Here is a 72,089-nt window from a genome sequence, read left to right on the forward strand (position 1 = left end):
CTGTTATGGGGTTTGGATCTCAGAGGCACATTTTAATGAATGTATTATAAAGTTGGTTCTTTATAACTATTTAATTCAGTTAAATTTACATTTCACATTTAAATACAAACTATGTTGTTTTAAAGTACTGTACAGTTTAAATAGACAGATATATAAACAACAAAGCATCGATCAATGATAAAATTCTAAATCCCAGACAATATTAAATGCTAGAGAATAACAAGATTTTGAGAGAGGATTTAAAACTAGACAAAGAAAGGGGAGACTGAACATGAAATGAGAGACTGTTTCACAAACTGTTCCAAAACCAAGCTTGATGAAAGATCTCAGCTGTCTTGATGGGGAGTAGGAGGTCCAAAGATTGCTGAAATATTGAGGGGCAAGCCCAACCAAGATCTTTAATACAAACAACAGAATCTTAAAAACTTCACAGGCAACCAGTGATAAGAGGCAGATCACAGGCAGATCCTTGTTAGGAATAGAATTCTGCACCAGCTGTAACTGGCTGAGAGACTATTGTGGTAAACTGACATAAAGCATTTTACAGTAGACAAGTCTTTATCTACTAAGGGCATGGAATCATTATTTCCATGTCATTCCAAGACAAGAACAATTTCAATTTAGTGATAGCCCCTAAGATAAAAACTGCTCCCAACAGTGATAATTTGCTTTTCAAAAATTATAGATGTCGAACAACATTCTGAGGTCTGAACATTAGATTAACCCTTTGAGAGGTATAATCCCACATATGGGATTTTTATTTCCATGCCACTGGGAATACAGTCCCACATAGATTTAGATCGTTCGGTGACGTCGCATAACTGTCAAATTCAAATTGTGCTTTAGCCAGAGAGAGACATGCACTGCTCTTGTCATTTGATTACATTATTCAATTGCTATATATATATATATGTCAGAGGTCGCAAGCCTCTGGAGCAACTAGGGGTTAAGTGTCTTGCTCAGGGACACATTGGTGTCTCACAGTGGATTCGAACCCGGGTCACACCAAAGGCATGTGTTTTATCCACTGCGCCATTTAAATACATTTAAATACACATAAGTACTAGTAAAACAATACATTTAGAGTTTGAAAAAATACACACGTCTTTGGAAGCAACAATAACAATACATTAAAATTTAATTTGCAGATGTGTTTTATTCATATCAGATACACATAGTATTAAGTAACTATAACGTTCACTCTATTCTTCACCCAGATCAATGGCCACTTATTACTTGTATTTCTGGAGAAACTGATGAATTCACATGCTGTAAATCTGTCAGGACTCCCTGAACTGCAGCGCAAACAAACATGGCAGCACCCATCTCACATTACAGATCATGATCAAGATCATTTAGAAAGGTTTTAAAACACCAAATCACACCCATTTACACATATTTGTGAATCAGAATATCAGATTGTTCATGGCATGGTATGCAAGTTTGTGAATATTTTAAACAAAAAGGAAAAACGAAATAAAAGCTATCCATCTGTCTTACAGTGTTATTGTGGTGCAGTGTGTCATGTGACAAGCCTGAAATGTCACCATGGAATAAATGAACAGTAAGAAAGTTATTTTCCTTAACCAGGAAATTAACGTTCTAAGAATTGACAGACAGTTTATACTTAGTGGTCAAATACTTACAGCAGATCTAAATAGTTATAATTAATCATAACTAGTTTTGATTAATGATTCATATTTCCCCTTTGAGCTGATTCGCTACAAGTATTTGTAGATTTGAATCATGTGTAAACAAAAACCTCATTTGAACCATGTATAAACAAAAATATAACCTAATAAATTACAATTAAGGGGTATTGAATGTTAACCCCATCAGTCACTAAAAAGTTTTTAATTTATAAAGCTCTAAAAACCTTAATGACTGATGTTTTTGTGCACTTCATGCAAATATGAAAAAAAGGGGGTTTCAACTAAATATGTGCAGTTTCACATGATTAGCGCAAATTGTCATAGCAGTATACTGTATTTCCCCGTTTGCACCTTGAGAAGATGATGGCTGCATCAAAGCTCCAAAACAAAAGGCTAGTAGAGTATGTTAGCATAAAGATATCACAAAGATTTTTGGTACACATTATCTTTGAGGTGTCTAGTATTAATATATTAATTCACAAATATTTAGTTTTGTTGAGTGTGGTCATAGAATGAGTAAACATCTTTATGGTCACAATAGTGATGAGTCGGATAACCGTCAACTTAGGTATGCAATATAAATCCATTTGCAATGTTGCAATTACAAAATATTGCACTAAATGAAAAGTTCAAATGTTAATAAAATAAATAAGTAAAAAAATTAATGTTGTAATGCTGGTAGCCCTTATATAAAAATTTTAGGATATATGTTGAATGAAAAATTATTATTTATTATGTATTCAATTTGTGTTGCAATATCAACATTAAAAAATTAGCATAACATCATGGCGGTGCGGTGGTAACACTTAATGGCACAGATTTGACTACATATTTAAATTGAGCAGTGTGTTTCCCCCCCTATGTATGTCTGACTGTATTTTATTATGATAATGAACATGCTGCATTGTCAAAGTAGCAAAGATTAACTGTGTGTGCGCATGCAGCACCAGCGCAATCGCTTGAATTCTTTCCTTCTTACAATGGAAGCAACTAGACCTACTCCTTTTAGTCATAAAGATAATCAGAATTGCAAAAAGTTTGCCTTTATTTGTGTACATTCACGATAAAAACAAATCTTTATGCTTTTGTAATATACTGTAAGCCTAAAGAAAAATAAGACGCCGCTTTCTGCCATCTGGATCCCAATGCGCAGTACAAAAATTAACCAAAACTCTGCATACTAGGCTATACTTGTTTTGCAGTTTTTCTTTAATTTTCTTAATTTATTAAGTAAAAACATGTTTCTCATATAGGCCTATTTATTTATTGCCTAGCCTAATTATGTTTTTCTCTGCTTGCAGAAAGGCTGCATGTGCGTGATGTTATATGAAGACCATGTGAATCCTCATGTTCTGTTGTTTGCAGCTTTTTGTGCATGCAATTAATTTCCGGGAAGCAAATTTTTGTATTTTTAATGGGTCACAGACACTTATCCTTTCAAATTTAATTAAATTCTTATTTATAACTATCTTATAAAATAATCTTGTCAGTTAATGGTTATTAATTGGTTTATGAGCCTCGGTTGTAAAAATAAGCGTAATTAACATCCCTAATAGAACTTCCCAACCACAAACAATCATGCTTGTACATTCTACTCTATGAGACCTCCCCCCCGTGGTTCACTCTGGTTTAGAGGGACTGCTCAGTGCTCATTAAGAGTTTATCAAAATCATTACATTCATTAAAAAGCCATGATTTCCAAGCTTTAAAATATTATTTTGTGTGTGTGTGTTATTCCATTCAGGGGTTGCTTAGTAATTTGAGTATTTTTGTGTGCAAAAGGTGTCCTGCTGGGTTTAAAGGGTTAAACAGCAACAACAACTATTATTATTGTTCATCTTATATATAAGATTAAAATGCTTACTAACAAGTACAATTGTAACACTGAACTACCAGTATCAAGCATTTCTTTAAGCATGTCACTTAAAATTGAACACAAAGACTTCATAAGAAAACTTTACTGTTACTCAATTACTCACTTAATACATTGCACATTTTTTATATACTGTACATGAAATAAAGAAACCGTGAACTTGACAAACACACACACACACAAAAGTGATTTAACACACTCTCAGCACTCTTGCAAAACACAGACATGAACAGTCAAGGTCTTTCGGAAGCTCTGATGATCATCTGAAGTTTTGAACAAAGAATCACTGCATGAAAAGATTAATTTTCGGGATAAATCTGACACTGGAAATTTCAGTTCAATTTAAGCCATGTACGAAAACTATAGAGATACAAATACGATCCACTCACATGAATGGGGAAAAGTCCAATGCTCAATATGGCCACTACAGCGAAGAAGTCCCGCCTTCTAATAAAAAGAGCCAATCGTCAATCTTTACAGACTGGTAGTTCTTTGGGGGATGGGCTATGTACAGATTTGCTTGTTTACGACAGTGCCTGTCGTTTGATGACTGTTTACTGTCTGTGCCTGTGCTGTTTTTGAAAGGAGAAATACCACATTGCGTTCATCGGTGAACAAACTAAATCTTTGTAAAACATGACATTAATTAAAGGTATGCACAAAATATTGCATTGTTTTGGTGTGTTTAACTCAATTCTTAGTACTCGAATTCTTAAGAGTTTTGTTCCAACCCTGCTTCAACACACATACCATGTAGCTTTCAATTAAGCCTGAAAGACTTGATTAGTTGGATCAGGTGTGTTTGATCAGGGTTAAATCTAAACTCTGTAGGGGTCCGGAGCTTGACACCCCTGCTTGACACCCCTGGTTACTGCATGTAAGGTCCATGGTGAGGTAAAACAAAGTTGGTCTTTGCTTAGGATTTGTAAAAATGACTTGTAATAATAAATGTATTTACATTGTTATTGAGGAACAAAATAAACAGGAAAAAAAAGTTCAGCAGTTTTATTAAATATTGTGCATGACATGACAATCATAACGCAAAGAACATCCACATCACATCACATATCGAGTCCTTTCAGTGTCGTCCTCTGGTCTTTGATCCAGTTCTGTCTCTGTTCTTCCAGTTGTAACCACATCCTCATTGAAACAGCCGTAATGGAGACTGATGTCATGAAATAATTGACTTTTCTATTGCACAACTGCTGAAATAAACTGGGAAAAAACAAGTTTTTAGAGCTTAAGCAACAAAGTAATGAGACAGGTCACTTCAGATTTTGTTGCGGATTTAAAATATATAATTTGATTGGGAGTTCAGCGAGCAGTTTTGCAATTTCAGGATTGCCCCATTCATTTAGATAGGACTTTGTCTTGGATGAGCTGCCCGGAGGCACTGCAAATATGAAAAGAGACTATGGTCTTGTACACGTCCATACAATTGAGATGCACAGAGATGTTTAGATACAGGGTCTTTCTGATTGCACTAACAAGATGTGTTTAGAAGTCTCCAGTATACAAGCCTTTAGGAAAATTAACCATGGTATATTTTAGTAAAAGTGTAGTTACCATGTTTTTTTGCCAGATTGATTGCCAAATGTATAACGACAGTTTTACTACAAATACCATGGTTGGTGTATGGTTATCATAGTTTAACTACAATAACCATGTATTTTTTGTTATGTATCATTATATATATATATATATATAAAATTAAATTTTAATTTAATTTAAATGTAATATTATATATCATATTTAATTTAATTTACTTATTTAATGTATGTACCATGATTACAGGGATAGTTCACCCAATGAAAATGCTGTCATTATTTACTCACCCTCAAGTCGTTCCAAACCTGTATGAGTTCCTTTCTTATGTTGAACTTAAAAGAATATATTTTGAAGATTGCTGGCAATCAAACAATTGGTTGTTGCCATTGACTTCCATAGTATTGTTTTTTCCTTCTATCATGGTCAATGGCAACCACCAACTGTTTGATTACCAGCAATCTTCAAAATGTTTAACATAAGAAACCAACTCGTACAGTTTTGGAACAGCATGAGGGTGAGTAAATGATGACAGAATTTTCATTTTTGGGTGAACTAGCCCTTTAAGTGTCATAAGGGTGCATGTGCCATCATGTTTTTGGGGGTGTTTATCGGTTAAAAATTAATCAACCAGTCCTTTTACATTTGTAGGCTAGCTCCAAATTTAATGAATTTAAATGAGTCTTTTGATTAACAGAATCAAACAATTTGAGTGCGATTAATAAAAAAGCTAGCTGTAAGTAAAATATACGTTTATTAATTAATGTTACTGATCAGCTGACCTCTGATTCAGGAGGAAAAATATTGTGTCTAAGTGACAATTTATTAATATATAATAATTTTCAGTGCGGTTTATAGTTCGCTCCTTTTGTTCATGCTATGTTCTAATTTAAGGGTAGAAATCTATGTGTATTATGATGTGATTTATTGTATATATAATAGTCTAATATATATACACAATGTTTTAGGTCACATAGCAAATGCTGCCATTCTTCTGAAAACTGCTGATCTTCAAAGACCAGCCATCAATCAGGTAACCTGTACACAGAAAGAGTTTCGGAATACAATTCAGTTACCCAAGTTATCAAATACTTTAATCAGTTACAAAATTAGCAAGACAGCCCTTTGACAAGCTTAGATTTTTCCTATTCTTCTTGAAATTTACTGTATTTTAACAAAGTTTGGGAGAAACATTTTCAGATAATCCAAACAATTAGCATCAGTGGAAGTCTCCATTTCGCCGCTTTTCTCACCTCCATTCTCAGAGGACAGCAGGCCAAACATGATTATTCTCACTCTTATGTATACAGTGGGTATAGAAAACAATCATCCCCTTAAAAATAATCACATTTTCTTGTTTCGCTGCCTGAAATTTAGACCGTTTTTGTTTTATCCAGCTGTATTAACTCTGTGCAACATATAACATCCAAGTGAAAGATATAACACCAACATGTCACAAAAAAAGAAAGAAAGAAAAAAGATTTGGTGCACTTGGTAGTGCTTCAGTTGGTCTACCAAGGACTGAAATTCTCAAGAAAAGTTATTTTCATGCTGAGCTAATCAAGATGACCACAGCGGTTCACAGTTGAAAGTCAGATGACATTGAGAAGGTGATTAGCTACACCTGATTGAGTCATATTCATTTTTTCTGACATGTTGGTGTTCTATCTTTCACTTTGATGTTATAAGTTACACTGAGTAAATGCAGCAGCATAGAACAAAAACTGTATCCATCTTTATTTTAGGCTGCAAAGCAATAAAATGTGATTATTTTAAAGTGCGGGAATTCTTTTCTATATACTGTACATATGTGAACTTGTGAATTGCTGTACAATTCAGCTAAAAAAAAGAGCTACTTGTTATCATTACAATTGTTTAATAATGTAACATCATTATTCTAACTTTTGCTTAGACAATGAAAACTGCAATTTTTTTTTTTTTTTTTTTTTACAGTTTCCTCAGTGACCTCATTGACCGTTTCCACAAGATAAATAGAAAGGACATGTCAGAGGATGATAGAGGTATTGATATTTCACTGAAGTTAGCATGCGGTATTCACGGTTTCACACATGCATACGGTTGTGTTACAGAATGTGTTTTATGGTTACTGAAGAACATTTCTTTTTACCTTTAGGCTGCACGTCAAAATTATAGCTGATTAAAATAATAAGGATGCAGTAGTGGTTCATGTTTGTTTTGTGATAGTGTTTCATGAGTCCTTTGTTACGTCCAGTTTAACTGCACACTGTTATCCATATTTTTTGTGTAGAAGGCCCATAGCATGATGATTGGCCATTTACGGAGATTTAACTGCTTGCACCCTGGATTTTGTAGAGACTTTTCATTAGCCGGTAATTGAGTAAAATTTTTCATCTGTGTCTGGGGGTTTATTGCGTTATTGAGTGGGTTGAAAAACTGTTGTGCTCAATGTTAAAACGACCGTTTAAATGCACATGAAAGTGAGTTATTGATCAACATGAGTTATTCTGGAGGTACAAGAATGAGCTACTGTACATGATATTCATACTGCCATCTGCAAAAAAGAATATTATAACAACATTTAACAATGAAAAAAGCTGTATATTTTGTAATAGAACCTCAGTTTAAGGGAAATTGAAATAATTTACAGAACATATTTCAAACATGACTTGCTAACAACGTCAAGTTGAATCAGCATTCCATGGGTGTGAAACAGCCCACAGACGTGCTGATTTCTAAAGGTCAGTGGTGAGACTGCAACACATTTCAACACTCAAATCCACAGAACTGTGCCAATGACAGGACAGTTTATGCAATTACAGTCCTACTCTTGGTGTATGAGTGCTGTGCTGGAAAAGGCACAAAACACCTGGCGATTTAAAAGGGGAAATCATTTTAAAGTGCACTGTACACTGCTTAGGATGAAAAGTTTCTTGCTATATTCAAAATAAAACTCTGCACACAACTGCTATATGTAATTTATGATGCTGTACTTTATATTTAACAATAACCGCTTTATGCTACATTGTTTTCAGATGACATTACTATTTTGCAAGTTTACACAACAATCTTCTCACTATATATTGTAACCTCTTGAAAGATTAATTAAAGGTATGCACAAAATATTGCATTGTTTTGGTGTGTTTAACTCAATTCTTAGTACTCGAATTCTTAAGAGTTTTGTTCCAACCCTGCTTCAACACACATACCATGTAGCTTTCAATTAAGCCTGAAAGACTTGATTAGTTGGATCAGGTGTGTTTGATCAGGGTTAAATCTAAACTCTGTAGGGGTCCGGAGCTTGACACCCCTGCTTGACACCCCTGGTTACTGCATGTAAGGTCCATGGTGAGGTAAAACAAAGTTGGTCTTTGCTTAGGATTTGTAAAAATGACTTGTAATAATAAATGTATTTACATTGTTATTGAGGAACAAAATAAACAGGAAAAAAAAGTTCAGCAGTTTTATTAAATATTGTGCATGACATGACAATCATAACGCAAAGAACATCCACATCACATCACATATCGAGTCCTTTCAGTGTCGTCCTCTGGTCTTTGATCCAGTTCTGTCTCTGTTCTTCCAGTTGTAACCACATCCTCATTGAAACAGCCGTAATGGAGACTGATGTCATGAAATAATTGACTTTTCTATTGCACAACTGCTGAAATAAACTGGGAAAAAACAAGTTTTTAGAGCTTAAGCAACAAAGTAATGAGACAGGTCACTTCAGATTTTGTTGCGGATTTAAAATATATAATTTGATTGGGAGTTCAGCGAGCAGTTTTGCAATTTCAGGATTGCCCCATTCATTTAGATAGGACTTTGTCTTGGATGAGCTGCCCGGAGGCACTGCAAATATGAAAAGAGACTATGGTCTTGTACACGTCCATACAATTGAGATGCACAGAGATGTTTAGATACAGGGTCTTTCTGATTGCACTAACAAGATGTGTTTAGAAGTCTCCAGTATACAAGCCTTTAGGAAAATTAACCATGGTATATTTTAGTAAAAGTGTAGTTACCATGTTTTTTTGCCAGATTGATTGCCAAATGTATAACGACAGTTTTACTACAAATACCATGGTTGGTGTATGGTTATCATAGTTTAACTACAATAACCATGTATTTTTTGTTATGTATCATTATATATATATATATATATTAAATTAAATTTTAATTTAATTTAAATGTAATATTATATATCATATTTAATTTAATTTACTTATTTAATGTATGTACCATGATTACAGGGATAGTTCACCCAATGAAAATGCTGTCATTATTTACTCACCCTCAAGTCGTTCCAAACCTGTATGAGTTCCTTTCTTATGTTGAACTTAAAAGAATATATTTTGAAGATTGCTGGCAATCAAACAATTGGTTGTTGCCATTGACTTCCATAGTATTGTTTTTTCCTTCTATCATGGTCAATGGCAACCACCAACTGTTTGATTACCAGCAATCTTCAAAATGTTTAACATAAGAAACCAACTCGTACAGTTTTGGAACAGCATGAGGGTGAGTAAATGATGACAGAATTTTCATTTTTGGGTGAACTAGCCCTTTAAGTGTCATAAGGGTGCATGTGCCATCATGTTTTTGGGGGTGTTTATCGGTTAAAAATTAATCAACCAGTCCTTTTACATTTGTAGGCTAGCTCCAAATTTAATGAATTTAAATGAGTCTTTTGATTAACAGAATCAAACAATTTGAGTGCGATTAATAAAAAAGCTAGCTGTAAGTAAAATATACGTTTATTAATTAATGTTACTGATCAGCTGACCTCTGATTCAGGAGGAAAAATATTGTGTCTAAGTGACAATTTATTAATATATAATAATTTTCAGTGCGGTTTATAGTTCGCTCCTTTTGTTCATGCTATGTTCTAATTTAAGGGTAGAAATCTATGTGTATTATGATGTGATTTATTGTATATATAATAGTCTAACTCTACACAATGTTTTAGGTCACATAGCAAATGCTGCCATTCTTCTGAAAACTGCTGATCTTCAAAGACCAGCCATCAATCAGGTAACCTGTACACAGAAAGAGTTTCGGAATACAATTCAGTTACCCAAGTTATCAAATACTTTAATCAGTTACAAAATTAGCAAGACAGCCCTTTGACAAGCTTAGATTTTTCCTATTCTTCTTGAAATTTACTGTATTTTAACAAAGTTTGGGAGAAACATTTTCAGATAATCCAAACAATTAGCATCAGTGGAAGTCTCCATTTCGCCGCTTTTCTCACCTCCATTCTCAGAGGACAGCAGGCCAAACATGATTATTCTCACTCTTATGTATACAGTGGGTATAGAAAACAATCATCCCCTTAAAAATAATCACATTTTCTTGTTTCGCTGCCTGAAATTTAGACCGTTTTTGTTTTATCCAGCTGTATTAACTCTGTGCAACATATAACATCCAAGTGAAAGATATAACACCAACATGTCACAAAAAAAGAAAGAAAGAAAAAAGATTTGGTGCACTTGGTAGTGCTTCAGTTGGTCTACCAAGGACTGAAATTCTCAAGAAAAGTTATTTTCATGCTGAGCTAATCAAGATGACCACAGCGGTTCACAGTTGAAAGTCAGATGACATTGAGAAGGTGATTAGCTACACCTGATTGAGTCATATTCATTTTTTCTGACATGTTGGTGTTCTATCTTTCACTTTGATGTTATAAGTTACACTGAGTAAATGCAGCAGCATAGAACAAAAACTGTATCCATCTTTATTTTAGGCTGCAAAGCAATAAAATGTGATTATTTTAAAGTGCGGGAATTCTTTTCTATATACTGTACATATGTGAACTTGTGAATTGCTGTACAATTCAGCTAAAAAAAAGAGCTACTTGTTATCATTACAATTGTTTAATAATGTAACATCATTATTCTAACTTTTGCTTAGACAATGAAAACTGCAATTTTTTTTTTTTTTTTTTTACAGTTTCCTCAGTGACCTCATTGACCGTTTCCACAAGATAAATAGAAAGGACATGTCAGAGGATGATAGAGGTATTGATATTTCACTGAAGTTAGCATGCGGTATTCACGGTTTCACACATGCATACGGTTGTGTTACAGAATGTGTTTTATGGTTACTGAAGAACATTTCTTTTTACCTTTAGGCTGCACGTCAAAATTATAGCTGATTAAAATAATAAGGATGCAGTAGTGGTTCATGTTTGTTTTGTGATAGTGTTTCATGAGTCCTTTGTTACGTCCAGTTTAACTGCACACTGTTATCCATATTTTTTGTGTAGAAGGCCCATAGCATGATGATTGGCCATTTACGGAGATTTAACTGCTTGCACCCTGGATTTTGTAGAGACTTTTCATTAGCCGGTAATTGAGTAAAATTTTTCATCTGTGTCTGGGGGTTTATTGCGTTATTGAGTGGGTTGAAAAACTGTTGTGCTCAATGTTAAAACGACCGTTTAAATGCACATGAAAGTGAGTTATTGATCAACATGAGTTATTCTGGAGGTACAAGAATGAGCTACTGTACATGATATTCATACTGCCATCTGCAAAAAAGAATATTATAACAACATTTAACAATGAAAAAAGCTGTATATTTTGTAATAGAACCTCAGTTTAAGGGAAATTGAAATAATTTACAGAACATATTTCAAACATGACTTGCTAACAACGTCAAGTTGAATCAGCATTCCATGGGTGTGAAACAGCCCACAGACGTGCTGATTTCTAAAGGTCAGTGGTGAGACTGCAACACATTTCAACACTCAAATCCACAGAACTGTGCCAATGACAGGACAGTTTATGCAATTACAGTCCTACTCTTGGTGTATGAGTGCTGTGCTGGAAAAGGCACAAAACACCTGGCGATTTAAAAGGGGAAATCATTTTAAAGTGCACTGTACACTGCTTAGGATGAAAAGTTTCTTGCTATATTCAAAATAAAACTCTGCACACAACTGCTATATGTAATTTATGATGCTGTACTTTATATTTAACAATAACCGCTTTATGCTACATTGTTTTCAGATGACATTACTATTTTGCAAGTTTACACAACAATCTTCTCACTATATATTGTAACCTCTTGAAAGATTAACTCAGTACTTGGAGTGCTAGATTTGGATTTTGTTCTAAACTTGGTTACCATTTGATTTGAATCTTTACAGACTCAGCAGACTGTCCTTGTTTTTCCCCGTTCATGACACTATAAATTAATATAAATTAAATAACTATATTTTAACTTCATCAATGGGGGGAAAAACAAGGGCAATCATATGATCAATAAAAATTCAACTGACAATAAAATTTAGAACACTATCCTAATCTAGTGCATAATCTGTGTTTAATTCTGTAAACCCAGTAAAATAATCCCTGAGGTATAAAAGCCTTCAAGACACTAAAATATCCATCAAGTACATAATCCAATCCCTCAGCGTAAAAACATTTAAAACATTCACAAATTCCGTACATGCATTCCGCTGGGTTCTAATATCACATTCAACTTCACATTCCCACACTCTGTTTTATTTAAGTATAATATTCTGGTTAACCACCACTGGTTTGCGATCAACTCACCAGGGTATAGACACAGGTATAGTGTTCTGGTCTCACTGATACATCTCTGTGTTATTTCACTAAAGTGGTTCCAGCTGCACTGATTGCAACAGTGCAGTCTAATGACTTGCCATTATTCTCTTTTATTACCTGTTCATTTATCCTCAGTGCTAAAACATAACTTCTCTCGTCATTCCAAGTCCAGTATGCCCTCTGAGAGAGCATCTATAGCTTTGGAGGCAGCTGACGAGGAGCTTCTTGGTCCTGAATCAATGAACATGCGAGGGATCTCACTTCCAAAGTAAATCTTACTATTAGCTGCAATTGCCTTAAATTTCATCAGCTGAAGATATTCAGGAGTCAGCTTCAGCTAAGAGGAGAGGAGAACAGAAAAGTCAAAAACTTTCATAAAACAATGAGCACAAAATGACGGGGGGGGGGGGGGGGGCAGTTTTAGGAGTTTACCTTATTGGCCTCAGCTGCTCTCTGTGCAGTGTAAAAGTCTGCATCTGCTTTTGCTTTCTGCCGAGCAATGAGAGCGCCGTCTATAAAATCAGCGAGACATATGAGAAATCAAAATCAACACAACAGAAACCACAGAAATATTCAGAGCCGTGTGATGAGGGATTGTCAACAGCATTGAAATTCATCCTAAGCATCCCATTTCACACTGATGATTATGAATATATTCCGGCGGCTCACCAAAACCTCTCCCCTCAACAACTACATTTTTCTGCTGCCATTTTGAGTGTTTCAATGCTATGTTGCACCAAACAGTTACAAGAGTAATCAGAAAATTCAGAGCTGACAAGCTTTAATTGTTCTATAAAGACGTGAAAGCACACACCATTGGTTTGAATTTTGAGTCTCAAAACTATGACCGTGTGAACACCTTAGTATCCCAACATGTCGGCCCTCATGAGGCAACCAGCTTCCATGTAAAATAAAATAGCTTTTCTTAGGTTACTGAAATGACAGTGATCATGTAAATGTACATGACCTGTCAGATTTGTCATTACTTTTACAAGCAGCAAAAACTGAGAAAGAATTACAAAAAAATAAATAAAAATCTGGCCAGCTTCAGCATCCATTGTACAGACAAGAACAGCAGATACAGTATGAGACAGTACAATAAACTTTTACACAAAACTTCCAAAGCGTGATCAGAAGGAAAAAGTCCTTGCATCTGCCTCTTCAAAATCATCTTGCACACATAGACTGAGAAAAGATGCTATTTGTCATTCTACTCAGTGTTAATTATAATCACAGTAGTTCAGAAATACTCATAGATGGTTCATAATTTCTAAACTAATGTTCGCATTAAACTATTACACTGTGGCATTTAGTACACACAATTCAGTTTTTGTAGCATAGAGTAGGGACATACTGATTATAATGATTTATACTGTCTTTTTACACACTGTATTGCATCGTGCCGCGTAAACGTAAAACCATGTCTGCATTTGTGATTGGAGAAAAGACAAACAACAAGCTCTACTCTACACTGCTCAAAACTTGCATTTGAATCATCAGTGGCAAATCCTTTAAATATGTAAACGTGCTTAAAGACTGCGAGTCAGCATTATTTGTCAGAACACTGGCATTTGTAGGCTACTGGTTCAGGAAACAGTCCTCATCCTAAGTAAATTTCGCTGCACACATCTAAATATTTGGGTTCCGGTGTTGTAAATACAGCTTAACCTCATTTTTCTAGTTGTTTCCTCTTTTGTAAGACCAAACAAAGTAGTTTTGCTATCACGAAATAGCGTCTCCACCACACGGCAGTGGTAACAGCAAGAATAAAAGTTACGCCTTATTTCTTTGTGAAAACATTTGGGCAGCATTATGCAAATCTTCCCACACCTTGACTTAGGCCCAATCCCAATTCTACTCCTAAGCCCTTCCCCTACCCTTCCGTTTTTGGCGCGTTCACGTGAAGAGGTAGGGGTGTCTCGATTCTCTTTTGGTTGGAGGGGTAGGGGAAAGGGAAGGGCCAGCTACCCTTCAAATGAACATTTTTCAGGACCACACTTCAAATTAAGTGGTATGAACTATCTTTGCAACATGGCTGCCTGAGCGAACAAAGAAAGCTTTTTTTTTTGCATTAATAAAGATTTTAACGAAAAGTAATGATCTGTTACATTCAATCACGAGTTCATATTAACGGTCATATCACTGACATGTTTGCAAAAAAATTGCTAATATTTGCTAATGTCATATAATTATAGACTGCACAATGGTACCACAGAATATTGTCATATCTGATCAGGGCGATAACCACCTTAGACATTGAGGGTGTATGCGCGTCTGTGCATTTCTCTTTTTAGAGTGAGTTTACTTAAAAACAGCGATGTTGACAAGTTTCTTGTCCTTTTCAGAACAATAATTAAAGGCTCTAATGCACACCAGCACACCAGTATGTGTGTGTATTGTAGGAGCTTTACGACGTATGATGATGTGTGACGGCATAGTAGTGGTGTCCCAATCCTTAGGGGAATATTTTCACCCCTACCCCTTCAAACGAAGATTTTTCGGGACCACACTTCAAATGAAGGGGTATGAATTATCTTGGCAACATGGCTGCTACAGTGAACAAAAAGACACATAAATGTAAGCTTTTTTGCCATAAAAGATTTTAACGAAAAGTAATCATTTGTTTTATGTTACATTCAATTATGAGTTCATATTAACGGTCATGTTACTCAAAGAAATGTTTGCAAAAAATCGCTAATATTTGCTAACGTCATATCATTACAGACTGCATGATAGTGCCACAGACTGCATGATAGTGCCACAGACAGCATATGTCTGATCAGGGCGATAACTGCCGTAGACATTGATGGGGGCTAATCCCCCCAATAATTAGTAATCGCTGAACCATTTTCTCAAATATTGCCTATTCGAGAGAGCGAGAGAGAGAGAGAAATGGAAGTTGCGTGTATTTGAGGCTGTGCGTTTATCTTTTTAGAGTGAGTTTACTTAAAAACAGCAATTGTATCCTCTCGTCGCTGGAAAATATAATAGCGATTCAGTATTTAAACTCTATTTAATAAAAGTCGTGGGGCAGCGTTGACAAGTTTATTTTCTCCTGGATGTGTGAGCTGCACGATTTCCGATATGTGTGTGTGTGTGTGTGTGTCAGTAAGCAGCTCATTAATACAGAACGATAAAGGCTCTAATGCACACCAGTACAGTTGTGGCCAAAAGTTTTGAGAATTACATAAATATTGGAAATTGGAAAAGTTGCTGCTTAAGTTTTTATAATAGCAATTTGCATATACTCCAGAATGTTATGAAGAGTGATCAGATGAATTGCATAGTCCTTCTTTGCCATGAAAATTAACTTAATCCCAAAAAAACCTTTCCACTGCATTTCATTGCTGTCATTAAAGGACCTGCTGAGATCATTTCAGTAATCGTCTTGTTAACTCAGGTGAGAATGTTGACGAGCACAAGGCTGGAGATCATTATGTCAGGCTGATTGGGTTAGAATGGCAGACTTGACATGTTAAAAGGAGGGTGATGCTTGAAATCATTGTTCTTCCATTGTTAACCATGGTGACCTGCAAAGAAACGCGTGCAGCCATCATTGCGTTGCACAAAAATGGCTTCACAGGCAAGGATATTGTGGCTACTAAGATTGCTCCTAAATCAACAATTTATAGGATCATCAAGAACTTCAAGGAAAGAGGTTCAATTCTTGTAAAGAAGGCTTCAGGGCGTCCAAGAAAGTCCAGCAAGCGCCAGGATCGTCTCCTAAAGAGGATTCAGCTGCGGGATCGGAGTGCCACCAGTGCAGAGCTTGCTCAGGAATGGCAGCAAGCAGGTGTGAGCGCATCTGCACGCACAGTGAGGCGAAGACTTTTGGAAGATGGCCTGGTGTCAAGAAGGGCAGCAAAGAAGCCACTTCTCTCCAAAAAAAACATCAGGGACAGATTGATCTTCTGCAGAAAGCATAGTGAATGGACTGCTGAGGACTGGGGCAAAGTCATATTCTCCGATTAAACCCCTTTCCGATTGTTTGGGGCATCTGGAAAAAGGCTTGTCCGGAGAAGAAAAGGTGAGCGCTACCATCAGTCCTGTGTCATGCCAACAGTAAAGCATCCTGACACCATTCATGTGTGGGGTTGCTTCTCATCCAAGGGAGTGGGCTCACTCACAATTCTGCCCAAAAACACAGCCATGAATAAAGAATGGTACCAAAACACCCTCCAACAGCAACTTCTTCCAACAATCCAACAACAGTTTGGTGAAGAACAATGCATTTTCCAGCACGATGGAGCACCATGCCATAAGGCAAAAGTGATAACTCAGTGGCTCGGGGACCAGAATGTTGAAATTTTGGGTCCATGGCCTGGAAACTCCCCAGATCTTAATCCCATTGAGAACTTGTGGTCAATCCTCAAGAGGCGGGTGGACAAACAAAAGCCCACTAATTCTGACAAACTCCAAGAAGTGATTATGAAAGAATGGGTTGCTATCAGTCAGGATTTGGCCCAGAAGTTGATTGAGAGCATGACCAGTCGAATTGCAGAGGTCCTGAAAAAGAAGGGCCAACACTGCAAATACTGACTCTTTGCATAAATGTCATGTAATTGTCGATAAAAGCCTTTGAAACGTATAAAGTGCTTGTAATTATATTTCAGTACATCACAGAAACAACTGAAACAAAGATCTAAAAGCAGTTTAGCAGCAAACCTTTTGAAAACTAATATTTATGTAATTCTCAAAACTTTTGGCCATGACTGTATATGGTGTGACGTGTGACGGCATAGTAGTGGTGTCCCAATCCTTAGGGGAACATTTTCTCCCCTACCCCTTGACACTCTGTTTCAAGGGACAAGGGGAAGGGGTAGGCGGAGGGGTAGGGGAAGGGGTATAAAATAGAATTGGGATTGGGCCTAAGACCTCGGAGGGAACATGACAACACATTCACCTACCTTCAATTTCTGAGATCCTTTTCTCTATTTCTTTTTCCATAACTTTCTGTCCAAATTTTATTTCAGACACCTGAGCCACCTTCTCTGCCTCTGTACACATAAAAAAACAGAGCGACATTTTCACTTTATATGAAATACAACTTCATCTAAATCCAACCCATATGACCAAACCTGCTCATCAGGCTGAAAACTAGGAAAAACATCTTTGTTCACCGATGACAGCCTTTTTCCTCTCCGTCTCTGCCTCCTTCTCTACCACCTTCTGAGTCTGAGTCGCAATCAGTAACTTCGTCCTCTCACCCTCCCTAAGAGACACACACACACACACACACACACACACACACACACACACAGACACACACACACACACACAGACACACACACACACACAGACACACAGGGAACAGATTCAGTTTCAATTAAGTTCAGCCGATAAGGATTGACAGAGATTTCTTATATATGATCAAAATACATTTTTGCTGTTCAGATATAGGACAAGAAGTTAATTTTGGACCCTGGTCACAGCTTAAGACTCACCATGCACCATATGTGAGAACAATGCTACTTGCCAGTTGGCTGGTTACTTTATTAGGAACTGTCTGCAACATAACATATTTAGTCTCACTAATGAAAATTATAAACGAAAATGATTCTTTTATGTTAACTGATCTTACCCTCATTGTTAACCAATTATTTGGACGTGTGTAATATTCCTCAAACTTAATCACCAAAACTAAATTAAGGAACCAAAATCACGTTCAACAGTATATTTATGTATGATATTGTAAGTAATTTATTTTTTCTGTAGATACTGTAGTAACTTATTCTGTAGTATACTAATATGCAAGTCCAGTAATTATATTTGAAAAAATGTGATTCAGAGACAAAATGTATAAATAAAGGCCAGTAAGAAACATTTATTACCTGTACATTTACTGTTTGGAGATGTTAATGTTGGGCCCTTGTAACACAATCAGATCATTAACAGCTATTACACTCAATATGTAAGAAGTTCTCATAAACTCACATCAGTTCATAGTTCCTGCGAATGCTTTCTGGAATGTTTGGTTTGGTGACACGGACCGCCTGCTTAGGAGGAAGAGGAACAGAAGAAAGAGAAAGCAAAGAGAGGAGAGAGTAAGAGAAAAAAGACAGGCAGACATACTTTTTGTTTATAAAACTAAACTAGATATTTGACAGAACACTGTTCTCACAAAGAGACCTTGTTATGCAACAATTTATAATTTTTTTTTTTTACTGGAAGGGCCTTGGGTAACAATAGAAAGCATAAATATACAAAACAAAATTTGATCTCAGGAAAATGAATGGATATGGTCAAATACTTCTCAAGTGAATCACAGCTCAGTGTGCATCATGTAAATGACACATTACTTACAAAAGCTCCATTAGAGAATTCTGGAAGTATTACAAGGAATTGTGAATCAGTTTACTGTTGATCTCAGTATCAGCTTAACAAGCTGATGACTAGCGTATTTTGAGAGCTACCAGATGAGAAACAAGAAAAATGGAAATCACAATGGATAGTTCAGCACCAAAGGGATTTGATAAAGGAAATCAGATTCTTGCCAAACCAAAGCTAAATAAATAAAGATAAGCCCATGTGCAAATACACAAAGCTAATATGTAGCATCTTGTCTTTCAGTAGGTCTAACAAAACGTCAAAAAAATAAGTCTCGAATGTTACTAAAGCCCATGTTTATCTTCCCTGATTTCAGAAGAATTGTTATTTTATAACCGGTGCAGAAAATGGAATGCCGCCAAGAACGTGACCCCAGAAAAAAGATTGAACTGCCAAACCAATCGAAGTCGAATCCCACCTGAATGATGAGTCCAGGTGCCATGCTGGTGAGATCCTGCTGCAGCGTGAGCTTTAGATTCTCGTCTATTTGATCTAAGAAACAACAGGCTACTTAAAGAATGACAGGTGTACACAGAATATATACCCCTAACTTTTTGTTTTATCATCACACACAAGTGCAAATAAAAATCACTTGAGAAGCTTATGGCACTATCAGCATGTCAAACATCTCCACATTACCACTAGAAGGTCATACACGGATGAAATCTAATGCTATTATATTATAAATATATATTTTACAAATTTAAATGAATTACTGTAAGGAGTTACTGTAATTGAAAGAGTCATTTTTTGATTCCTAAACCTTCCTAGAAATTATACATTGCACATTGAGTGTCTTCACATTTTAGAAGGGAAACATAAGCAAACAATTATTTAAATAAAACAAAACAAATGTGAGTCTATGCAAAGCAGTTGCATTGAAGTATAGATTTTAAAGCGGCAAAATCATGCCGAGCTTGGCAACAATCCCTGATTAGGACATTAAAGCACATCACTTACCGAATAGGCCTATGTAGACCTCCTGAAGTGCGTGCACACTACAGAACTGATTCAGCTCATGGTGAACCTTGTTGAAAATCAGAGCTTTGTCGTAGTCGGCAGTGAAGTTTCTCACAATGTCGTAAACTGCAGCAGAGCAGACAATGATGTTAAGAGAGAGATGAATAGGGCACATAAAATGAATGACAGTAAAAGTTTGGGTTATCACTTAAATTCATAGAGAGTTGGATAAATCATTTATTGGCGAGTAGGCTATGCCAAAGAGGCTCTTAGGCCTTCCCACATTACAGGGCCCAAGGGAAATGTTCCCAGATGTCCACCCCTAACAACAGAATTTTTAGTGGTTCTACATTATCAGTGTTGGGAACGTTACTTTAAAAAAGTAATTAGTTATAGTTACTCACTACTTGTTCCAAAAAGTAACTGAGTTAGTAACTGAATTACTCTATAATAAAAGTAACTCGTTACCAGGGAAAGTAACTATTTGCGTTACTGTAAAAAAAAAAAAAAAAAAAAAAAAAAAAAAGTTGCTATATGTCAAAGAATTTTTTTTTTTTTTTAGCAGTTTTCACAAATCAGTTGAAATAAGTAGAACAGACAGGTGTTCGTACATAACTTTCGAGATTTATTGCACGTCAACAGACAGCAAGAGTTTTATCCTGCACTCTTTGTAAGAAAAGTGTTTTTGGCCACTAGCTTTGTAGATGCGTGTGTCACACATTACATGCACGTTCTTGCCTTTGACTACAATGAATTTGAAGTAGTGCTTATATCTCCATCTTGAAAATGCCAACTTTTCATCGGATTGCTCCTGACTCGCCATTTCTGCTGCTGCTGCGAATCTCTGTGTAGCTGTTGCGTGTGTGTGACTGTGTGTGTTTGGCGCCGCTGGCGCGTGTGTGTAAAAACACTGGCTCTGATTGGCTACCATGAAACACATGACTCTGCCTTAGCCAATCATAATCGCTTATCTCGTTATTAACCCACCTGCTCACTCGCTGTGTGAGCCAGGGGTGCGTTCGGATTGCATATTAAATCAATGCTTAGTAACACGCCGCATTTAACGTTCAGTAACGTTAACGGCGTTGTAACGACGGGAAAAGTAATTAGTTAGATTACCCTGTTACTGAAAAAATAACGTCGTTACCTAACGCCGTTCTTTTAAACGCCGTTATTCCAAACACTGTACATTATAAATAGCAAACAAGTCATTTTACCTGCTGAGGGAGCAAGATAGTTCACCACCTCAATGCGATCAAAGTAGATCATTACACCTCCACTGCAAAGCAAAAAAACATGTTGAGATATTATTTATATATATATATATATATATATATATATATATATATTTGGGATGGCACGGTTCAACTTTTTCACTGTTCGGTTTGTTTCACGGTTTTAGAGTCACGATTTTCGGTACAGTTCGGTATGTGCTATGTTTATGGAAAAACCATACTTTCTAATAAAAAAAAGGAGAAGAATATTCTATCCAACTACAAGCAGCAGCACACATAAATACAATAGAGTAAAGATACAAACAATAACGCGCTGAATGAAAGCACATTCACTCTCTGACAGCAGATGGCGCTAAATGCAGCCCTTACCCTGTAAACATTAAAATAATCTTAAATAACCATTCAGATGTGTGTTTTTTCCCTATGGTGTTTATTACAGAGCCAACTACTGAAATATTAGGCTATACTATATAGGCTATTTATCTTCAAACAATCATTTTTTTATTTTTTTATATGGACTACAAATGCCCTAGATATTGTTTGAAAGTGTTTTGATCTTTTATTGTTAATTCACACTTTACATTATGGCTTCATTAGTTAATAAAAAATATTCTGAACATTCATTAATCTTAGGTATTGCAATATTTAATAACACATTGTTAAAATTGAAAGTTGCAACTGTGTTATTTAATGAACTAACATGAACTAAGACTTGTATTTTTTTTAACAAAGATTAATAACTTCTATAGTAAATGTAGCTATTGCTCATTGTTTAGCTGTGCACTTATTGAATGAGCACTATGCGATGTCCGAACTGATTACACTATACTTCATGTATTGCACTGTATTTTATGTAAAATCATTTTCTATTTTTAAATTCTTAAATTCATTTTAAGTCAATTTTTAAATCATTTTCAAGTTCTTAAATTGCTTGTTTTATTTTTGTGATTATTTTTCTTCATGACTTTTTTTTACTTTCTTTTTGAATTACCATTTTGTACGAAATGTGCTATAAATAAACTTGCCTTGCCTTGAATGTCAATGCATTAACTAAGGTTAACTTATGAGGTCTTGATAGTGATAGGAAGTGATACCTATTGGTTTTTATAGTTCTTTTGCACTTTAATGTGTAAAACATTTAACTTTTATATATTTTTCTGTATTTATTGTTTTAAATGTTTAGTTATTTTTGTTGTAATAAAAAAAGTTATTTAACCTGTTATACTGTATTATGACCACTTTTTTTAAAACAAAATTTCAATACCATATACCGTGATAAAAGCATTATCAATTAACCGCAACAGGAAAATTGAATACCGGCATATCCCTAGTCTAGCATAAGTTTTTAGGTATTAATTCTTTATTAACATTATAAAAGCTTTTTAAGCAAGAGCAGTGAGGGATTTTTGTTGTTGCTGTTTCTATTAATATAAAAACTGTCACTTTAAGAGAATACACCGATACTATGTCTGCTGTAGGATACTTACCAAGACGGGCATTTTGACATAATTTTTGTCTGAATTTGTCCATTTAAACACAATACTTCAGAGAGATCTTATATTTGCGCGCGTTCTGAGGCGCAGGTTTGTGCGCTTCGGATGAGCGCATGCCCAAATTTTCTCACTGCGCGTGCGAGCTCACGTCCTCTGGCTCTTAAATGTGTTAAGTGTTCCTGTAGCTCAATTGGTAGAGCACTGCGCTATGAAGCGCAAGGAATGGGGGTTCGATTCCCCGGGAACACATGATATGTAAAAATTGATAGTCTGAATGCACTGTAAGTCGCTTTGGATAAAAGCATCTGCTAAATGCATAAATTTAAATGTAATTTTAAGGATAAAAGCGTCTACTAAATTTAATTTAAATGTTTAAACTGACAAAGCTTAAATGAGTTTAGTTTAAATACATATTAACGTGTGCTGTTCAGGTCTCATCTGTGCGCGCGCGCTTTCAGCACCCGGATGATGACAGAATAAATGACTGCTCATATTCCAGCATAAGTCGTTTACATTGATCAAGAGTGAATGGTTTGTCCAGGTTTTTTTTTTTTTTTTTTTTTTTTTTCTCTCATCGCTGTTGTTATGTCTGGGAATCCAGAATGCGCATCCATCAACAGAAACATATATTAACTGCTATTTATAGCAAACCATATTACAGATGCTTTGGATTTAAGTTGAACCGCGGTCCCAGCGCGTACCAAACCGTGTGTGGTGAACCGAACGGTACGGGTTTTTTTCAGCGAACCGTGCCACCCCTAATATATATATACACACATGAATGAGTGTGAAAATGTATTCCATAAAGCACAAGCAATAAAGGAAATCTCATACAGGGTCTCCCTAAAAGCAGCATGTGTCTGCGATAATCTGTAATACAACACTGACCAACTGTTTTATGACCAGAATGTATAAATGTTTTGTAGTTTCCACACTATTTTCAGCTGTGATAAGAAACAACAATGCCTGAGCAACAAAAAGTTATTTAAATCGTAATATTTCACAATATTACTATTTGTACAATAAAATACTATTTGATCGAATAAACACAGATTTGGTGAGGGACTTCTTTCAAAAACATCCCAAAATCTTACTGAACCCAAACTTTTGAACAGCAGTGTACAGTTAGTATATACACTTATAATAATACATTTACCCACATACAGTACACATAATCGTCAAATGATGATTACATTATTATCAACGGTTTACAGCAACAATCAAAATAATCTCTGGGATTAATTTAAACCAGTTTTTCTGTACTTTTTCCAGTGTTATTTCACAAGTTAAGCTCACAAATGATGTTCTACCACAAAGTTAAACTTTCACCCGTCAGTCTAGGATTCTCCTGAACTAATGATCTGCTGTGTGTACATGCTTTAAAACCTGCAAAATGACTCCATTATGATATTGGCTATACAGAATTGCAGGTAAGAGTTTACCAAATTTGAATTTGGTATCAAGCAATAGGGGAAACCAAATGCCTACTGTAATGCTGCTCTCACTCTCATTTTGCATGCATATGAAAGAAACACAAATTCTATGGTGACTGCAACTCACAGAAGATCTGATGAATGTTAAAAAAGTATCTCACCTTGTGCCACATGGAACATTCTTTACTTCATCTGTTTGTAGAGTTGTCTTTATGAAAAGAGAGAGGATGCAATAAGAAAAAAAACCTATTAAGTTAAACCATACATACTGTATAATGTCAGTCTTTTACCTGTACAGACTTAAATGTAGTAATGAACGGCAGCATCAGATGAAATCCAGGGCCACTGGTGGTGGTCAGCAGAGCTCCACCTCTGAGAAAATAGAAGCACACAGTTATACAATCTACAGTACAAAGTAAAAAGTGGCATGTTCTGCAAGAAGATTAATGCAAAATCTTGAGCAACGGAGTTGCTGACCTGTAGTAGACACCCACATGTCCTTCTTCAATCTTATGAAGAGCAGAAAACATTCCAGCGCCTCCTATGGCGAGGATAATGGAGGCAACAGCAGCCAATGTCATTCTTAACACAAAAGATATATGTTAACCAAAATATGTTCACCTATTAAATTACTGATTTATTGTTGTTAGGTTATTTCCTATATTATCTTCATGTGTGAAACACAATGAAGATGTTCTAATCATAGCACTTAGACAACAGACGTAATCCAACAAAAAGACAACTTAATAGCAATGATTAAAAATTCTTAATACATATAGGCCTGATTTCACAGACAGGGCTTAAACTAAACCAGGTTTAGGCCATAGTTCAATTATGACATTTAATGATTTGTATAAATGTGCCTTAAAAAAACATTACTGGTGTGCATTCTGAGACAAAAATAAAGGCACTGATATATTTGTAAATCAGTCAAAGCAAGTTTCTTTCAGTTGAAGCAGCTCAGATTTAGATTTTAGTCTGGGATTAGGTTTAAACCTTGTCTGTGAAACTGGGGGATAATGTTTTATTGTAGCCTGATAAAAAACAACCTAAAGTGGTTTGCTAGTCTTAGCTGATTTTTCCAGCCTGGTCAATAATCTCTTGTGCAACAATGATAAGAACGACTAGTTTTAGTGTGGTGTGTGTGTATATATGTTATCGCTAACAGCTAAACATGACTGGTGTGAAACCCACGCACAAGCAGTCGTCAGAGTTGTTGACAGATTGAGAGAGCATGTGGAACACTGACACTGATGTCACTCTGTGGCTAAGAGGATTGAGAAAACCTAGCACAAAGACCTGCATGCAGCTGTCCGTGTTATAACATCACAAACAAAACATCAGTTTAGTAAACCAGCGCTGAAGGGTGCAAAGCCCGGGTTTTAGACAGGATAAGAAGCAGGAACTCTGGATTCAGCCACCATTGCTCGTTAAACGCATGAGAGTCCAGAAGTTGCCGCCGGATGTGGCTTTTCTCTTTGCGTCACACAAACTAATAGATAGTCCTATAAATTAAACATACTCCTGGTGACAAGATGCAATTTAAGGAACAAAAAACATGACTAGCTGTATTTAATAGATATCTACACAGACGAAATACCAGTGAATGCGAGATTACAACACGGAAAATTACGTTATGGATGAATGCGAACTAAAAGAGATGTTACCTAAGTAGGTTACTGTAACTCCTTCGTAATGGCCGGAAGAGACACCTGCGATCGATGAGGAACATACAGCGACGCTCCTTTGCGTCTGACGTCACCACAGTTTAACCCACATTTCCGCTGTTGTTCGAGCAGCACACCGTTAGATGGGGACAAATATCCTCCTATAAAAGCAGGACTGTGGCTGAGGGGAATGAGAGACTCTTTAAAGTGATAGGTCACCCGAAAATGAAAATTCTGTCATCATTTACTCACCCCCCAAACCTTTATGTGTTGCTTTCTTATGTGGAACTTAAAAGAAGATATTTTGAAGATTGCTGAAAATCAAACAGTTGGTGGTTCCCATTGACTTCCATAGTAGGAAAATAATACAATGGAAGTCAATGCGACACACCTACTGTTTGATTAAGGAGTTGAGGGGGAGTAAATGATGACAGAATTTTTATAATTGGGTGAACTATCCCTTTAATACACCGATTTATTTGCCTCATTGTTTTTCTAATGAATTATATACATTTGTAGTATTATTATAGCTATTTTGCATAAGATTTTCCTAATAAAAGCTTCTGTTTTCATTTTAATTTTGGGTTAAGTTCAGTAATTTTTATTTCAACTTTAGTTTTATTATTTCAGCTTAAATGTTTATATTATTTAAATGTTTACATTTATTGTTTCATATGATATTTACATTTTATATTTATTTATGCCTATTAATTTTTTTATATTTTATTTATTCTAAAAAATATATATTTAATAGTTTTAGTTAAAATTAAATAAATAAATGCTGATTTGCTTGAATTGTTAAAGCTTTTACATGAATTTTGGAAACTAACATGTACAGTACATTAGGCCTATACTTGAAATTACAATACTATGAAGCCACCAAAAAGGGGTACAACAGGCCTTGGGCAACAACAACAAATTATAATAATAATAATACATACATACATACATACATACATATATAATTTTTATTTATTTCCTTTTTAAGTGCTGCTGGTCCAAGAATCATCTTGGTGGGAAGCAGAATTGGATCTGTAGTTGGTTAACATGCCATACCCATGTTTTCCAACAATTTCTAATCAGCAAATACTTTGTTGAATGTTTTGGAATTATCTTTGGTTGTTTGTCCTGAAATTGCTTGATTGATTGGTCAATTGAGTTTGTGATCAGTAAAAACCTGTTATGTGACTTTTTTAACCGGGTGATCTTTGGACTTCATTTCTTTAAGGACTCTTGTAGGGAATGTCAATGAAGAAGGCTTACTGCCAAAAGTTTGATTGTTCTATGCTGCAAAAAAAAAAAAAAAACTAGATTATGATGTGCTGATTGATGTACGCACCCTAGACTAAAGTTGAGCGCAGTGTACTTTATTTTTTCTTGATCATCATATAATAAAATAGAAACAAAAAAATGGTTTGGGATGGTTTGTTTATTTATATAGCACTACTAAAAGAACCCAAAGGGTTACTCACAGTGCTTTGCATTAAAGCAAAACAACCAAAAGACCATTCTTACATGCAATGTTTTTATTTTCAATGTGAACAGACGTGTTTATGGGGCTTAATATTAGAAACTGTAAGGTTTATGACAGTGGATTATATATTTATAATATTTTTATATTATGAATTGCGTAACAAGAGTACAAAAAACATTTGTAAAAATGAAACTTAACGTGGAAACTTCTTTTATCCTATAAAGATAATGGATGCTTCTTGTCTTCTCCTTGCCCTTTTCGCTAATTTCTTTTGTTTGTTTTTTTTTTTTTTTTTTGAAGTTCAGTGGGATGGTGGTGGTTATAATAGATGGTCATCTGGTTGCATCTCATTTAGAGTGTTTCTTAAAGATGGAGATATACTCCTGTACATCATCAGGGGAGCCCAGCACTACAGGAACCCTCTGGTGGATTGAGTCAGGTTTGATGTCTAGGACATTCATGGCTCCTGTTGTTGCCATACCGCCAGCCTGCTCCATTATGAAGGCCATGGGGTTGCACTCATACAACAGCCTCAGCTGGAGCCCAGAAAAAAAAACATAAAACCATGTGAGATTGTTGCCTTGAATACACTTTAAAATGCATCCTTTTAAAACTCAAACAGCTCATGGTGTTGTTATCAATGCAATGCATTCACTTTCTCATCACCTTGCCCTTGGGGCTCTTGATATTAGCAGGATACAGGAAAATTCCACCATAGACCAGAGTCCTGTGCACATCAGACACCATGGAGCCCACATAGCGCCCTCCATAGGGTGAACTTCCATCCTGCAGGTCAGAGTGGGAATTTTATCTTTACTTTTAGTGGAAGAAGCTAAATATGTTGGTTGCAAAATTTGATAATAATAAAAATGTTTCTTGAGCAGCAAATGAGCTTATTATAAGAATTTCTGTAGGAACGTGTGACACTGAAGACCAAAGCAATGGTTGCTTAAAATACAGCTTTGCTATCCCAGGAATAATTGACATTTTAAATTATATTAAAATAGAAACAGCTATTTTTACATTGTAATACTTTGTCACAATATTACTGTTTCTACTGTTTTCTTTTCTTTCTTTCTTTTTAAAAAAAAAATGAGCCCAAACTTTGAACAATGGAATATCTTAAGTCTTAAGTAAAGATCTGACTCTGCCATGATAGTAACCATAGTGGTCGCTAAACAGATAATAGAAGGATGTTGGTCTAACACGAACCCTTCAGTTGAATCTAATCAATATCTGGAGGCTCATACCTCTGGGAATTTCTTCTTTTGCAGATATTCTGTGACATCTGGGTAAAAATGTGCTGCATAGCCTTCATTCAGACTGTAGATCTTCCCCTTCTTCTTAATCTTCACATCCTGGTCTACAAGTATAAACTCACCAATGGCCTAATGATGGAGGAAGAAAAGATGTAGAAAGATTAAGAAGTAATGCAACTATTTAAGGTTAAACAGAATATGAAGAATGTAACATAATTCTGACTTACAGGATCAAGCATGAAGCAGTTGACTCCTTGGCCTGTGGAGAGAACCAGCATGGTGGCACTGCCATAAAGAGCATACCCTGCTGCCACAATGTTTCTGCCACTCCGCAAGGCATCCTTCTCCGAGGGTTCATCATCGGTTTCCTGGAGATCATGTGCACACAAACAAACAAAAGCATTTCATTCATTTTTAAATGACTATGAAGAAATATTTGTTTGTAATTCATTTGGATCTGAAAGCCTGTACTGTACATTTCTGTAGATTGCAAAAATTGTTCCAATAGAAGCTAAGCAGTCAATGTTTGAAGAGCCATCCAGAGGGTCAAAGCAAACCACGTATTTGCCCTGAGCAAAATAAATAAATAAGTAAAAAGTCAGGAAGTTTATTGGCTTATACACAAATACATCAAAGATGTTAGTTAATACATACAGAAAATTATTTTACAGACCAAAACAAAAAAGTCAGATCATTTTAATTTATTAAAAATTTAGACTGAAATTATATTAACACAAGATTTCCGTATGTAAATCAGTTTTAAAAAATTGGCCAAGTTATTAAAGTGTTTGAAGGTTTTAATTTGACATTTTTTTTTTTTTTTTTTTTACTTTTTATTTTACACAACAACAAAAATACTGATGCACACACTTACCCTTTTCTCTGGTTCTACAATGATGGCTCGTTCATTTTCTTCAGACACCAGAACACAGGATGTGAAGGAGGCTTTAATCATGTTTATAACAAGATCATTGGACAGGACGTCCAACTTTTTCACCTGGTCACCTGTAACATTTGTGCTCCCGGCAATTCCATAGCTGATTAAAAGAAAAATAAATTTTTAAAAAGACTGATTCATGAAGAATTATGTACGTAGTCTTTATGCTTTCCTCACAGTGCCGATAACTTCTACCTTTGTCCCCTATTTCAGCAAGAGATGAGGTCTAATCATTGCTTCAGCCTGCAATGTTTCTTTGCAAAATAGCTTAAATGACCAGCCACTGCAACAGTTCACTGATATACAGTAAATGTATAGCTATTCAAATGTGCAAAACGTGCAAAAACTATGCATCGGAAAAAGCTTTTTGCAAGTGGAAATAAAAGTTTAAACTGTTGAAAAGGTTCTAATCAATAGTAAACTAAAGCACATTGTATAGTCTGTGAAGTGATAGGGGCTGCATATTGAATACCAATATATAGGGAAAATTCACTTCATCTTTTTTTTTCTTTTACTATAAGATGCAAAGATGACAGAAACAGCCTAAAAAAACGTTATATTGTAAATATTGAATAGTTGTCTGGTGCTGTAAATGCATTAGCAGATACTCACAGATTGGCAATGCCGGCTTTTCTGACAGCAGTGGAAATGGCTTTGATGGCCGTGCACATGGAGTTGAGAAGGGTTGTAAGCTCTCCTGTTCCTTTGGCTTTTCTGCCCTCTTCCAAAACAAACCTGGTGAGGGTCACCACGTTGGTATCAAATGCACCTCTGTCTGACATGATGACTGACTGCTAAAGTGTGAAACCTCCTTGGAGTTCCTGCTTGGATTTCTGTCAGAACAGATTTATTAGAACTAAGTGTAGATAAAATACTGTGTTTAAAGGGGGAGTGATGGTAGTTTAGCCAATTGCAGATAGAGTTAGAAAGGAGGGGTGGCTTCTTGCACATGTAGTTAATGCAGGTGAGGGCCTGGCTGAAGTCCATAGAGTTTATCACAGATTTCAGACTGAGTATAGGGGGACAGTTGATTTAAAACAATGGAGCTGATTGTATCATTTTGGCTTATTTGATTTGTGATGGATTGATTGACATTTTGCAATGTAAATCTACTTTATGCAACAACTTGTGTCTAGTTTTAAGATGTGCTTACAAAAAAAGTAATAAAATGAATGGATGATAAAAATAACGGACTGTAGCTTCTTTTTTACAGAATTGCAACATTCATTCATTCATTCATTCATTCATTCATTAAATCATCTGTTTACCTAAAGATCCACATAGTTGTAGTGACTAATGATTGATTGGCATTGCAGAACTGTCAACAGAATCTGTTCATGTGCACGGGGTGTCCGTGATCAACGTGCAGTTCAAAGGTTAGTCCCCACAAAAGAATGCATGGGCAGTGGGATTCTTACACAATATTATAACAAACATGCACTAAATAACTGTCCAGGTTTCTTAATGTTTCAATGTTGATTTTTGCCGGTTTTGTTTCCAAAGTTATATATGTCAGTTTGAACACAGGGCTAAAATGATGGTAATACTATACAATAATGCACTCAATATTGATTACAATGATGATGGTTCTGGGCCTAATTTCCAGCAGTAATGAAGCCGCATACTTGGATGAGGTAGAGAAACTCACATCATGGTGCCAGGACAATTGTTTCTCTATGAATGTGAGTAAAACTAAAGAGCAAGGAAGAGACAGCAGCAGCCCTATACTCCTCTAATGATCAGTGGGACCCCTGTGGAGAGGGTGAGCAGCTTCAAGTACCTTGATGTAAACATCACCGAGGGCCTGATGTGGACTTCACACATCCAAACAGAGGTTAATAAAGCCAGGCAAAGACTATACCATCTGCAACAGCTGAGAAAAATCAGGGTTTTGCCAGCAATCCTGAAAAACTTTCTATTCAGGGGCCATAGAAAGTGTATTGACTCAGTGTGCTTACAAGACTGTAAAGCCATGCAGAGAGTTGTGCACTTAGCTGAGCGCATCTCAGTGTCGACTCTTCTCTCGCTGCTGGAGATCTACCTCAAACACTGCAAAAGCAGAGCTGTTAAAATCATTGAAGGGTTAGTTCACCCAAAAATTAAAATTATGACATTAATAACTCACCCTCATGTCATTCCAAACCCGTGAGACCTCTATTCATCTTCGGAACACAGTTTAAGATATTTTAGATTTAGTCCGAGAGCTCTCTGTCCCTCCATCGAAAATGTATGAACGGTATGCTGTCCATGTCCAGAAAGGTAAGAAAAACATCATCAAAGTTGTCCATGTGACATCAGAGGGTCGGTTAGAATATGCTGAAGCATCGAAAATACATTTTGGTCCAAAAATAACAAAAATTACAACTTTATTTAGCATTGTCTTCTCAAAGTGTATCTCAAAGTGACCAAAATGTATTTTCGATGCTTCAAAAAATTCTAACTGAAACTCAAAGTCAATTCAAAAGGAGATATTTTATTAAACAGAAATCTCTTTTAAAAAACTACAACACACATTTTCTGGGATTTGTGATATCACAAATATTGACGAATGGGACGAGACCTGGTTGAGCTGCACTAGATAAGGCAACGAGTGTTAACACTATGTCGGAGACAAGCTATCTTTCCCAAAGCAGACAAACTTCTGCGGTTTAAATCACTCTCAAATTGATTTGATTTTTAATATTTACACTTAAGCTCGCAGGCGGCTATGGTATGGGGCATGACATTTTCGGACCAGGCGCCAAGTGGAGCCACTCACAATCACACTTTCCCAGCTATTACCAATCATTTGATATAGGAGCTATTCCAGCTGTTCATGCCAGACTGGGGAGAGTGGTGTTAAAATATTGTAAAATATGTTAAAAAGTAAAGGTTTTACGAACAACCTAGTACAAGAGCCTGTTCTATTACATCTCCAAAACAAAATAAAGACTTTGTATAAGAGCTTAATAGGACTCCTTTAAAGCTGGCCCTGTACCTTTAAGATACTTTAACAGTACTTCCGGGTTAGAGGGCTGAGTGGATAAGTCCAAAACATCTGTGAGTAACTCATGGATGAAAACGCGATATGTCATTGATGTTGGGGCATTTCTATTTATAATTCAGGTTTTGTTTTTTTTCTGTTTTAATTTACGTGTTCAGCCGCGCGTGCAAACGTAAAGATTCTTTAGAAAATGCCAATGCAGAAAGTACTTAACTAACGTAACTAACGTTACTGCCTTCAGTTCATATTATTTCACATAATATGAATGTGACCTGTGTTGTAAATCGCATTGGACTGTAAAACAGACTTCAGGACCTGTTACTGACCTCAAGTTGGCTGGATTACAAGTGCACTTGACCTTCTTGCAGTTGCAGGTTCAATATGCGATGACTGAACCAAGAAATTTACAATTCAACTAACTTTTAAGCGTTTCTTCTTCTTGGACAGTTTCCCTGGTCATTCAAACCCCATAAAAAAAAACTTTTGTCTTCTTAGTTTCCAATGGCAAATATAGTTATATAATATAGAGTTGTGCAATTTTAGTAATAAAAAAATAATTATTTTGTCAGTGCTTTATTAAATATAGATAAACCGTGTATTATTAAATATAGAGCGGTATTTAAATGGTGAATATGTAGTGGTCTAACAAACAAATAGGACTAAATCTTATAGAATGCATTGTATACAATACATGCATTGTAGAAAATATCAATGCCTTCAAAGTTTGGCCTCAGAATAGTATTTCAGTCTGTCTTGTAATTTTTTTTTTCTGAAAGCGTGTAACTGTCCTGTTAATTGTTACATTTGTTAAATTTTAATGCATTATTCACAATTGCTAGTCTTACAGGAGCTGTTTTAGTTTTTTCAGGATGGCCTCTTTTGGCTGGAAACGTAAGGTGGGGGAGAGAGTTTCCAAGATGACAGCGCAGCAGTTTGAGAAGGACTCAGAGCAGGTGGATGACGAGGACGTGGATAAGGAAAGAGCTGATTGGCTGCATATCATCAAACAGAGACGAGAGCTGCTGCTGGAGGATTGTGCTGCTAAGAGCAAGAGACTAAAGGATGAAGGAATGCTGCTTGCCGAGCAGGGAAGGTTTGTGTGCTTGTTGAATCCAGCAGTCTTGTGATAAATATTGCAAGTTTGGATTGAGCTATTAGACAGCCAATATGTGAATAGCAAGAAGTGTGTACAGAAAGAACCAAGTCTCAAACAACATTGCTTCTACTGTTTTAATTTCTTAAGTTACAGTCTGAAGCATGGTGTATGGTATGAGTCACAGCGCTGTGTTGGGTGCACCATTGTAATCTATTCTGTGTTCTGGTCCAAAATTCCCTTATGTACACTTGAAATTAAGATTTAAATTTTTTGAATGAAATCTTTCATTCAGCAATGACACGTGACACTGAAGACTGGAGTAATGACGCTGAAAATTAAGCTTTCCCATCACAGGAATATATTACTATTTAAAATGTGTTAAATTAGAAAACAGTTCATTTAATTTGTAATAATATTTCAAAATATATATATATATATATATATATATATATATATATATATATATTTTTTTTTTTTTTTTTTTTTTTATCAATTCACAATTACTATTTTTACTGTATTTTTGACTTAATAAATGTAGCTTTGGTGAACATACAATATTTATTTAAAAAACTTTTTTTTTTAAATCTTACCAACCCCAAACATTTAAACAGTAGCATAGACACACACACACACACACACACACACACAGATTGGTAGGATACTGATATCCTGTTTTTGACAGTGAGCTTTCTGCTTGATTCGAAAAAGTGATTCACATAATAAGATACTTGTTGACCCATGGAAAACCTCTCTCATCCTACCTGATTTTCAGTAAGTCTCTCTGTTTTTTTACACTTTGGAGGCATGTGGCAGCCAAAATCCTTCCTTGAAAACCTGACAGATGTTTTGTCTTTACAGTTACTCAACTGATAGTGGTTATTTAATCAAGTCAGTGCATTGGCCAGCAAATGACAAAGCAGTTGTTGTCAATTATAGAAACAGAGTTCTTGGAGTCATCAACACGTTGATAAACAGCGGGTCTTTTACCCTGTCAATTATAACAGTGCCACATTAATCCAGCAGATGGGGCTGTGGGTTTGCTACAGACTCTCTGCATGTGGATGTGGACCACTTGTTTGAACTGGTTTTAAGACATAGTTCACCAAAAATATGCTGGCTCATACACAACTATTATATAGCTACAGAGGACTTAAATTATAATTAGTATGCAGTATGATGATGGTTTTTATCCTTTTTGTCGTTTTGGAACTTGACTGCCCAGACCCCCATGCAAATTAATTATGTAGACATTTTTTATTATATTTCTGGGTTTGCTATTCTTTGAAGAACATCGACTTACATCCAACTATTTACATTATTCGCCCTGAATGAAAAACACTGACTGAAATCATATAAGCAAGGACAAAACTGTTTATTATATCACTTTTCAAAGCAAACCTTGTGCTTTGTTTATATGAAGTAGAAAAAGGATTACATCTATTACTTTTATTGACATTTATTCCTTCAATGACTGGATAAACCCAACACCGGTCGGAGAGGCCTAGGCAGGAGTTCAGTACAGCATGTAGAAGCTGAACATTTTAGCACTCAAATGAGACTTTCAGTTTTAGCATGTCTGTGAAAAGCTCAACCAGCGGTCATGAAGCAGGACTGAGCTGAAAGGCAATACGCTCTAATGTGTGCGTTTTTCTCTCATTATTTATTTTCTAAGATCATAAGTAATTATGTCATTGTTTAAAATGCACTCTCTTCTCTTGGAGGCAGCATTTCTTATATGAATCTCTGACGCAGGTGTGTCCACATACACTTAGGATGATCTTCATCTCTTTGAGTTGAGAGGGTGTTACGAAATGTGAGATGGAGAGGAAAAAGGTCTTCTTTCTCAAGTTTCTCGTCTTTTAACCACTTAACCGGAACAATAAAAATTAAGCTGCTTGTTTTCTCACTATCCAAATAAAAAAAAGGAATAAACGTCATAGCCAGCAAGCACCTGAAGAGGATAAAAGAAAAAGCTTAAACTTACTGGAAGATGGTTTAAAGGTACGGATTAAACCGAAGCTGTCGTTATTGCGGCTTTACCCTATAAAGCCTTAACAAGTCCATGAGAGGTCAGGGTAAGATGCCACCCTTCAATTTTACAGCCTTTTATCTTCTTTTCTTCTCCACAACTCTCGGTCTCCATCCATGTCTTGATTCCTTTAAAAGCTGTAGTCTGAAATGGTTTTAATGGTATAATTAAGCAGCACTTTGGCTCTAACCGTGTAATAGTTCACTGTAGGCCGCTGCTGCTCGTGATTACCGTAGCACTATGCCAATATTTGTTGCACCTGCTTTTTCCGAGAAATTAAAGGAAGGCCAGGTAGTGTTCCCCGGAATATGTAATGAAATGTGGGGTGCTGAATTTATTTATTGCAAGATCAGGTCAAGTAAATGAGAGGGCCACAGGTTTTAGGATTTCTGTATAATCTCTTGCTAATGGACAGTTTGTTTTGAATAAGAACTGTTCAACTGTGTTTATTGACTGCTGAGCAATCGATTTTTTACTTTTGAATCATCACAATTAAAGATAACTGTTGGAAAATGTCCTCCTGCTTTTTGTACAAACTGTTCATGCGTTTTTATTGCTACTGGAGCTTTCAACTGTTTTATCATGCACAGGATTATCTTCAAAAAAGAAATTCATAAAGAAAACGTTTTCGTTAAGTGGCCTATTTAAATGTGGAGGGCAAAAATAGCTCTGTGTTACCAGGGAAGGCTTAAATAGGAGTCCCAACGAGGGTTTCTAGGCTCATCAGACCTCGGTACATCCATTCATTGTCATTTAATAAGAATATGAAGTGAATCTAGACTCCAGTAGATCTGAATATAATTGAATTTATTGGAGATCTGGAACAAATTGAAATTAGTGAAGGATGCATAAAATAGCCACATTCAGATATAAAACTTTACAGTTTGTGGAACTGCTCATAATCAATTTATATATTGTACAATCTGTACAATTTCCCTAAATGAGAAACCATGCAAGCTGTGTATCATAAGAGCCAACAATATTTGCAGTGCAGTACTGCAGCAGGTAACTTGAGGTGACTGCCTCATTCACATTCTTACAAAAGACTCAAACGTCTTTATTACTTTAAATCACCTTTAAATTTCACATGCTTGGTAGCCATTATAGCTGGGGTCAGTGATGATTCTCCCTTAAACAATGGTGCTGGCTAATGCTTTACAGCAGTAAGTGAATACCCAGCAGCCCCTGAAGAGGCGTGTTGCCCTTGGTGACTCTTATAATCAAGTTTTTTGGAGAATTAGTGAATTGTGATGAGGAAATTACATGGAGCTGCAGAACAGTGGGAACAGGCCAGGTCAACACAATGCACTCACTAGGAGGCTGCATTTGAAGCTCACTTTGCTCCTTTGTGTGTTTATACCTGAAACACTGTTAAGTATGAGACGTCTATAATACGTCCTCAATTTGCTGGTGCATAAATAATCTTAATCTGTTAGAGTTATGTAGACATCTAATACAGATTTTATACTACATGAGCATATGAAACAATCATAGCAAACTGCTCAAGATAAACATTTATTGAAATTGAACTATTGAAAAACAAAAAACATCCAGGTAACGACACACAGTGTTACTGTAAATTTCAAGCATATGTAAACCTTTGAGGCAGCATTTTAATTTATCTTTTAATTCAGCTCTAATTTCTTCTTGTGGACTATAAACATCTGTCATGTGAATTTTTTTTATTCGGGGCAGTACTAAATAACTAATAAACAATATGCAATTGTTATTATCTCTTTTATTTTATTAAAATTAACATTTGGCATTTTCTGCAGAGATGTAAATTGACTATGAATGATAATGTTATTTGTATAATGTTACAAATATTATTTGTAAAATGATGCAGCAGATTTTTTTTTCTTTACCATTTTTATTTGCTTTGTATTATATAGCATGTCAAGTTCACACAAGTAGCAAAGTGCCTAGATGTTGAAAGTGTGTTGTCATCAAGATTACTTGTCAAACAAATTAATTAATTTGACCTAACAAAATTGCTTAGAATAATCCTTGACATTTAAAAAAATAAAATAATTGGTAGATAAATGTGCCCCCATACTAAATCCACTACATATAAATGTGGAATAGTTATCCAACAGTAGTGCCATGCAAGATGCAGTATATTTATTTCTAACCCAATATAACAAGTTAGTTCTAGTTTAGAAAGCTGGATTTTCTTAGCAGTTTGCTTACTTTGCCATTTATCCCTGAGACCAGTTATCCCAGTATTTACATGACTTTCACTTTTGATTTTCTTTTATTTGGTGGGGTTTTCTTTTTAATAAACTTCCACTCATTTAGCTCAAGGTTTACTGCCAGAGTTACAGAATATAAACTATTGCATGGTTATTAACACTTTAACCATTTTTATATGTGAAAATAATCTGGATACATATTTGACTTGAAGACTCATATGTGACTTCAATCAAATTGGAAAAAAACCTGTCAGATTGGGGGAAAAGAAAAAACTATTTTTAGGTCACTCAAAATTTATTTTAGTTACCCATTTGGTTTTTCTCTTAGTGTGAATCTTTAAAATCATAATTTATGCACAAGATGAAGTATCACACAGGTGAATAAATGAGCAAATATTATATGAGTACCCATGTGATATTGCTCTATATCAGCATGGCTGTGATTCTGCCATAGGCCTGATATAGATATAGATATAAGAAACTATAGTTCATTCCGACTCTGTTGAACCCAAGGGACTACAGTACATGTACTGTCACTGCTATGCTGCAGTCAACATCACAATATCACATGGGCACTAGTGTGATATTGCATTTATACAACAGTTCAATGGCACTGTAAATACATAAAAGTGTGTAAATAAATAAGAAACAACCAACTGTCTTAAAAAACATTATGTTGGCAGAATTACTTCTGCCACGGATTCAAATCTCAAAGTTGACCGTTTAACACAGGGCTTCTCAACTCTGCCCCCTCGAGGTTCACTTTCCTGCAGAGTTTAGCTCCAAACACACCTGAACAAGCTGATCAAGTTCTTCAGGATTTCTACAAAGTTACAGGCAGATAATTTTGATCAAGGTTAGAGCTAAACTCGGCTGGAATGTGGATCGTTAGGACCAGAGTGTAGGTCCTCTGGTTTAACAGCTGATCCCAAGCCTCTGTTATTAATTTGGAAAACTCACTTAGAACTAGTAACAAAGGAACATTGAGTTGCTTCATTGAAAGCTCACTGTTTTATGTAGAGTTGGGTATTATGAGAGAGTACTCATTTGACTACTGTGATTGCTTCAATCCATAATGTGCCCGAGCACAGTTTGCTGAGCAGCTTCTACTTTTGTGTGCGCTACTGTGATGATTACGACAACAAACATAGATTATTGGGTGAATATCTCATGGGTGGAAAACATAGATACATATAGGTAAATGCCACATTCGATCTCTCCAGATATGTCAGTGAAACGGTCAATATGTTGTCACTCACAATAAAAATGAATAAGTTTCAAGATGCCAAAACATAGCGCTACAGTACATGTACTGTCACTGCTATGCTGCAGTCAACATCTTTATCAAAGATCTTCTACGTCCTCATCATTTGTTTCTCACAATACAGATCGATATCACATGGGCACGAGTGTGATATTGCATTTATACAACAGTTCAATGGCAATGTAAATACATAAAAGCCTCTTCTTCTAAAAAAACATTGACATTTAAATTCTGAAGAAATTGAAAAGAACTGTTGAAGAACTGTTGTATCCACTTTTTTTCCTGAACACGGAAGTCTCGCACGACTGGAAGTGTTTCTAGTAGTTTCCGGTCTCGAGTGTGTAACGTTAGATGACATGAAGTGGCTGGAGGTTAGCTGCATTGAAAAAAGATGAGCGCACAGATCCAACATACAGCACCTATCTGGGTTTTTTACATTAAACATTACATTTAATTATACATTAAACAAAACATTAGTCATATTACCATGCAGTTCAGTTTGGCAGAGTTGCCTGTTTTGACCACTGTGTGAAATTGGCCTGATTTTATCATGTGAACACCCCACAATCCTTGTCTCATTGATGTTCAGGAAGTTACAGTATGTCTCATTAAAAAAGTGACCGGACAGATGGTATGTGTCTCCTGTCAGTATTGTTGGCATGTGGGAGATTTTCCTCTATTACTGGAACTATTTCCTGGGTGACATTCATTTAGAGTTAAACTGTCCTGCCATACTTCATTAAGTGGGATAAAATGAGACCATTTGTAAGTTTCCATCGCAGGATTGATTATACATGTCTGTACATCTGTAATGTAAGTTTTGAAAGTTCTAACAGTTCAACAGAGACAGATTTTGCTACCAAACAACAGAAATAGCTGGTTACTTCAGTCAGCATATTCCTAATACTGGACTTGACTTCCATGTCTTGCTGATAAATTAGGTTTTTTTTTTTTTGTTTTTCTTTGATTCGCATAATCTGTGATATTAAGACTTAATGCTTGAATATTATAAAATTCCCCAGTAATCACATTTTATTATTTGTCTTTTTAAATTAAATAACGATTAAGTTTGCAGGGGGCTCATGAAACATTGATGTCTAAGGCACATTTACAAGGTGACCGACAAATAGGACTTACTATAGTACTATAGTGTCACTTACAGTAAGGATGACCATAATAGTGCATAACATCGCAGTTTCACGTGACTCCTGCCTCAACATGGCTATAAAGACAGTGCCATACAGTCTGTGTCCCAGCGTCGGCGCGAGGGGAGGATCAAGGCTTCCAGACTTTAATAAAGGCTTTGTCAAATACTGTACCCACATACTATACCAGCACATTGTACTGTGATGTTGTAGATGTTTTGCCTATTCAGGCATCACTGGCACACTGTTTACACTGCTAACCAGTGTGCCCAATGAATTAATTAAGTGAGCAATACATTTTGGGAAAGATAAGTTGACTATATTGATTAAGTGTTTGCTTCCTCAAACAATATGACCTGATCATTTACTGTCAAATTGTCTACACAAGATTAGTAGTATACCAAGAATTTAAACACAGCCCAGTTTGAGGGGTTACATTCATAACATCCAGTTTGGCTCCTTTTTAGTCCTTAAGTTTTTTGTTGTTGTTGTTGCTGTTGTTTTTTGTCGTGTAATCTGACTCCTCATTTTCTATTTTCCCCAAGAAAATGTCCTAAAAAGTTTAATTTTATTATATAAGCATCTGTAATATTGCTCTGAATTGTACTAAAGTTGTAGGAGGACGTTTTCTTTTGGGTAATGATTAAAGTCATCAAAAGGTGATTTATTTTAAACCCCATACCATGAGATAGCTTTTTCAGGAGAGAAGGAAAATAAGAGAAGACCTGCATTTGTTAAACATCATCAGATATCCTGATTTACCCCATACATACCTTACATTGCTCAGTCTACCTCAGTTGTTGTGAGGGTCTGTGTGTGCATACATACATTATATTGTATATTTTGCAAACCAGAAAGCTCTAAAGAAAGTGTTTATATTTTCCAAATAATTTACCGGAGTATTTTCTGTTTATGTGTTTGCTGTAGGAACTGGGAGGCACTGAAGAGGTGGGACGAGGCGATTCAGCTCACACCAGACAATGCTGTGCTCCATGAGATGAAGTCACAGGTAAAACAGAAAATCAGTTCAGTTCATACACACTACAAAATATGATTTTAATGTAAATTGTGAGTCTGCAATAGTGGAATTTACCGTAAATGTACAGCTGTTATGTAGGCTGTTGTTTTCATTTCCTCCTCCCTAAGTTTCATTCTGCAAACCCACTCCCTGTCTGTGGCTTTATGACAAAAGGTTTTGACATCTAGGGGTTTTTTCCCGTATTTCCCCTCTCTACTCTCACAGGCAAACTGTATCTTACATAGAGAGCATGATGGACATACTGGACCTGTCCTTTACTCTGGATGGAATTATTATTCTTTGAGGATGCGGACGATTTTAGATAGTGGTCCTGAAAATGCAAAACACTTATATATATATATACACACAATATATATAAACAATATATATATATACACACACACACACACACACTTGTTTCTTTATGTAGGGAAAGCCCTGCTGGGTTTAAGTGTCTTGCTCAAGAGCGCAGTGGTGATCAGACAAAGCTGTCACTATGACACTGTCATTTACCCACTAGTCACATTTACTTGGGATCAGACATGGATCCTTATGTTAGTAGCCTAGATATATAACCATCTGTCTACCACATCTGTGTTTGTGAGGACATGTGTTGAACACAATGAAATGTGCTGAAGGAGTACTGTGCTACTTTTATTACCTACCTTACTAATATATATACTGTAATATTTAAAATTACAAATACAGTTATTGCTATATATATATGTATGCATATATTTAAATAATTGTAAGCACAATTCATCTGTGTCTAAATATTAGTCATTTAAAATTTTAGGTCAAAATGTTTTACGGTCATAAGAAATGTAACAAAAATTTAAAATGAAAATTTATCCAAATGGATCTCTACTTTATTGATTGTATTTTTGGTATTCACTGAATGTTGGTTGAAATAATGTCATGAACAGGATCATGGAGTTTGCTTCAGCTGATGGTGGGCTGTTTATGAAAAAAGTTTATAGGTCACATTAATATGTTAGCAGCTCGTAATTAATAGTAAACCTGTTTTATGGTAATGAATGACAACTTTAAGACTGGTAAAGATAAAAAAAGCAGTCTGACGACCCTCCAGGCAGGCTGCTCCTTCAAAATGTTAGCAAGCACCTGCTTTTGTACAAATCAAATGGTAACAGGATATGTTTGTAAAACATTTGCATAATGCTCACAGAAAACAACTGATGACCTGGTCTGCCTTTTTATTTGTTCCTTCATTTGTCAACTCATTCACTCATCTTACCTTTAATATCCTGTGTTTCACTCTTCACTCTCCTGTCAATTTTCACTCTTATGATCTCAGCTCTAGCTCTGATAGTCTGAGAGTCTGCTTCAGGACATTACAGTATCTTGGATCTGGCAGAGATAGATCGACTGAAAATATCAGACAGTTTTATTGAGCATTTTGATCTCTTTGACAACTTAATTAAATACAATTTTCTACTAAACTGAGAGCATTGATAGATCTAAATGTTATGTAATTCATTTTAGTTTCTCTCCTTAACTTGTTCATCAGGATTGTAGTTACTATATGTTTTGTTATTTTGACAGACATTCAAAATGATGACAAAGTTCTGTGACAAAATAGAACCAAGACCGATTTAAGCTTTAGACTTTCATGATTTCAACATATCTGCAATGAAAGCTCTTCTCAGAAATGGTCTTGGATTGCATGATTTGGATTTCTCTTTTATTTTACTCCACTAGTCTGTACAGAATTTGCTGTATGACAAATACATGTTTAGAGACTGAGCTGTTTACTGAGGTGAATGCACACGCACGCACACACACACACACGCACAAGAACACACTTGTTTGCTCACTCATTTTACTTAACATAGGACAGATTACAACCAGCAGCAGTCATTGCATCCAGTCACTTAGTCTGTTCTGTCTACTTGTAACCCTGTTTCGTCTTTTTCATCCCTTCACTCTCACTTTTTCTACATTTTCCATCCTCTATTATTGCTCCCTTTTAAACTCTTCTTTCATCGCTCTTCATCTTATCTTTGGCATAAGTGTCTAGGCTTTGATGTCTGTGAAAGTTGTTTTTCATGGCACAGATGAGTGTAGGTGAAATGACAGTTGGGCTTTAAAACACCTTTCAACGGATTGATTTTCTGATTAAATTTTCTTTCAAACCAACAACTGTCACATTCTCATGTGGGTGTACACTTCAGAAACTGGATAAAGCCGAAATCAAATAGTCTATGTGAAACTGTGAATGTCACAGTGAAAGAACAGGTTTTACAATAAAAATAAATGCATGCATATAAAAATGTTTCTTTCTAAAAAAAACCTTCATCTGGAAAATGTAAGTTGTTTTTCTACATGCTGTAAAGAGTATGCCAGAATAATCATGATTTATTGAGCTGAGTGCACATGAACAACTGCTTTCTTTCAAATTGCTTTTGATCATAATACATTACTGTGAATGTTGACTTTACTCTTTTATTTGTTGCTCCCAATGTGCATTTTTTTCATCCTGCTTATATAAAACTGTCCAGTCATTTCAGTCCATTTTATTCTGAACAAAATCACTTGAACTCGCATCATGTCATTATGACTTCCAAACTCATAAGCGGGAATTTCCCAGAAACACTTCAGCGCTGCACAGGTCAGGGATTTGTTTTCAGCACTGGTTGCAATTACAAGATCTGGCCAGCCTTATTTTTCCCTTCTTGTAGTGACCTTTTCCTGGCTGATCACATGATCATATTCATAAGTGGGGCGTCACCTGAAAAGAGTGAGAAGGTGGGGATTGAGTGTGTCCCTCATTTGTAATCTGATCGCATTGAAGTGGCAGGATGGCAAGGTTTTGCATCGTGATAACACTTTTTTTGATGTTTAAAATCATAAAATGTAAATTATATCAGCTTGATATTTGTTGGAACTGAGTAAATATGAATATAGATGCTCATTCTTCACAATTTGTAGACCAAACTTTAAGGCTAATTAAATTAGGTTACTTCAGGAAAACTGATCATGTTTGGACATCAGACTGAAATTAAGTTTGTGGTGAAAATTACTAGTTTTGTTCTCCTATAAATTATACTTAGTCATACATCAAATTGTTGTATTCTTAAAAAAAATAAAATTAGCTCACAGTGTGCTAGTGTAGCTGTTTTAAGTTGCATAAATCAAATTTTTGTTAAGGCTATAAAACACTACACATCATTTGCAGTTTTGTAGGAGTCATTGCCTGTTGCCATAAGAGCCAGTCTGAAGATTTTGGCCAGTTGGAGGAGACGGATTCCACAGAAACTCCTGTAGTGTCTGATGGGCACAGACTCTATTTATCTTCATAGTTCCCGACACTGATTCCATTCAGTTGAAGGAGTCAGTTTTAGAGCTCATATTGTTTTCATTTGTCATGCGTCTTCTGAGGCGCGTTCTCTGTGACTTTGTGTTGGAAACAACTAATGCTGGTAGTGTGTGATCATCATTCAGTTGATGTATGATTTCTAGTTTTTCTCTGTAACCATTTACAAAGTCTGCAAAGTCTTTTAAAATCTGTTCAGATTTTAAAATTAGTGTTGAGAAAATATTTCAGGAATGGAGTCTGTCAACTTCTAACATTGTAATGTGTAACCCTTAGGTGTTGATCGCCCTTCAAGAGGTGTTCCTGGCTGTGCAGTCTGCAGAGATGGCCACCAGACTCCGCCCCCTCTGGTGGGAGGCGTGGCAAACTCTGGGCCGCACCCAACTAAGTCTTGGCGAAGTAGAGCTAGTAAGTAGATTTTATGTAATGAGCTTCAATTATCTAGTCATTCCAGTTTATGCCAAAAGTATACAGTTAAATCTGCCCCATCAGGTCTTACCATAAAAACATTCATAGAACTTCAGAACAAAGAGTAATTTCTTTCTTTTAAAGAAAACAAACTAAAATAATAATGTGTATAATATGTGTATAAATGTGATATTTAGTCCAAAGATTTTTTTTCCCCTTTTTTTTTAGTTGATTAAATAAGCAGCATTCTGTTCATTGATTACAGTTGGACTTTTTTTTAATAATTAACAGTGTAAATGTTCTCTTTAATTATATCTCATCCCACAACATCAGGGCCCTAGGCAACCACCTAAATAACCCAAATGAACAGCCAAGCTTAGAAAGTCAGTATATTTGGTGATGAACTGTTTCAACACAAACGGTTAATTCAGCATTTTGAGGCAGTCAGTATGAGGTGAATGAGACCTCTTGTCACTTATCAATCACTCAGACTGAGTGTTATTGTGATGAAATGTGTAGTTCAGTACGTCCAAGCCCAGGAGCATGGAAGAGTACTTTAAGAGGAACACTGCCACACCTTACCTGCCCCGACCTGTGTGTGATTGTGCGCATTAGACAGACATGCTCAATGAAAGAAAAGCCTGCAGATCCTGTAGTCCTCCAGCTAGTAAGTATTTGCGTGTGTCTATTGTAATACAAACACTCATCACGCACACTGAGTTTGACATTTTGGCTAGAGATTGAATAAATATTTTACTATTTTGGGCTAAGCATGCCTTGTCAAGTCATTTACCAAAAAGAAAAATAACCTGAGGATGGAGGATTTGAATGAAATGTTAAGAGTAATGTTTACGTTCTGTGATTTTTAAGAGGACTGTAGTTTTTAACAGGATTATAGAACACATTTTCTTAGAACTGCTGCAGTGATAATTGACTTCTTGTTGAAAGGGTGTTCATACCAAAGACATTAACTATTTTCCTTAAGATTTATTCAAACTGTGTCACTCTCAAACAAAAATGTGTAACATCAATAAGAGCTACATAGCTCTAATAAAAATTATCACTTTTAATAACATTTACATATCATAGTGGAGTTCATAGTATCAATGTTTATGCATTGTTGAAACATTTGGAAACGTTTTGATCACTTGTAATACATTTTCTTTGTTTCTGATTCATTGTATCCACCATTCTTCTCACAACATTCTATAAAGAAAAACAGCTCACAAAAAATGAATATCCAATCAATTATTAGCAGATTTTTACTGAAAATCACGTTTTTCCGGGAAATCTCCAGTGCATCCCTGTGGAAATTTCTATAATGTTTGAGTCTGAGATAAAGACCCTGGAGAAGAAGTGTCAAGGTTTTTATTTTAATTAATATTTTGTCATTTTAGTATATTTTCATAAATTCTTGCACAAAAGGTGTAGTGCAGTTCTAAAGTATGCAAGTTTTTCTTAGAAATCGCTGATAGTAATTTTCTTTGTCTGGGGTTATGACATTTTGATTTAAAGTTATGAAGTAAAAAAAAAATTAAATATATGCATAATTGTTCACAATAAGATCAATAACATGCATTTAGGAAACTTTAATTTCCATTTTATATTTCTACTGCTATTGTTATAAACAAATATCAGGTAACTTTTGCAACTGCTACAGTACACACACACACACACACACACACACACACACACACACACACACACACACACACACACACACACAAGTAATCTTACAGGATTCAGCACTTTCCAGTTTGGTGTGTTAGTCACTCCTAATGGAGGAGCAAGATTGAGTGAGTCTATAACATGACTTCAGCACAGCTGTTGTAATCATCTCTGTTAAATCGATCAGGTCTCTGCAGGAGAAAAGGTCTCCCAAAGCCATCAGCTGGCTTTATTCCTCATTAAAGGTTTTCCTCATGACAAGGGCTGAGGATTCTTGGCTCCTGCTCACACTGCCTCTGATATTCTTCCTCTCTCAGGCTGATCTAGTGTGATCTATGTGATCTAGTGTTTCAGTTGAAGGAGTGACCATTCCTTTGTAGATTGTCGAGTCAATAGGGCAATTATGAAGGTAAAATGCCTCACTAAATCCTATTTATGAATACATTATTTTCCCAGGGGATGAAAAGAAAGCAAATGTCATTTGTCTCTCTATCATTCTCTTGTCCCCTGAGTAACATGAGCAGGGTGACTGATTCACAGCAGGAACTAGGCTTTAGTCTTCATACAGAATGAATGTATGTTAGTTATGTATAGACTGAATGTCCTCTTCAGCACTCAAGCAGCTGTGACACTGTGTGCACATAAAAGCCATCTTCATCAAATAATTATTTAGCTTTCTCATAATCATTTTAATACTGTCCAAACTGAATATTGAGTGTAGAATAGATCTGACATATGCAGCAGTTCAGTCTGTGTATTGAAAGATGTGTTGATGTTTCAATCTTAATGATGTGCTTTGCAGCTGTTTTTTTTCTTTCTTTCTGTTTTTTTTTTTTTTTTTTGTATGCGAGCATGGATGATGTGACTTGTTAAGGCTTATTAAGTTTTATTGAGCTGAAACCACTTCTTTCTTAAAGAGTGTTTTTGGGAAGAAATGGGAACTGACTTTTGTGTAAGTGAAGTTGTTTTAGTACATTTTCATTAGTTCCAGAAGGCTGCAGAGGTTTAATTTATCATGAAAAGAGCAAGGAGTCATGACCGCTCATTTGGTTTGATTGTACATTAAACATCTGTTCTTGCTCATTTTGGAGTGTGCTCTTAAAGAGTCCATGCATTTTATATTTGAGCAAAAAACAACAGAGGGCAGAACTAGCATTCAGTGAGCCACTGCTTTTGGTCATATCAATTTTTTTTTAATTAAAATAAAGAAATATTTATTTAAATTAAACTGAATTGTTCTACTTGAGATTGCAGTTAGGTAAGAGTTAGATTTAAAGACTCATCTCTAGCTGTACATGTATGACAAATTTTGTTGGTGGATATGTCAGGGGAGACTTATTTTATTTATTTATTTATTTATTTATTTTTGTGTTCTGTGGCATGAACTTTTTTAAATGGAAATAAATTGATACTTTTTTCGGCATTGATGGATTCAGTTTATCAGAAGTGAAAGTAAAGGCATTTATAATGTTGCAAAAGTTTTATATCTCAAATAAATGCTGTCCTTTTGAACTTTCTATTTATCGAAGAAGCCTAAAATGTATTATTAGGGTAGTAAACAGTTTTCAACATTGAGAACAATAATAGCAAATTTGCATTAATATGATTGAGGACTGGAGTAATGACTGTTGAAAACTCAGAGGAATTACATAAAAAAAATATTAAAAGACAAAACTATTTTAAATTACTATTTAATAATAATAATTTATATTTAATAATATTTCACAAAATTAATTTTTACTGTATTATTGACCAAATAACACTTTTACAATAGGATTTAATTTGTTAACATTAACTAAGAAATGAAAAATACTTTTAAAGCATTTAATAATCCTATTTGATGTACATTTCCACATGTCTTATGTTTCTTTCTGTGCGTTCCAGGCTGTGCGGTCCTTCCAAGTGGCACTGCACCTGCATCCGTCTGAGCGCTCCCTCAGGGAGGAAGACCTAGGCTGGGCTTTACAGCTCCGGGAGCAACAAAATGCTCTCCGTGAAAGAGCGAAACAGGAAGATGAAGCCCAAAGGCTCCTTGTGGAAGCTCCTGAGCTGAAGAGCGATTATGATTTTGAAAGCGATGAAGTGATTGAGGCTTGCACAACCATGGCTGATAGACAGAAAAAATATGAGGACTTAAAGAAAACAGTGGTTGTGGACGCATGCGGGTGAAATAGAGGCTGGGGATATTGGTGAATAAAGTTGAATACATTTTTGTTTTCTTTGTGCACAAAAAGTATTCTTGTAGCTTCATAACACTACGGTTGAACCTATGATGTCACATGAAACATTTTAACAGTGTCCTTCCTTACTAACTTTCTGGGCCACAACTAAACGTTTCAGTTGCATTGATGTCTATGCAGAGTCAGAAATCTCTTGGATTTCATAACAAATAGCTTAATTTGTGTACTGAAGATGAACGGTTTTACGGGTTTGGAACGACACGAGGGTGAGTAATTAATGACAGAATTTTAATTTTTGGGTCAACTATCCCTTTAACTAGGTTACTATTCCCAGTGAATCTGTAAAGTAAGCATCAGATTCCCAGAAGAATTTGAAATGCTTCGGCATCATTTTCATTCCAATAAGAGGATACATTCCTTCCTTTTTACTGAAGCATTCTGTGGTTATTTCATTGTTTTAGTCTGGTTAAGCATCGCCTTATACAGTAAGTTTCCAAAATAGCAGAGCAATCCCTTCTTAATGTACACTCTTGATTATCAATGTCACCATTCCTAGTTGGATTTTAATTCAGTCCTGTTTTATTTGAGATTTGAGCTCTCACTTGGGACCCTATAGGGCTGTTATTCTGTAGCAGTGTGACTCCCTGATGTACTAGGGCTAGGTGAATCAATCCTAATATCAATAGTATCAAAACCAATGTTTGTATTGGTATCAGATCAATACCAGCCTGATGAGATCAATACTTCAGGTTAATTTTCTCTGGTCTGTGCTTAGTACATTGTTTCTGTTTCATTAAAGACTAGACATGTCTTTGTTGTGTACATACAGTATGCTGCTCCTTTCCCATCTCGTATACACATGTTGCTCCTCCTTATATGGGAGGAAAACGCTTAATGTGAAACTTTGCAAACTGCCTTCATATTTGGGGCTTTTCTGCTTGTCTGTAAATAGTATTTTCACATTAAGCGTTTTTAAAATATGTCAGAAGTCAGAAGTCACTGGCAGAGTCCTTTCAGAAAGTAAAAGAATATCCATGTAGCGATGGTGAATGTAATATTTTAGTGGTAACATTTTAGTATAGGGACCAATTCTCACTATTATTTTACTTATTAGCATGCCTATTATTAACATATTTGTGGTTTATTAGTACTTATAAAGCACTTATTCCTCATGACCATATTCTATATCTCTAATCCTACCCAATACCTTAACATAACAACTACCTTACTGTTAATAAAAAGCAAATTAGTAGTTTATTGAGGCAAACATCATAGTTAATGGTTTTTAAATGGCGTGAATTGGACCTTAAAATAAAGTGTGACCATTTTAGTTATAGAAGCATTAGTTATTGTACATTTTCAAAGTGTAATCGGTTCATTTAAATACATGCTTTTAAAAGAAAAGTATCTGTAGAAGTATTGGCGATACTGGTCTTGTATTTACTTGGTATCGGATCGATACCAAAATTTGCAGTATCACCCACCCCTATGATGTACCAGGACTGAGTGGGAAAAACATGACAAACACACACACACTTGCTCCATTATCTATCTACAAATTTTAAGAGTTTAGTTAGTGATACAAAGAAATAAAGTAGTAGTAATGCAGTCATGGGTTAAAATGTCACGCAGAAGAGAAGGTCATGCAGGGAGCAATATTTTAGTTATTATGCTTTATTATAGGATTACTGTATATAAGGATTTTTATGTGATTTTCTTTGGGTGAAATTACACTTCTCAACATTTAATCAGCTTGGTTCCTTGGTGAGAAATCGCTGGAAAAGATTTAGCTCCAGGATTTTGTGAATTTGGTATCACCTGTTCCTTTCTGACTGGCTGGGTACTACAAAACTTCTGAAAGTCAAAACTTCTGGGTTCTCAGGTTTTCATTAGTCAGTACCAGGCTGCTGCATTAAGTGTTAACAAGGGTGAACTAGTCTCTGGATTTGGCAAAATCTGTTAAGTTCAACTGAATATTTCAAAGATAAGAGAATCATTACAATCTTTCTCCTTCAGCGCAATGATCATCTTCTCACTGGACTCCAAAGAATGAAGAACAAAGAAGCCTGCTACTCTTTCTCAGCACCTCTCTACTGCGGTCATCCGGTGACTTCAAAGAGCAAATTCTCTGCTAATTGAGAAACTTCCATTGGCATTTGACTCATCATGTCGTGGCATGAGTGCGGCACATGCAGGGCCACCCCGTCATGCCTCTGACCAGCACAGAGGGAGTGCTCACAGATATGGACTGCCCTCATTGTGAGAGCATGAGTCTTGCTACACTCACATATTTACCTATTTGGCCCTACTCCTGCTTTCTCTGCCTTCACCTCCATTGATGGCATTGACCAAAAGAGCTCAGTGGTAGAGCATTGCGTTAGCAGCACAAAAGTTTGTGGGTTCAATTCCCAGGGAACACACATACTAGTAAAAAAATGTATATCCTGAATGCATTGTTAGTCGCTTTGGATAAATGTAAGTGAGAAGCTCCCCTCTTAAAGAGGCTGTCGCGGTACATCTATGCTCACCCACGGGTAGAAAAATTATGATGAAATGGCACTCAGCTCGATCTTATATAGGCAGTTGACTCTGCCCATTTGGCAGGCTGAAATGCCATTTATTTGTGCAGCTTCACAAACGTTAACCAATCAGGCAGTGCTCATTCCTGTTATCTCATGGAATCAAGGTTACATTAGTAACCAAGGCGTTTTCTGCATAAACTAGCTAGATGGACATGTTTAATGGTTGCAGCAACTCACACATGACACTGCGTTCTAAAAACACATCTCTAGACTTTACTGCCATGCATCTGGCAAAAGTGTTCTATGGAGGGACCATTCCCACAAAACACATTTTTGTATTCCACGGTGCAAACACAGCTTTTCATTGTATTTATTTATTTTATGTACTTCTATACTTGGAGGGTTTTTTTCATTCACTGCCTTGCCTCAAAAAGAGTTTGGTGTGAATGGCCTCTAGGCAGTCTTTGGTAGAATAATGTGCTACAGGTTGCTGCAGGTTTCTCACAAAAGAATACATGACCTTTACAGCTTCATAAAAACACAGTATTCCTTACCCAAAGCAAATATAATATAATGCCTAAAACTACTTTGTTCCCCTAAATTGAATTATGTTCAAAATGAAATGTGCTGTCCTCTATAATTCTGTAGTAAGCACCCCACAAATTCAGTTTCTTTGTGACAAGCCTTACATGTATATGTGTTCTTGGCTGTTTCTGCCACAACCCCATTATTTATGGGCATTCATATCAGCGCTGATACTGTTCAACTGTGTGCGGGAGCTGCAAACTGGGAGGTTTACCTCTCTAATGCTTTTTATTTGGCTTCCAGCATCGTTCTGCCTCCCGCTAATCCTCTGCTAATTGTTGCTTCATTCAAATAAATGAGTACACTAACGTTTTCGCTAATGATGATTTAGGGAGGTGCCTGAACCAGATGGACTGTGGACTGTGATGCTGTAGGACTGCAGTGAAAGATCACTTTTGTTTTCATTTATGTATCTTATGGTACCAAGACAGGTGGCAGTTTGTACATCATGAACTAATGAAATTAATGGATGTCTATAGTTGAAGGTTTCCAGATCTGTCGCTGTGCATTGGTCATTGTGCAAGGATCATATAACCAAGTCAGAGGTATTAATTTTTTAGGATGTGGATACAACATGATGAATGAGATGACTATCCAAGAATATGACCTGACCTGACAAGTCATTTATTCTTCTTAAAATATAATGAGCTCTGACTTTTTAAAAAAGTCGACACAATGATTGCTGACACATTGGAAACATTACATTTGTAGCTTTATTTTAGGTCATTATGCGTCATCTGTCTTTTTCCACATACAGATTCAATGACCGATGCTGTATTTGAGCATTATATATTTTGTATATTAAAATGATTTGTAATACTTGTTAGGACTGTGACATTTCAGTCCATCCCAATTATTTAAATTATATTTGAATTATGTTCTAGCTGCTATGCTTTTATTAATATTTGAGTGCGAAAACAAATACCATACGTTTTTTTTTTCTGTTTGTCATCATTTCAAGAGTTTATTTAAACATGAAATAGCTGACCATTGCACATTCTGGAGGATCACATCGAGGGTGAGAGCAAGACAAGGTTGTCTTTGTGTTTGAAAGTGTGAAAATGTACACAGTAATGTTGAATCATTTAGATACATGCAGCAGATGATGATGCTAAATAGCTTGAATTATGCCTCGTACTGTTTTGCTACACATAAATGTGAAATGAAACAAAAACCATATAACTGCTTCAACATGAGTAGAACTATGTCAAACTCGACCTCACAGAGAAGAGATAACTACAGTCCACAGATGTCCAAAAAAGACTACAATAAATTAAAACATAACAAGACAGTGTTCACATTTTAACATCACAAGTATGTACAGATGAACTCAATAGCTCTTCCTTGACAACCACTGACCCATCAACACCTTAGTAACAGTTCAATATTTCTTCAGTGGTTACAAGGTTTTAAAAGTGCAAAACATATGACCTTAAAAGACATTCAACATCTTAATAGCTTTTACAATTTCACCTCATATCTACATATACTTTAAAAGAAAATACTCCATTAACAATGTGCTGTGTATCATGTGCTCTTAAATTTGTACAGTGTGTTTTCAGTACCAATATATTTTGTGATGGTGTTACTGTTAGTTAACATGGATATGAAATTGCTTGGTTAATTCACAGAATGTTGTACATATTATTGAAAATCCATAGAATGTACACTCAGCTACATCTTACATAAGTCTGAAATAGTGGACAGTTGTTTATGCACCAATGGAAATGAAAAGTGTTTTGGTAATCTTAACATAATGAAAAGGAAATTATAAACCACGAGTTCCAGCATAAGAAAAGCCAACAAGGCACTTGTGACCAAATGGCGATCTCACCAGAATGTCTGCAAAAAGGAACTTAAAAGCAGGGCAGTAGATAATTGCTCGCAAGTACAACCCACAAGGTCGTCCATCAAATCGAATCAATATTTGGAGTTTCAAAAAAAAACTGCCTGGGTCAAACATATGAGTCAATTAGGGCCCAGTGGAATTTTATTTGTCTAATATAAAGGCCTTTTTTTTTGCAGATATTCACAAGAAGTAAAAATAAATTAAAGACACATTTCTAAGAGCTCTGTCATGTGCCTCACTGTTTAGAAAATGCAGTCAGCATAACCTGTTGTTTAACAAAACATTCTTTTGAAATTTAAAAAAAAAACATTTTTTTACTTTAGTAAGCTTTTTTTCACTTTAGTGGACCAAGTTTAGTTCTTTGATTGGTCTTTCTCTTAAAAACTTTCCTCTTTAGTCTTTTAGAGTTTTTAGGAATTCTTTCGCTCTGAGAAGTTCTGATTCCATACTCAACACTCAGCTCTTGAAATGTATTTCACCCCATGAAATGTTGAATTAAGTGAGTTTTTCAGCATATATCATATGCTTCTTTCTTGTAAGCTCAAAGTCTCATCTGTAAAGGTCACTTGCAGCGGCTGGTGCTTGGAACACTGTGCCTCATTTGTGTTGGAGTGCGTGCATGAATGTGATTTCACAAAGTCTGTGTCTGTTTCTGTTCTGTTTTCTCCACTGCTGAGCTCTACCACCTGAGAGTCCCGCAGAAGGCTTTGCTCGGTTAAAGTTGAACACGTCCTGCTCTGCATAGAGTCACTGCAGCAGCCCATTTCCTGTCCCGCCTCCAGGGGATACAGACACGTCTGTGACGTGTTGACCACATGCACAAGCGAAAGCAAATCACGAGACATGACGGATGAGTTGTGGATGCCATTACCACAGTGAAAATTTGTAGAGCTCCTCCCGTGTCTCCTTCCACAGATACGGCAGAAGAAGCACTTGATCTTTTCTAGAATCTTCTGCACGACTGTCTTTCTCAGCAGGATGTAGATCCAGGGGTCCAGAATGGGGTTGATAGAGGCAGTTCGGATGGCCTCAAGGTCTAGGTTCAGCTCAGTTGTCATCTCTACTGGAGAATGATACAGCTGGTTCACAAACACCCGCACCTAGACAGAAAACAAAACATTATCTGTTTACTTGCAGGCCCACTTCTACGGGGAACAAAAATCAATAGCACCCTCAGTTAATGCTGTAATAATGGCATTTTATTGCAGATTTGGCAAACCATAAACTCTTATTTATGGTTTGACTTTGACGTTTGGAGATCGGTTTCTATTTCAACATCTTTTGCAGTGTTGAGCAATGTAGCCAATCACAGACATAGTTGATTTCTTTAACACAACAGCCAAACAGAGCCGTTTAAGTCAGGTGTTGTGTTCAGCACGAATCATCTCATTACAACAAAGTGTATAGACACGATGTAAATAAGAATAAAAGTATCAATTATTGTATTATTATTATATTAATTAAAACAATTAGGCTAATATCAAACAATTATCTAAACTGCCTGTAGGCCTATATCAAACTGCTTGCTTTCTATGTAAAAATAAGGGTCGTTTTTGGCTTTGGACTAAAACAAAAAGCAGATGGGCTTATTGAAAAATTCATTCTCGATTAATTTTTTCGCTTTTCACCAGTAATATAGCCATTTCCCCGGTAACTGCACTAAACAAAGCAGCGCAGCACCTGATTTTGCAACTTTCATTGCACATATTTTATCAATTACACCATAGCCTTTTGAGGTATAAGCTATATCTCAATTCGCATTTATATTTGTTTTTGTTTTTGTTCTTTTTTTGGGGGGGGGGGGGGTGGAGGGGGGTCACAGGACCACCAGCTGAATCTTCTCTCCCATCCCATTTCTACCAGTGAATCCAGATTGCCAAATTGAGGGGACAAATGGGTTGAAATTAGAAGGTGACGATTGTGTGAGAAGGGTGCGTTTAATACAAGATCTGGCAACTGGACAACCTTGAAATTTGTTGACGTGATTATTCATAATGAGGTTTGGTTTATAGAAGTCAGTACAATTTCTTTATTACGGCCATACAAATTACGGGAGTTTTACCGGAGGCGAATGTAGCAAACATATAAAACACGCCCAATGGGATTTTTTTTAATAGAACGACTAAAAATACGGGAGAAATAAGGAAAAATGTCTAAACGGGATGATAGCGGGATAAAATGGTAAAATACGGGAGAATCCCGTGAAAAACGGGAGGGTTGACAGGTATGAATTGTTACCTAAACAAAACACCACCAGTGTACTAAAGTTAAGGGATGTAGGTAAACTGATCAAAGAATAAAATTAGTGTGTCTAAATAAAATTTAAGACGTGATGTTTGCACAGGCAAAATATCCCATATTTTTAATAAAAAAACAACATTTTATTTGACAACTGTATCCTATATATTGCCCAGCAGCCTAAATTATGATTAATTTCATAATTTTCAATTCCAACGTACAGTACTGTAAACTATAGGTAGCTAGGTTATGATACTATTTCACATAATTTTGTGACAAAAAACACTCTTCTGTGCCATCTAAACTTTACATTAATCTTGGACTTTAATTATCTAGCTAAAACCAGCAAATAATCTGGCAAACCATCTTGGTTTAAGTTTTGTTGTGTTGTTTTCAACCGAGTTCCAACATTAATAAATTTTGTGCTAAATCGAACTCGGTCAGTCATTTCCCAAAGACCACCACATCCCACTTACCACTAAAGGGATGGAGCAGATGAGCACGACAATGGACGTGGCTGTGAGAACAATGACCATCTGGATCTCCGCGCCCGCCAGACGCGCGAAACTCCGCCTGCGCCTGAACTCCGCGACTCGACCCTGGTCCGTCCCCAGCGAGGTCCTGCGGACGAAGCGCTTGTGCATCATGATGAGAGCCGCGCACACCAGCACGTTACAGAGGACTGTGGCGAGGATGAGGACGGAGCTGAAGCCGGCGTACATGTAGGAGAAAGTGGCGTTGGTGCTGTCGTTGCTATGCCAGTCAATAAAACACCAGGTTCCTGGACGCTGTCGCACCACGGACCCCAGTCCCATGCTGGGAAGAGCGCAGAAGAGTGCATTGGACACATAGATCACCACGAGCGTCAAACCTGCCACCCGTTGGTCCACGTAGTGGTTGTAGAAATACGCGTGATTGATGGCGAGGTACCTCTCGACAGACATGGCACAGATAATACTGAGACCTGCCAAGGAGAAGAAGAGTAAAATGAAGCCGGAATACTGACACAGCGGGATCCCACCGGGCCACTCTCCCTTCACGTAGGTAGCAATGGTGACTGGACTTGCAAGCAGTGTTCCCAAGAGGTCAGTCACAGCAAGTCCACACACCAGAGTGTAAAAAGTGGTCTCTTTTTGCTCTTTCCGCGACTTTTGAAGCACTAGGATAGCAATCACGTTCCCGACCACTCCAAATATGAACATAATGACAGGGATTGTAGGGTCCCAGCCTTCCTTGCCATGACTCGTGCTCGTTTCGTTCATCTTCACAGCTTGTTTTTTTTTTTTTCACATGCAGGTTACTTACGACGCATTGCGTGAAATTATGACTTCCTTACTCGCTGTCAGAAAAGATCCCACGGTCACACTTTCTACATCTACGTTTCACGCGCTGTTACGCGTCTCCAAAATCTCAAAAGCGCGTCTCGGATTAGGATACATTTTGACTCGCCAGGGTCGGATACTCATGCAGTCTTTCACAAGTACAAAAGTTCAGTCCTGTGTTTTTGCTCGAGCGAGGTGTTTAGTCCACGGTTGCCCTCAGTCTCACTAAACTGACTCGAGTTTTTCCTTGAGAGCTTTCTGCCAGCTCCGCCCCCAGCGCGCAGCCTAGCACGCTCCTGTCACCGCAAGTTGACACGTACATGTCTCTGCATAAAATATCTAGGCTAATATTTATATACCTGATTCGCACTCATTGCTCTCTCTACAAATTTATGCATTGACAATGCCATTTATTATTCACCTGCAAAAACGAGCAAAAACTCAAATTAACAAATCAAGTATGGCTGGAAGGAATTAGTATTACATTTAGATCTCCTTTGGACCATTTAAAATTACTTTTTAATTATTATAAAAATATACGGGCACTAGATTAAATATATTTTATAGTATTAGTTTTTTTAAGCACTTGCACCCTTTTTTATTTATTTATTTACTTTTTTGCACTGGACAGGTGAATGTTTTCTGAAGACAATAACTCAGTCAGTGCACAGCCTTTGAAATGTCATTAAACTAGCTGTTTCTGGATTTGTTTGTTTCCGTCTTGTGGTGTACTTTGAGCTTATTGACGTCTGATGTCTGCTCAAGCTACGCCAGACACAATGTTATTCAAAGCTACACGCATGTATGAGAACTGAAAACAGTGTGGTTTTCTGTGAGGTTTGCATCTGTGGAAATTTTTATTTTTATAGTCATTGCTATGTAGCAATACAAAGGAAGTGTGAGGCCACAAGGTGTTTAACAAAGTTCACAGGAATGTCACATACCAGTTAGTTAGCTTGTAGAAATGCACAATAAATTAGTGATTACCAATTACAAACCCAGATCAAAATGTCTCAACATAAAGTGTTAAAGATTTTAGCTCTGAAAACAGAGCTGAAGCTGACACAGAATAACACACACTGGTTAATGTTTTAAGAGCATCTCTCTTCAGTTCTGCAATTGTACTTTTTAAAACTGCACGTGCAATATGAACATATAAAAGTGCATTAAGATCTGAAGTAACAACTATGATAAAATTAAGTTGCAATTAAAAGAAATAAAGTTGCGATTGTGACAGTTTAAATTGCAATTATGAGAAATTAAGAAATTATTGCAAGGTAAAACTACAATTATAAGACACAATTGAGATAAATTTACATTTATAAGAAATATACATTATTAAAATAAACACTCACAAATGTGAGATATGCAGTCACCACACTTGTGGGATAAAGTCTCATTTGAGAGAAATAAAGTTACAATTGTCAGAAATAAAGTCACATTTGTGAGATTTAACCACACAATTATTATTATCAATAACCATATCCTCGTTCATATTTAGATGCATGATATATATCCAGCTACCAAAAATAGCCGAAAAGTCGGAAGTTGGACAGAAGTACAAAGAGTCGTTGTGTTATTAAGATGATGCACCGCACCGTCACGTTGCATTGGTGTGAACTGGAAGCTTTCAGAGCGCTGTAAGTAACTAGAGGTATTGCCGCACGAGCGCGAGCTCTCTCTCCCCCAGCGCGCGCAGCTCTCTCTGCATCCGCTCTGTTTAGGAGCAGCACTTTCAGCTAAAAAAAAACCGCGTTTCAGTCATTATAATATTCATTCCGTCGTCTGACACCAGAAACATTAAAATATAGTAATAAAAACAGTTTTACTGAGAATTCGGCTGCATTAAAATGCAGTCTGTGAGCATAGGGAGGCAAGACAATGCGATGCACTTACTTTATGAATATGCTAATTAGCATGTGACGTCATCTAGTGACATTCAGCGACTTTTCAGGCGGGCTTTAGCTACTTTCCATTGAAAGAAGTCGGCAACACCGTCACCGATACACACGCCAATGGTGAAAGGAAGTTTGGTAAATGTCGTGATACAGACTGAAAGCATTGTTTTTTTTGTCTTCTAACAATAAGCATTTGTTGGCAGGTCTAGGCACTATGCATAGCCTAAACTAAATTATTGCATCATATTTATTATACATGACAGCTATATTCTGAGTCTAGGGCTGAGTCATTTATAATCGTGATTAATCGCATTCAAAATAAAAGTTTGTATTTACATAATAAATGTGTGTGTACTCTCACTTTCCTTAGATATCACTGGCAAAACAGTGCTAGTTTCGTTTCAAGTTTCAATTTATTTACATACAGTAGCAGGTATAAAACAGCCACACGGCTGACCAAAGTGCTGACTAGACAATTGAACAGGGTCTCTTCCTAATAATAAAATAAGTAAATTAATTAATAACACAAATTAAATTAATTAATAACAGACTAAGCAAATACCATAATAGAAAACTATTTGTAAGCCAAAGAAAACAGATATGTTTTTTTAGGAGAGATTTCAAAGTTCCCTTTAATAACCCGTTACCACTGGATACCATCCAATGCACATCCATGACATTTCTGTATCCAGTTCACGCACACTCTGTTGCACCTTAGCAAATTTTTATGCAAATTTATGTTTACAAAATGTAGAATGTGTACATTTTGTGTATAGTGTATAATCTGTAGTGCTAAATGTAAGTATGTCTAATAGTACACTGTGTGTACTGACTTTATGCATATTGCACATTTTCACCTGTTGAAGTCTGTATGGTTACATGTTAATTGTTTCTGAAATTTCTGGAGCACGCTCCCAAGAATTTCACTCACCAAGGCACATGTGCTGTGGTGATGTGACAATAAAAGTGACTTGACTTGACTTGAAAAGTGGACAGAGTCTAATCTCTAAAGGGAGGTTATTCCATGCACAGCCGCGGCCCCACTACTGAGAAAGTGCAAATGGATGACGTCAAATGGTGCACAAGCGTCATTCTTATGTTACTGAATCCAACTCTTGCAGCGCAGGAACACGGAGCAGTATTTTAAAAACATTGATTCTGTAATTAATTATTGTCTGAGATGATTGATGACCCTTCATCACACATCATGTTTTTAACTTTCTGAGTGTAAATTCTCGCTCAGTCCACTGTTACGATAGATGTTTAATCTGTTATTAATGAAACGTAAAACCTCTTAAACAACAGCTTTTGTTGATCGAGCTGTCTGTGTTTGGAAGGGTGATGCAGTTGACTACAGTGCTTCTGTGACCAAAGTCAATATGCAGTAATTAAACGTCATTCAATGGGAGCGGAGTGCATGATGGGTATTTACTTTATTCAAGGGAAGCTCCACTTAGATCGTATTTTATTACTTTCCCAGATAATGAGCAGACATGAGTCTCTAAAAAAAATATATCAAGGTTATCAATGGCCTCTATGAGCAAGTTTTGTATATTTTCTTATCAGTGATGGACATCTTGGCCCTGATTTTTGTCTTAAAAATCATGGATGTCATCAATGTTTATGACTTAATGACCATGTCACATTAACAGTCATTAAAGGATTTCCATCATTTGCACTCAGTAACTCAACGAGTCTCCATTTATGAAGGGCTGGGGTTTCTCCATCCATCTCTAAGAACTGCACATTTTCCATGTCTCTCTTACAAAAGAGCCCCTAATCTGGGTGTGTCCGATTTCTGAGACATCTAAAATAAGGTAGTGAAAGTCACTGTAGGAGTGACTTTTGACAGAGAAAGATCTCTTTCTGCTAGCATTAGTTTAACGTGTTTTAGGATTTTATGAGGTCCACATATTTGAGCTCATTACTTGTGGTAATATCCAAATGATTTTTTAGAGCACGTGCCATGATTTGTAATGTGTGGCTTCCAGTATTCACTTGTGTCAATAACAGTCCATTAGGCTGCTTGATATTGTATACTGATATTTAGTATCATATTATTTTAATTAATTGTTGTAATCATAAACACACTGGTTTGGAGCACAAATAGTTTTACTGTTTATTGCACTTTAGTTTTTATTCTTCTAGTTAACTATACTTTTCATGTTATGAGGTCTTGCACATTGACAGAAAATAACGTACTGTAATCGTTATTATACTATCAAATATGATACATGTTTTGATTTACTATTTTCTTACAATAGTATTATACTTAGCCCACAAAACTACTCATCCAAACCACATCTCTATTCAAATATAGTAAATAAATGCTTATTTTCTCTAATGTGAATGTTGTCATGTGAAATGTGATATGCTTGTTGATTTTTGACGAAAGGGTTGGGTGTATGATGAAATTCAGAAGAAATACAATTTTTGGCATGGAACTGAAGAGGAAGGAAGCAACTGGGGAAACATGTACGTAATAATGTGTGTGTGTGTGTGTGTGTGTTTGTATGTAGTGAAGTATATGTAGTGAAATTTTAGAGCACTTTTTATGCTGCTGGACTGGATTATGTATGATTATGTGCATATATGGTTATGGCTTTAATTCAGTCTTGAGTAAATACAATAAATGCCAATTAAATAGACATTTTTGAAAACGTAGTGTGAATCATCTGACGTAACTATGATGCAACTAAAAAAAACAAGAATGGCCTTAGATGCAAAGATAAAATATAGAAGCGCTATGAGGCGCATCACTGGAACAGTTTAGATCACATCCTGTTTTGCTCTCATCCTGATGAGACCTGATGTGACCACTTCCTCCACAAGTTACAGTCTGTATTGTCTGTAAACACTGCTTTAAAGATGCAGTGCAGTGAAAAGGTAAAAAAAGGAACTGAGAAACCGTTAACTGACACACACACACACACACACACACACACACAGAAACATCCATTGAAATCTAGAATGAAGAATGAAACCTTTGCTCTAGTCAAGTGAAGACTCTGACGAGTGGAATTTGTAGTAAAAGCAGATCTGAGTGTGCATCTCAGTTCATATCTGTGTGCAAGCAAATTAATTATGTTTGATGTCCCTCTGGACACCCCCTCCCCACCCCTCTTCAGAAGAAAAACCCCAGTCTGCTATAATGTTGTTTTAACTGGAATCACCTCCATAGAGTGAGACATGATCCTTCTCAAGATGTGTCACAGATAACAGTGCCATACTGTCTTGAGTGTTCTGTTTGTTTTAAAGGGATTATGTCGTAATGGCTTGTAGTTTTTGTAATATATATATATATATATATATATATTACAAAGTCAATTACACAATATTTCCTCAATATGGATTCTCTTTATAAAAAAATTAAAATAAATGAAAAAAGTGAAGAGAATAATAATGTTTCTCAACTCACTGAGAGTGAGTGAAACTGAAGTGATGTTTATGAAACATGACCACCCAGCATTCATGAAAGAGTCAGAAACATTTTGAAAAGAAGCCAAGACAAATGGCTTGTTCACCCTTGGGTGCATGTGTACTAAATAACTGCTCAGATAAAACATCCGATTACTGGAATTGTCGTCTTGGTTTGGAAAAGGTTGCTTTTTTGGTGTCATGGGATATAGACCCAGTGTATATGACTTAACTGACTGTTTAAAATCTAATTATGGTGTTTAAAAGGGAGGAAATGGACAGAGTTATGATTGAGACCATAGAGACACAAGAGTGAGAATACATATCTCATAAATCATCTGATGATTTGCATGAGCAATGAAATGAGCTTTATCTAATAGAGTGATGATATGTCCTCCTTTTTAATTAAAATGATCTTAAATGTCGACATGAGTCCACATATATTATATGCATGCATATTTTCACTGCACTGACTGTTTATGTACAATGTCTGCACACTATTGGTCAAACTACTTTTCAGTCATTACCTTCAGCAAAACAAAAACAAAATCTAGACATTGTAGGCAATTCAGAATTCCCGATCAGGAGGACATATCCAGACAAAAAAAAAAAAAAAACAGGATGTATGGTCGCCCTTATCTAATAGACTAGTTGTATTTTCATAAGAAAAAGCTAATTTGGCATAAATAATTGTGCATAACAATAAAGTACATAACAATTGTGGCTTATTTGTTTCTTTCATTAAACATGTGCTGTGGGCAGACAGTGTGCCTTCATGTGGGTGCATCCCATCAAGCTTGTGTTTTTAGAAAGTCATGGTTTATTGTGACATATTTAGTTGTGTTGTTCCCTTTGACATGGTGAGTTTGCTGCTGTGGTGAGACCTGACAAAAGCTCTCTTTATTCTTCCTCTGTGAAATTGGGGTTAGGTGTTTACAGGGCAAGCCTCAATCTGCCATCAGTCTCTCATCATTCTATTGTCCAAATTAATTCACAAAAAATCCCATGACTGTCTCTGTTAGAGAGAGAGAGAGAGAGAGAGAGAGAGAAAGAGCTGAACATAATTTGGCTTGTATCAGAAGAGAATCAGCTAAAATGGTGAACAGTTGAACATTATACACCTGGTCCAAAATGAACACATACCATATGCGAAATATGAGTAAAAAGTGATTTAGGTGAGTAATATGTCACATTATTTATTGTATTTCTGATAAATAAAAATACAGCTTTATATATTTTGTATGTAAAATGTATGCATGTCATTTTCTCATGTAAGTTTTTTTTTTTTAAATCACCATTGTAAATTATTATAAATATCATGTCAACAGATTTCACTAGGCCTCTAGATTTATCTGAGACAGCTGCTTATAACCGTACATAAAATCATCAACTGAAAAAAGAAAAAAATTGGTAGTAATTGTTTGTCTCTCACTTTTAGATTAGAAGATCTGCAGTGAGACACATTGTACTGGCACATTGTCCATTGCTAATGAAAACAACAGCCTGGCTTGTGGTTAAAGGTGTATTTAGACTCACAGCCAAATTGGCCATACTGTGATCAAGACATGTTTGAGAGCCACCTAATCATATTTGTGTGTGCGGGAGTGTTCCTGTGTGCATACTACACTTCTCATCTGTCTCTTGTTGTGTGCAGCTCAGTGCGCATATGATCAAATTCACCTGTGAGTTTCTTTTATCTCTTATCAGTTTTCCACCTCTCTTTTGGTGCAGCTTGTTGCTTCACATGCTTCCTATGCTTTTGGGAGAGGGAGGAAGTCACCAGGGAACTGATTTAGATCTAAAGGATGCTGGAACTGTGGTACTGAGCCCACACTTGACTCACTGACCTGCATTACATTCTGTGCTCGGGTTACGAAATCTAGATCAAAGACAACAAATGACAGCAATTCCTAGGAAGAGAGAACAGAAATTTATGTAATTGTTGGGGCATGAAAAGAGATTATTCTTGTTGTTCTCAGCATGGAATCTACCAAATCAATATATGAACAACCCTAAATGCATTTTTCAGTAAAATGTTTCAGTAAAATGTGCTCATGAAGTGGTAAAAAAAACAAAAAATAATGAAGGAAGATTTTTCTTCCTTCCATAGCTGGAATAAGGTGCAACATTGCAAAGCATTTTATACAGACTTTCTTTAGATATTATTCAAATAATCAAGTTAAGTCACCTTTATTTGTATAACACATTATGCAGTTATACTGCCTGGGTCAAAGCAGCTTTACAGTGTCACAGGAAAAAAGTTTGTCAATGATGCAAGAAGACAATAACAGTCTTTTTGAGCTAAAGTCGGTTCATTGATGATTCAGTGATGTCATCATCCAGTTCAGCTCTCTTCCAACAGTGTCTGTGCAATCAGTCAAGCGTCCCCAACTAAGCAAGCCAAAGGCAACAGTGGCAAGGAACCGAAAATCCATCGGTGACAGAAATTGAGAAAAAACCTTGGGAGAAACCAGGCTCAATCCGGGTCAGTTCTCCTCTGGCCAGACGAAACCAGCATGTCATGGTTTTATTCCAGGCTGCAACACAGGTGCATGAGACGAATCTGGTTCCTGTGGTCTAGTGCCGAAGGTCGTCGCGGTGAGGAGGTCTTAGCTAGGGATTCGTCTCTGGGGCTCATCTAGTTGAAAATCAGGGCTGAAAAGGTCGTCTCTAGGTGATGATCCACCATCTGGTCTGGATACAGATTGGATCTGGGTGGCTACAGTGACCTTGGAATAAGAATGAAATAGACTTGTATTAGTGCAGGTGCCATTCTTCTTACGATGTAATGAGTACATTGGGTGTTATGTGAAGGGTTCCCGGTTCCGATTTACCTAATTATTGCAGCATAACAATCCTTTAACACATTTTAATTATAGAAATGTGTTTGTGTGTTATGTGTATGCCAGGTTAAAGAGATGGGTCTTTAATCTAGATTTAAACTAACAGAGTGTGTCTCCCTCCAGAACAACACTAGGTAGATTGTTCCAGAGTTTAGGTAGTAAATAGGAAAAGGATCTGCTGCCCGCAGTTGATTTTGATATTCTAGGTATTATAAAATATTAAATAAACAGTAACTTGAATAACAACTGCATTGAGGCTGAGTTAACTAACTATCACAAAAAAAATAAGACTGATAATGACTAAGAGAACAGAACTGTTTGAGTTTACTACTCCATGGAATTGTGAACTCTTTAGATAATTTTACCTCTTTGAGCTTAATCATTATGAATAAGCAATAATTTACTTAGAAAAACGTGAGAGAATTGAAGTGCCCCTCAACTTTTTACCATATTTTTAGATATAAATACATCAACTCCAAACCTCTTTAAAACCATTTACTCACACAGGGCTTCCATACTTTGACAATGTGGTGAACACAGCAACAGTTGCAGGTAGTACCAGTCAGTAACTTTTGTTAAAGGTGTGGCTTAGTTCTTTCACTGAATTGAATAATTAATAAAGATGAAAAAAAAAAAACAACTAGACACCATTAATGATAATTTACTTCATTTCTATTCAGTAACTGTCCATGACAAATGCCTCGTTCAAACACGCCCCCACATTTCTACATCACGATGTGGAAATATTTGCTTAATGCTGAATGTGCATGAAAAGAAAGAAGGTGTGGTTTCAGGAACCCAGTAGTGTTGAAGCAGCCATGTCAGGGAGACGCTGTGTGTTTCTGTGCAAAAGTAAAAGCACTTTATTTATGCAAAATAGATGCAATTAGGAATCATTGTTAATATTTGTTTCCAACAGAACAGCACAGCCCAAATGTTTGAATTTGTGCAACGCATTTTATGGACGACAGTTTTGTGAACCTAGGAGAGTAAAAGGGCTGGCTGTGCACAAAGGCTATTTCTAAAAAAAAAAATGGGTCAGTTCCAAATTTGCTTAGACAATCTGGTGCTTCTGAATCAGCTATTGTAAGTATATTTTGTTATTAGTTTAAGTATTTGCTATTGACTGTTCAAATGCAGAGTTTTGCACTTCATAGAGTAAAGTGTCTTGTGTGTGTGTGTGTGAGAGGAACAGGGTAATATAACAGCAGATGAACAGCCTGTCAGAAATCATAACACGTCAGCTGTTTTAACCGCGGCTTTTGTATTGCATCATCACTGTTTTTGTCACATGACTGAACTGATGGTAAAACTAATGACATTATTAATTGTCTTAATATTTCCTTTGAAAGCTGAAGCTCTCGATTATAGTAAGGGGAGTTACATTTTTGATGCATGTTTGTGGTGTTTGGCCAGTCACAATGCACTGGGTCAGCTGGCCAATCAGAGCAGACTGCGCTTGTCTGAAGGAGGGGCTTTGTTGAAAAATATGTTTCAGAGAGGTTGGACATATGAGGACCTACAATAATGTACAGTATTTGAAAAATAATGTGTTTTTGAACATTAAAGCATGTCAGCATATTCTACACCGAATACACAAAATAACGATCTTTAAAATAACATCATATGACCCGTTTAATGCTGGACATTTTCTGCCATGTTGATACATTCAGTTGTACAAAAGCTGACAGGTCTCTACAATTACGGTTCAAGAGGTTCAAGTTCCCATAACTATGCTGTATTTGCAAATGCTCCCTGACGTCCTTATGAAAATGAGGCAGGTGTTTTTTGCAGTAATTGCAGTTCACTTTATTTAGTTGGGTCATCTGATTTGAATTCAGAATGAAGGCTTTTATCAATTTTATCAAAAAGACCATGACTGTTTTGAAATCCAGTGCATGTTATAGTTGTAAGATGAATATTATAAAATGCACCTCTACATGTATGTATTATTTATAAAAAAAAATAATTACAGTTTGATGTCTGTCAAGAAATACTTATTGGTGGCAAAATGTCTCTGTTTATTCGGCAGAAGATTCTAGACCCTGGTTATGAAGATCATACGTATCCATTTGATTTGTGAATAATTATTATTGATATTACTATTATTATTATTAAAATAAGTCACATACCACAGTGGACTTATAAAGGCTATTTCTGGCAGCTGTGAAAGTAACATTTATAAAGTAATAGTGAGTTGTTGTTTTTTAATTAAGAAACTTTATATCATAAGATTACATATCTTTGAAATGTAACCACTGTTGATGATAAAACATCTCTGTGGCTTTTTTTTTTGTTATCCCCAACTAATAATTCTGTAGAGTCCAGGATAGACCAGAAGGTGTGACCCCCCACCCCAAGCAAATCGCATCCTGCATACACTGTATATCTATATATATCTGAGGCAGGAGGCAGATGGATAGAAGGGTACATAGGTCATCCATAAAAATCCTCTAGGTCAGCTTTTTGTAACCCCAGGGCTAAAGAAAGAGGTAGAGAACCAATCTGCAGTCTAACATGTCAAATACAGTATACTGTGCACAGTATACAAATACTGTTTAATAGAGTACATAACATACAGCGACAGACAACAAGGTTCTCACAAGAATGTACAAAATTACTGCAATATCAAACAACACTATGGCAACCATTGTTACAGTATGTCATTGGCATGACAGCTAAGTTTCTTAACAATAAACAATTGCTGACAACATAATAGCTAATTTTGACAGGTGAGCAGGACACATTTATTTCAGACATCCTTAAAAAACATAGCAGACTGCAGAGGCTAAAGGAAAATATTCTATAGGGAGAATTTATAGCTTGACCTCTTGAACCAAAACCCTGGGCTTCTAACATATCGTCACACAGGTCTGCTTGAATGTGTGTTATGCAAGAGCTCACCAAGATTATGTTTATCTGGAGGTACAGATTGCAGACAGCAGAATAAAAAGGAATGGCTGTGAAAGTTTACAAAAAGACATTTTGACTTGCATGAAATGAATATTGGTTTCAATGTTATTCCATTGTAATTCCAATGTAATTTAATTTGCTCTCCAGCAATGTTCAATATATCAGTTGGCAAGATGGAGGAGAAAGGAATAGTATATTAAATGTCAGTTGGAAAAATTTGGGGAAATAGCTGCGACCAGAACAGTAATGAATGTGAGGGAAATAAAACATATCTGATGTTGTGAGATGTGTAATGTTTTATACAATTTAATGCAATGGCCAGTGCAGTATAAATATGAAGAACTGAATGGGCTTCTGTGACACTTTACAGAAAACAAATGACACACAGAGCTCTCTCATATTTGTTAGTGCAAATATGATTAGTGTGTATGTGTATGTGTGTGTTGGTTGCTGTTAGTTAAATCTTAAGTCACATTTCAGGCATTTGCCAGGAGTACCTCTGTCTCTGTCTTTAAGTGTCTGTTCATTGCTCCTTTAAGCCAATGTGTGAGGGAGAAAAACAAAGAAAAAGGGAGGGTGCAAATAGTAACAGACTGTCAAAAAAAAAAAAAAATTAAATAAATCTATTGTTTTTGTTTCATGCATAGTTGTTGGAGATTGGTAAGATCACAGGCTTCCATTGTTTGAGCTTTGCAGAGAAAACACTCATAAAATAAATTATGTCTTAAATGATGCCTGTCATCTCTGACTTTCGTGTGTGTTTTTAACACAAGCTTTAGTAGAACAAGTCTTGACAGTTGCAAAGTATTCTCCCCAGGGCAAACCAAAAACAACACAGTCATCACCAACTCAACCCCATGAGAGAATGTGTGTATGCATGTGTACTGTGCTTGTGATTCTGTGTATATGCATGTTTATACTGCATACTGTAAGTGTGTGTGAGGAAAGTGCAAAGCAAAGGTGGTCATTAAGGGACTGTAAAAGACTTCAAAGACATTACTGGAGATTTACAGGACATCAACAACAACAAGGCTGTCAAACTGTCTGCTAAAGCTGGCTAAATTTAGCTTAAAGATAAATGAGTAACTCTCTAAAGAAGCTGCTTGTCAAGATGTCATGTCGATGCCTCCGGGTTTTCCAGAGATACCTGAAGATTTTGTTGAGAAAAAGCCGTTAGTGGTCTTTGAACGTTAAATTCACAGGCTTCACAAGAATTCTGCATTAGCACATTAGCAACATTTAGTATTAGCATTCATGTAGACATTGTTGAACATATGCACATTTAACACATACTTATTTAAAGGTGGGTTCCCTACAGTGGTTCAAGCTGTAGGATTGCTGAATGACTAAAGAAACATCATCAGCATGATGGTATAAAACTGCACATTTCTTGTCTATAACCACCCACTGCTACTTAATACCATCAATGGAAATAAGTGCAGTTAGAATAGCCGAAAATGTGGGAGAGCATTGCTATTATGTGACTACATTGTATTGCAATAGGTAGCACTTTAATGTTTGTTGAATTTAGACTCGTTTTGTGAATTGGTTACAAAATATATGAAGGATGGTAAAACAAACAGTCAACTGTATCCAGCATGTATGTAAAGTGTTACCTGAGACAGAGAGAATGATAGAGGAAGAGTGAGCAGGGACCCAAGAAAAGGGCCCCAACAAAGAAAGAGAGATTGCCAGCCAAGAAAAGAAACAGAGCAACAGTTCCTTCTTCTTTTAGCACTTCCTTGACCATGTGACTAAAAAACAAATATGTAAAAACCAATTCAGCTTTCCCTACTGCGCAAAAGGTGTGACAATTTGTAGCTGCTATTGATCTGTTTACCATTTCCACTGCTGATTATAGTCAGTCAGTTAACCCTCTCTAACTTTTTGAAAACTCTTTCTGTTATCTCAAATATTCTTCCATTAGAATGTCATATACAGTATAGGACTGACACGAAACAGTCGAGACAGACTTTAACAGGTACGTATGTAGGAACTGTTCTCTAGCTACTGTCTATATTGCTATGATATGCTTACTATTCAATGCGATTTGTTTTAAGCTTTATATAATCTGCATGAACTGTGTGCAATCTTCTGAAAGCAATTGTATGCTGTGCTCCATGTGTTTGCAGTACAGCACGTGTGGACTTGTTAACACTTCACCCGGTGGCAACATGCTCTCCACTTGTTTAAATATACTGAAGAAAAAAGAGTGAATGACAAAGACATAAACTTTGCTGATGAATGCAAACCGCAAGCAACATCCTACATACCACCAGCTTCTCTCTACTCTCCATCTTTTCTTTCCTATTCAGTTTCTTATACCCTCTCCAAGTCTTTCTTTCCTAATATTTATTTATTTATTTATTTATTTTTTGCAGGTAACATAGTGTTATCCACCAGCACCCTCAGATTTTGGAACTTCTAAAATGTATAGATTTACACAATTATGTAAGGAAAAAATGTCTCTTTGTCTGTATGATATTTATGTCTATTTGTTTGACATTTGATTTAAATGTATTACTGATTATTAATCGGTCAAAATTAGCTGATACAGTTTGCTGCATTTATGCGCACTCAGAAACTGGTGACTGTGAACGAATCAGCAAAGCTTGTACAAGCTTTTGTCATCGTTGAATCTTTCTAAGACATTTCCAAATGTCGAAATTGGGTTGTGCATCTATCAGTGCATGATGATGTCCAATGCCTCCAGCGAGCGGAGCTTCTCAAAGTTGGGAATATTCAAAGGAGAGCTGCGGTCCTCAAGGAGGCAGGAAAGGATAAGCATGCCGGCACTTATGAGCATTGAGCATGAGCTGCTGCACAGCCTTGACTTCACTGAAACAATCGAAGAATTTGCACTAGCTTGACTTGACTAACTGGGGCCCAGGTCAGGAAGCAGACAGACTGGCTAAACCGACCGTCTGCTAGCTGCCTCCCGTCACAGAGGTCAGTTAATTCTCAGCACATAGAGACTCTTTCACCTAGATATCACACTATAGAGACTGTGTCTGTTCCCCGAACTAGAAAATATAAAAAACTTCCAAACCAAGTTAAGATATGGATATGGATAAACAAATGATAAAGCTTGGCTTATTGAACATCAGATCCCTTTCTACGAAAACACTTTTTGTAAATAATATGATCACTGATCATAATATAGATGTACTCTGTTTGACAGAAACCTGGCTAAAACCTGATGATTACATTATTTTAAATGAGTCCACTCCCCAAGATTACTGTTATAAACATGAGCCGTGTCTAAAAGGCAAAGGTGGAGGTGTTGCTTCAATTTATAACAACGTTTTCAGGATTTCTCAGAGGGCAGGCTACAAGTATAACTCGTTTGAAGTAATGGTCCTTCATATAACATTATCAAAAGAAACAAATATGTTAATGATAAATCCCCTGTTATGTTTGTACTGGCTACTGTATACAGGCCACCAGGGCACCATACAGACTTTATTAAAGAGTTTGGTGATTTTACATCCGAGTTAGTTCTGGCTGCAGATAAAGTTTTAATAGTTGGTGATTTTAATATCCATGTTGATAATGAAAACGATGCATTGGGATCAGCATTTATAGACATTCTGAACTCTATTGGTGTTAGACAACACGTTTCAGGACCTACTCATTGTCGAAATCATACTCTAGATTTAATACTGTCACATGTAATTGATGTTGATGGTGTTGAAATTATTCAGCCAAGTGATGATATCTCAGATCATTATTTAGTTCTTTGCAAAATTCATATAGCCAAAATTGTAAATTCTACTT

General features: G+C 36.2%; 4 protein-coding genes and 1 long non-coding RNA gene across 6 annotated transcripts; 1 reads left to right on the forward strand and 4 right to left on the reverse strand.

Annotated features, from left to right (window-relative positions):
* Positions 1 to 4,474: 4,474 nt before the first annotated feature.
* Positions 4,475 to 9,192, reverse strand: LOC132139601 (uncharacterized). The gene is made up of 2 exons (XR_009433641.1): positions 8,997 to 9,192; positions 4,475 to 4,999 (listed from the first exon to the last, which is right to left on the reverse strand). It is a non-coding gene; the product is annotated as an uncharacterized LOC132139601 (long non-coding RNA).
* A 92-nt stretch (positions 9,193 to 9,284) lies between these two features.
* LOC132139598 (erlin-2-like) lies at positions 9,285 to 25,972 on the reverse strand. Of its 2 annotated transcripts, XM_059548071.1 has the most exons (13): positions 25,270 to 25,637; positions 24,549 to 24,653; positions 24,362 to 24,443; positions 24,233 to 24,279; positions 21,128 to 21,189; positions 19,911 to 20,036; positions 19,369 to 19,442; positions 18,558 to 18,616; positions 17,744 to 17,835; positions 17,531 to 17,620; positions 13,056 to 13,135; positions 12,741 to 12,960; positions 9,285 to 10,088 (listed from the first exon to the last, which is right to left on the reverse strand). In XM_059548071.1, exons 1-12 carry the CDS (start codon positions 25,374 to 25,376, stop codon positions 12,781 to 12,783), a joined length of 1,104 nt encoding a protein of 367 aa, XP_059404054.1. In that variant the 5' UTR covers positions 25,377 to 25,637; the 3' UTR covers positions 9,285 to 10,088; positions 12,741 to 12,780. The 2 variants fall into 2 exon arrangements, with proteins under 2 accessions (XP_059404054.1, XP_059404055.1); XM_059548072.1 differs by lacking the exons at positions 9,285 to 10,088; positions 25,270 to 25,637 and adding an exon at positions 25,739 to 25,972 and having other exon boundaries at positions 12,487 to 12,960.
* A 1,175-nt stretch (positions 25,973 to 27,147) lies between these two features.
* Positions 27,148 to 30,258, reverse strand: fbp1b (fructose-1,6-bisphosphatase 1b). The gene is made up of 7 exons (XM_059548073.1): positions 30,021 to 30,258; positions 29,346 to 29,508; positions 28,948 to 29,040; positions 28,699 to 28,839; positions 28,463 to 28,600; positions 27,879 to 27,998; positions 27,148 to 27,748 (listed from the first exon to the last, which is right to left on the reverse strand). Exons 1-7 carry the CDS (start codon positions 30,188 to 30,190, stop codon positions 27,560 to 27,562), a joined length of 1,014 nt encoding a protein of 337 aa, XP_059404056.1. The 5' UTR covers positions 30,191 to 30,258; the 3' UTR covers positions 27,148 to 27,559.
* A 2,151-nt stretch (positions 30,259 to 32,409) lies between these two features.
* LOC132135051 (tetratricopeptide repeat protein 33-like) lies at positions 32,410 to 48,714 on the forward strand. Its single transcript, XM_059547175.1, has 5 exons — positions 32,410 to 32,447; positions 33,251 to 33,484; positions 41,045 to 41,126; positions 44,746 to 44,877; positions 48,430 to 48,714. The coding sequence occupies exons 2-5, from the start codon at positions 33,261 to 33,263 to the stop codon at positions 48,712 to 48,714; spliced, it is 723 nt and encodes a 240-aa protein (XP_059403158.1). The 5' UTR covers positions 32,410 to 32,447; positions 33,251 to 33,260.
* Positions 48,715 to 53,992: 5,278 nt separating this feature from the next.
* LOC132139602 (prostaglandin E2 receptor EP4 subtype-like) lies at positions 53,993 to 57,479 on the reverse strand. The gene is made up of 2 exons (XM_059548075.1): positions 56,396 to 57,479; positions 53,993 to 54,781 (listed from the first exon to the last, which is right to left on the reverse strand). Exons 1-2 carry the CDS (start codon positions 57,179 to 57,181, stop codon positions 54,200 to 54,202), a joined length of 1,368 nt encoding a protein of 455 aa, XP_059404058.1. The 5' UTR covers positions 57,182 to 57,479; the 3' UTR covers positions 53,993 to 54,199.
* Between the last annotated feature and the right edge of the window lie 14,610 nt (positions 57,480 to 72,089).

The sequence above is a fragment of the Carassius carassius genome, chromosome 4, assembly GCF_963082965.1.
Source record: "Carassius carassius chromosome 4, fCarCar2.1, whole genome shotgun sequence".
Lineage (NCBI taxonomy): Eukaryota > Metazoa > Chordata > Actinopteri > Cypriniformes > Cyprinidae > Carassius > Carassius carassius.

Coding starts and splice junctions, on each gene's coding strand:
- LOC132139602 (XM_059548075.1), bottom strand. CDS start 57,181: ATGAACGAAACGAGCACGAGTCATGGCAAGGAAGGCTGGGACCCTACA. Junction 54,782..56,395: donor TCTGCTCCATCCCTTTAGTG/GTAAGTGGGATG, acceptor TTTTCTGTCTAG/GTGCGGGTGTTTGTGAACCA.
- LOC132135051 (XM_059547175.1), top strand. CDS start 33,261: ATGGCCTCTTTTGGCTGGAAACGTAAGGTGGGGGAGAGAGTTTCCAAG. Junction 41,127..44,745: donor TCCATGAGATGAAGTCACAG/GTAAAACAGAAA, acceptor TGTAACCCTTAG/GTGTTGATCGCCCTTCAAGA. Junction 44,878..48,429: donor GTCTTGGCGAAGTAGAGCTA/GTAAGTAGATTT, acceptor TGTGCGTTCCAG/GCTGTGCGGTCCTTCCAAGT.
- fbp1b (XM_059548073.1), bottom strand. CDS start 30,190: ATGTCAGACAGAGGTGCATTTGATACCAACGTGGTGACCCTCACCAGG. Junction 29,041..29,345: donor TTGTAGAACCAGAGAAAAGG/GTAAGTGTGTGC, acceptor TATTTTGCTCAG/GGCAAATACGTGGTTTGCTT. Junction 27,749..27,878: donor TCAAGAGCCCCAAGGGCAAG/GTGATGAGAAAG, acceptor TCTGGGCTCCAG/CTGAGGCTGTTGTATGAGTG.
- LOC132139598 (XM_059548071.1), bottom strand. CDS start 25,376: ATGCAGGTCTTTGTGCTAGGTTTTCTCAATCCTCTTAGCCACAGAGTG. Junction 20,037..21,127: donor CTATCTTGCTCCCTCAGCAG/GTAAAATGACTT, acceptor GCTCTGCTGCAG/TTTACGACATTGTGAGAAAC. Junction 13,136..17,530: donor AAGGATCTCAGAAATTGAAG/GTAGGTGAATGT, acceptor CTGATTTTATAG/ACGGCGCTCTCATTGCTCGG.